General features: G+C 43.2%; 2 protein-coding genes across 3 annotated transcripts; one reads left to right on the top strand and one right to left on the bottom strand.

The window, feature by feature from the left end:
* Window positions 1-9515: 9515 nt before the first annotated feature.
* FBXO25 (F-box protein 25) lies at window positions 9516-31288 on the top strand. Of its 2 annotated transcripts, XM_026033890.1 has the most exons (11): window positions 9516-9565; window positions 10518-10661; window positions 14784-14899; window positions 16016-16065; window positions 16717-16809; window positions 19217-19310; window positions 20009-20193; window positions 21773-21955; window positions 22708-22851; window positions 27023-27049; window positions 30288-31288. In XM_026033890.1, the coding sequence occupies exons 2-11, from the start codon at window positions 10525-10527 to the stop codon at window positions 30375-30377; spliced, it is 1119 nt and encodes a 372-aa protein (XP_025889675.1). In that variant the 5' UTR covers window positions 9516-9565; window positions 10518-10524; the 3' UTR covers window positions 30378-31288. The 2 variants fall into 2 exon arrangements, with proteins under 2 accessions (XP_025889675.1, XP_025889676.1); XM_026033891.1 differs by lacking the exon at window positions 27023-27049.
* A 7260-nt stretch (window positions 31289-38548) lies between these two features.
* On the bottom strand, window positions 38549-53257 carry TDRP (testis development related protein). The gene is made up of 4 exons (XM_026033884.1): window positions 53252-53257; window positions 51932-51991; window positions 43726-43829; window positions 38549-41599 (listed from the first exon to the last, which is right to left on the bottom strand). Exons 1-4 carry the CDS (start codon window positions 53255-53257, stop codon window positions 41254-41256), a joined length of 516 nt encoding a protein of 171 aa, XP_025889669.1. The 3' UTR covers window positions 38549-41253.
* Between the last annotated feature and the right edge of the window lie 8520 nt (window positions 53258-61777).

The raw sequence follows: 61777 nt of genomic DNA on the forward strand, positions 1-61777 counted from the left end.
CTCCTCTACATTGTCAAGTGTAACATAAGGAGTGGAAATCAAAAACTACTAAAAATTTTTAAAAATGCCACTCAGTTTCCCAGATAAAAATCCCCAACAAGAATGGAAGATTTACTAATTCTGAAAAAATATCATAGGTATAGTATCAAAGCAGTTGAAATAAGAAATTGGCTACCTCACTTCAGAAATTACTCTAGAAATCGTTAACTGTAGTGGAAGGACATGCTGATTTTAAGGGGGTCGGATCAGATTTTTTATTGTCTAGCATCTTTTTATGTTTTTTCCTAATTATGTACTAGCAGTTCACTTTAGAAAACAAACTTGAAACGGGATTTTTAGGTAGCTGAAACTATATTACACTGACATAAGTGGATGTCCTGCAATAACGGAGAGCATGTGTTAACCAAGACAGTTGTATCCAGAATTATTATAAACTAGGATTCTACAGCTAATGCAGATGGAATGCTTAGTGATTAAAATGTGTTTGCTGGTTGCCCTTAAAGGTTTGATAAGAGAGCCTGATTCTGCTCCCATTGCTATAAGTAAGACTACACAAGCTGATTAACCCTACTATTATTTAAACGAGTTTCACATATATAAGTGAAATTGGAGCAAAGCTAAATCTTTTTTTTCCAAATGCTTCGTTTTTGTGTTCCCTGACTTGTCCTGTTTTTCCAAAACAAAAAATGTTACTGTGATACCAGATCCAACTTCAGCTGTTGAGATAAAGGCAGTTATTCACATCATTAGTAACTTGGTTTTATGCAATTCTATTAAACTGCTACTTTATAGATAGAAAGGATAGAAATGTAATACGGACAGATATTTTCATTATGACTAGATATAGAAAAGAAGATAAAATAAGGACGGCTAAGTTAAAATGAACTGTCTGTTGCCAGCGACTACAATTTGGGAATACAGGAATCATAAACATAAGGATTCAAAGAGATCTTGGCTTAGTACACGAGGTTCACAAAGTTTCTTAAAAAAAAAAAAAAAAAAGAAGACATCTCATTTAAGAAAATAAGAGATTGAAAATTAACTATAGTCTGGAAAAATATAGTAATGCTGACAAAAGAGTAACATTTAATATGATCTATACCAGGATTAGTTTCTGCCAAAACTTACATAGCTCTTGTCTCATGAAAGACTCAGAAAATAAATCATTAAATTTACAGAGATTTACTCTGCACCTGTGAGGGGATATTCAGCATCTCTCACAGGGCACACAGGCACCATGAACTATCCTGTCTGCTTGGAAAGGAAACCACAGCCTCCCCTTCAAGTATACGGCCAGATTTAAGGGAAATACAGATGTGACAAGTCTTGAGGCTCTTGAGTCTCTTGGGACTAACATCACTGTGGCCTCTCATCCTTCCCAAAAGAAAGGGGTTGAAGTAGGGCCTCGAGAGCTCCATCATGATACATCCACTGTTCTAGGGCTAGGATATAGCCCCCACCAGTCTGGATATAGCACTAACCCTGCGCTGAACCCTAGCCCTAACTCTAACACAAGCCCTAACTAGGCTAGGGTTAGGGTTAAGAGAGAAAGAAAGCCTAGAGCCTCAGTGGCAGTGGGGCTGGAAAAGGTAGGCCAAAAGAAATGCAGTGCTAATTGGAGACTGGTGCTAGGATCGTCTTTGCTGTTTAGCCAGCACTAGGCCTGGTGATGTCAGGATTAGGGATAGCATTAGGGTTAGGGCTAGGGATAAGGCTAGGCTTAAGAGATAGCCTAGAGCCCCAGGAGCAGTGGGTCTAGAAAAGGCATCCAAAGGGCCTCTCTACATTTCTTTTGGCATGCCTGGTTTGTGTACAATTTATCATCAGTAGAGTCCCACAAATCCGTTTTTATGACCTTAGCAGTTATCCAAAACTCTTCCAAATATTTCCTATCATTTTACTATTTTCACTTCTTCATTTTCAAAACTTACCTTTCAAACCATTCATATCTTTCATATATTCCTACATTCTCCCAGATTCTCATGGTTCTTTTGTCTACAGATTTACCACGTGAACTCCATATTCCACAGTGCTAAAGAGAATATGCTGATTATACATTTTTCCCCCCAGAAGCTGAAACTAAATTGATAAATCATAATTTCTTGTTTATGTCTTTTTTTTAAATAGACATATTTTCCCTTTTCCAGTTTTGCAGCATTTTCCATATTTTCCATATGTTTTCTAGCCAACTACCAGGATTTTTTAGATCTCTTACCAGCTATGTAACCCAGTTCATGGGGCCCAGCTTAACTGATGAATACCTACTGAACACCTAAGTACTCTCCAGCTACCTTGCACCTACACTAGCCTAGAGCCTGCTCTGTTGTTACCAGCAGTTCTCTTAGCCCTCTCCTTCAGCTGAGCTTTTCAGGTAGACATTAACACAGAAGCTTTGCTGAATAGCAGACCAACACTTGCTTTAGTCTTCCTGTTGCGTCTAGCAGTTCTCACTTAGCTCCCGACAGTCAGATTCAGCTACATCAGACAGTGCCTTTCATAAACCAATAAAGTTTCCCTTTAAATTTTGCTAGATCTGTCTGAATCCTTCATAAGGGAAAAGTTGTTGCAGAACCTCTCTCTTGTAACAGTTGGTGCTGGGTCCAAGGAGCCCAGGGCACCCAGCAGCCACATCTCCAGCGGCAGGGGACGGTCACACCGCTGGCAGCTGGGGACAGATACTCACAGCACCTTTACACACTTATCAGTGCACATCAGTGCAAACAATTATTACTTTAATTACTCACTACTATCTTCTCAAACATTTGGCAGAGTAATGAAGGAAGAGCAGCCACATTAGCTCTTGTTTTGACAGTGCTGATGATGAAGATTCAGAAAAACTGATCCCAATGCCGAAAGAAAAGCACTCTCAAAAACTGTGTAATACACTGGAAAATGCACATTAAATACTAATCAGGACAATGAGGCTTTTCTCTTATCTATGTTTTTTTTTCTTTTTTTTTTAGCAGTTGGAAGCTTTCTTGCAAAGTGTAGCTTTGAGCTACCGACTCCTTGGAAAAAATACAAATACTGGGATTATATGTTCTTTTCCACATCTGGTTTTCCTTTAAAATACTATGGCTTCTGTCTTCATTAGCACTGTGAGCTCCCTTCTGCAGTCTAATGATTTACTGCTGCTGCATCACATTCACGTTTCTTCCTGTTAGCATTAAAAGTTGCTAAGTAACTCAGGCTGAGATATTATTTAGTGTAACTGTTGTATTCATTCAAATTAGAACAGAGCTGATTCAGCAAGCTGAAAATGGCTCTCCCAAAGACAAGATGGCAAGAAGTCCATTTGTACCTACCACAGTCCTCATCTTCAGAAGGTCCTCAGAAAGACTGAAAGTGAATGCTGTGAATGTGAAGATGCAGATTTCCATACTAGGCATTTCAGAAAATACAAGTGTTCATGCAAAACACTTGCACCTTCTCCACAAAGCTTGTCTTAAGTCATAATGAATAACAAGAGTTATTTTGCTTTTAATTAGGTTTCCGGGCTGTTAAATGCAAAAAAAAAAATAAAACACAACAAAACAATATCAATGTAAAAAACACTTGAAAGCAAAACAGCTTCCATCAGTACAAGCTCATTCAGAGAATTCCTCTTTAGCTATGGCTTATTAGCTAGAAAACATATTTTAAATAATTTAATATGAAAGAAATGGGAGAGGTGGAATTCATCATTTTATTTAGCTCTCCTAATTTCATGTTAATGTAGCAACAGCTTAGACTGCTTCATCTCTATTGCTTGTATGGGCAGGCTATCACAGCAATCACTAAGTTTAAAAACAGGAGACAATATGGGTTTAATGTAATCTTCATTTTACATCCCCCTGCTAGAATCAAAAGGAGCAGCAGTCATGCTCCAGATCAGTTTTATCAATTTCCTGCACAACCGGAAAAAAAAAAAAGAAAGGAAGAAAAAACAGCTTTAGTACTAAATAAAATAGAGACAATCTACAAAGGACTGTTACACTAGGAAAAAAAAATCTACACAAGATTTCAAGACAAATATTCTGAACCAGAAAGTATCTCAAACATTATGAAATTATTCAAAAAAAAGTTTGAATTCCTTAATTCTCATTAGAATTGTCTTAAAAGTTCTCATGTCCCATTATGTTATAGTTTTGCTTCAAATGCGAAAAAAAACCCATATTTTATTTTGTGTGTATTAAACACAGAAAAGCGCTTTAAAAAAAAAGAGCCCTCATTGTTGCAGTTCCCTCTAATGTATAATTAACATAAATAGGCTCAAGCCAGCAAGGAAAATGCTGTAATAGCTGGGTTTTAGCAGGGGTGAATAGTGAATATTCAGAAAGTAGAGAAGTTGTCATGGAAAAAGCAATTACTTACGTACTTATGCTATGACTGTATCAAATTTGAGAGCAAACAAAAACGTGTGATTGCCCAAGCTGGGTACACTTGTTCTTGCCCTTCTAGTATCTACAACCTCAAATGCATTTTTGCAGCCTCTGCATAACTTTATTCCTTCCAAGACAAGAGCTTCCCAGAGTTCCTATCCACCAAAGGGGCTTGATAATCAAGGGAACAAAGGCAAGCTCTGGGGGCACCACCTCTGTGTACACGTGGCAGCTACAGCTTGTGCCTCACGACATCTCCTCTGGCAGCTCATCTTCCTTCTTCGACGTTCCAGAATTTATCTGAGTATATGTAAGTGTGTCTTAACTCTGTAAGCCTGGGCTTTGGCATCAAAAATGTGTTGTCTTCCAGCATTTGCTGCCTTGTCCTCAGCTAGATACAAGAACACGGTATCACTCTGTATGACCTGAGTCACTTCTGGAGCAGGTATCTAGCTCACGAGGGTTCTTCCACTGGCCAAGCCCACTCATCCTAAAAGATCATGCCCGCAAGGGCTGTGAGGTAACTGTGTGCTGGTCTCACATCCAGGGAAGGAAAAAGGAGAAGGAAGAGGTTTGAAGGGAGGCAAAATTTTAAGAGGTGAATCCCCTTGTGTTCCATCCCATCCTCAGAGGTTAGAGGGACTGGAGGCGGCTGGACTCATCTCTTAACAGAGATGTCAAATACTGTGGTAACTATAGGCCTGACTCTGGCAGTACCAGATTCATGAACAGCCTGTTGACTGTAGGTCTGATCACCTTCAAAACATGTAGCTGAGTTCACAAATACCAGGATTTATTCAAATGCCACATTTAGAAAACAGGTTTCAGTACAGGAAATTACTGCTGTGTGGGGTTCTTAACTAGCTCTGATGTACAAATGCGCAATCATCACTCACCCCAGAAGATGGGAGAGGGGTCTCAGTCTCAAGGAGTCTCCTAAAGAGACATCCTGACCCATGGGAAGGAAAGGAGTTCAGCCCATCAACTGATTCAGAGGTTATGATGGAGTCTTCCCTCCAACTTCCCCCTCCTTAGTTCACTTTTTATACTTTTTTTTTTTTTTTGTATTTAGATGGAGTTTGAGTGACTCTAGTTGTACTACTTTTGTTACTGATTAGTGAAAAAGTCTCTTGCTTTCATTTAAAGGTAAAGTCAATCGGTAATCTATAGAGCCTGCTCAGTGCGGAGTGGTTGTACCTCAGAGGGGGTAACTTTGGGCATGGAGGTGTGTGTTGGCATTATAATGATCTTAAAATGAGGAGAAGTTCAAGCAAAGTCCATCAGAAGGGACTGTTCTGCCACCCTTGTTGGCCCAGCACCAGACATCTTATCATGCTGCCTGGTTTATCAGCTGCATGGTACAACCAGGTAGGGAGAACAATAGAGTTTAGCTGCAATATCTTCGCTCCACCCTCCGTTCACTCATCAGCTGCAGGCACCACCAGGTTACCACCTCTGCAGAGAAGCCAACAAAGTTTGGCCAGGGTGTCTCCATCCTGCTCCACTCTTTGTTTGCTCTCATTAGTCTGTGCTAGGAGGGCAGACTAAGCTGCTAAGGGAATCATGGAGAAGTAGATTCCGCACCTACCAACCATCCTGGAAGTGGTAACTGTCTCTCACCCCAAGCAAGCCTCTAATGCTATAACTTCTGTTAGGCCCTAATTATTCTCTAATTTCCCCTTTCTTGAGTAGTTTTCCCACAGGAAAGTTAGAGAGATGAAAGGGGTTTATTTATTTATTTATTTCCCACAAAAATTCATCAAATTTCTAGAGCTAGATCCAACGAAGCAAAAGAAGAGCCTTTTACAAGATGCTGAGCAGAGAGATTTCCAATTTGCTGGCCAACTAGTGTGGCAACTAAGTGATGGTTTTTTTTCTTAAACTTGCTAGCTCATCTTCTCTTTCCAGGACCAGGAGCACTGGAAGCCTTGGGCAAACAGAGGCGAGATGCACCCTGGTCCCGCTGCCACCTCTCTCAGTGGTGGTCCATGCTGGGTATTCGCAGCACAGAATGCCCTCCAGGACCTTCCTCCAGCTGCCTCATCTCATAAATTGCTATCTTCGAGACAACCATTTCTCCTCCACACTGGAAGTAAGCGAATGCCTTCAAAGCGGAAGCCAAGAACTCACAGAGCACAATCTTCCTGTTTCCCTTAGGCTTTTAGAGAGGCTACAAAACTCCCTTTCCCTCACAGCAGGGCACTGTCACACAGGGTGCCTGTTTCCGCACTTTTTTTTAACTCCCCTCCCATCCGCCATGCTGTGGCCGGGCACCCCGGTGCCACGGCCGGGCACCCCGGGGCGCGCTGCCCCTCACAGCGGCCGTTGGGCGGCCGTTGGGCGGCCGTTGCCCGGCGCCAACTGCCTCCTCCCCACCCGCGCCCAGAGCCTCGGCCCCGCCCCCTACCTCGGCCCCGCCCCCTACCTCGGCCCCGCCCCCTACCTCGGCCCCGCCCCTTCCTCTGACCAAAACATTCGCACGTGCGTCCAGCTCCCCCTCGCCTCACGTGACGCAGCCGGCCCGCGCCTGCCGGTGACGCCACCAGCCTTCCCAGCCAATGGCGAAGCGCGCAGCCGGGTAGCAACAAGCGCCGCGCGCGGCGGCCAATGAGCGGCTCCGGGGGGCGTGGCCAGCGCGGCGCGATCTTACTTCCGTCAATAGCGCCGCGGGCCGGGCCTAGCGCGCGTCGCCGTGCGGGCCGCCAGGTGCGGGGGGAGGCGCGGGGCCCGGGCGGCGGTTGGGGGCGAGCAGGGCCGCGTGGGGGCACGGGCGGCGGTGTGGGGCGAGCAGGGCCGCGTGGGGGGCACGGGGGCGGTGTGGGTCGAGGAAGGCCGCATGGGGGCACGGGAGCGGTGTGGGGTGGCTGTGATGGCTGTGGGTCTGAGGCACTATGGAGTTCGGGTGAGGGATGGGGGGTCCGGAGGAGTGTGGGGCCGGTGAGCGGGATGGAGGTGTCTGTGGGTGTGTGTGGGGCTGGTGTGGGGGGTGCGGAGGTTGGAGGCTGTGTGGGGCAGAGACTGAGGGGGTCAGAGGCAGTTTGGGGGGTCAGAGGCAGTGGTGGGGAAGAATGAGGAGGTCAGAGGATGAGGGGGTGATGGCAGTTGGTAGGGATGAGGTTGGAGGCAGTTTGGGGCAGGTGTAGGGGGTTTCAGAGGCCGTGTGGGGCAGGTGTGAGGCAGTGGGAGGTCAGGGCCCTGTGGGGCGCACGTGGAGCAGGGCTGCTGGGCCGCTCAGGGTGTGGGGAGCGGCAGGTTGCAGGGAAGGAGCCGGGTACAAAGTTCAGGTGGGGCGAGCGGCAGGTTGAGGGCCTTATTTGGAAGTGAAAGTCGCCCGGGCTGGTTGCCAGTAGGCTGCTCAAGGGGCAGTAATGGCCGGAATAGCAGCGGAGGCAGGAGGTGGAGAGGCCGGGACCTGGCCTGGCATGGCTGTGAGGGGCTGGGGGGGTGAGAGGCCGAATTGGGGGGCATCAGAGGCAGTGTGGGGCGGGGGGCGCAGGGTGATGCGGGGTGCAGGTGGAGGCCGAGCCCCTCGGCACAGCAAGGTTTGGATTAGCGGGTGGCAGGAAAGCAGCAGAGGTGCCAAGTTCCCTTGGGGCAAATGGGCAGGTTAAGCCACCCTGTTTGGAAGTGGGAGGTGGGCTGGTTGTGCTTAGGCTGCTGTATGGGGCTGGAATAGGAGCCGGGGTGGTGAGAGGTGGAGGGGTCAAATGCCAGGTGGGGCTGGAGTCAGGGGTGGCCTGAATGGCTGTGGGGAGCTGGGCTCGGGGTGGTGCTGGTGGGGCAGGGGCAGCATGAGGGCCGGGGGGCAGAGCAGCGTGGCTGTGTTCAGAGGCAGCGGCGTGGGGCGGCCGTGTGGGGTAGAGGTGAGACCTGTCAGTGGGTCACCATGTGGGGTGGCTGTGAGATCTGGGGCACGTGTGGGGCTGCAGCCGTTTGGCAGAGCGAGGGCTGGGAGAGCTGCAGCTTGCAGGAAGGAGCCGGGTACAAAGTTCGTGTGGGGCGAGCGGCAGGTTGACGGGCCTTATTTGGAAGTGGAAGTCGCTCGGGCTGGCTGCCTGTAGGCTGCTCCATGGGGAGGATGCAGCAGAGCAGAGGTGGAGGAGAGGAGTTGAAGGTGCCGAGAGGTCCTGAGGGGTCGGGGTGGTGGGGGGCAGGTATCAACAGATGTGTGGGGTGTGTGAGGGGTCAGGGAGCCTGAAAGGGCTGGGGAACTGAATTGGGGCTGGGTGCGAGGGCCAAGGGTGGTGAGGGGGGTTTCAGGTGGTGTGGGGTGCATGTGCAGGCTAGAGGAGGCCTGAGGTGGCATGGGGCTGGGGCAGGAGGTTTGGGAGGGGATAGTGGAGGCCTGTGGGGCTTGAGCTCTTGGTCTGGATGTGGAGCAGGTTGGGTACCCCGGGCGCCAACCGGGTGCCCAGTCGTATGGGAGGATGGTGTGAAGGACGAGTGGGTGCGAGGGGAAGGGAGCCCGGGAGCTCGGCTACAAGAACAGGGATTGGGAGAGGAGAAGGGAGCCCGGGAGCTCGGCTACAAGAATAGGGATTGGGAGCGTCAGCTGCAGGCACAAGGAGCGGGGAGGATTTGGGGAGGCAGGGACTGGGAGAGCAACAAATTGAAGGGAAGGAGCCCGCAGAGTGGGAGGTTCGTGCGGGGTGAGTGAGCAGGTGAACGTGCCGTGTGGGGAAGTGAAAATTGGATGGGCCGGAACCACTTGGGCTGCTGCATGGGAAGTAACAGCTGGAATTGGGGGTAGATGGGAAGCTGATGCTTGTAATACTGTGAAGCTTGAGGTTGGATGTGAAGTGGGCATTTGGTGGGAAGAAATGTATGGAGCGGGATGACTGGGTGAGCTCCTGTAGGATGGAGCACCTCCCTGCAGTGCAAGTTGCAAAGGGGCCATTTCTTTTGAAAACAGAGCTGCTGAAGAAAGGGTTTTGTAAAGGAAGGGATGAGGATGCTGTAGGAGTGCTAGGGGGAATGGGAAGGACCTTGCTTGTTCCCAAGGTGTTGGCTGCAGTCCCAATGCTGATCAGCAGGAGTGGTTTCCATCTAGACTGCGTTCCTAGGTGTCCGACAAATCTTCCTCATTGAAGGGGCAGAGCTATAAGATGCATTGCTGCAGTTCTGGATGTTGTTATAGTGGTGCTTTACTTTTGTAGTGAGTTCCCTGCCTCGGTGAAAGCAGAGCTGCCTTAAGAAGTGCAAGGGTGAGTAGAGCACTTGCTGCAACTTCACACTGTGGTAACCCTGACATACACAGCCCTCCTCTTCTGTGCTTCTTGGTGGTGGCTCTTGTTTCCTCAGTGTTTTTTGCTTTTTCCTCCCCACTCCTGGAAAAGGGGGTGTGATGCAAGGTGAAGAGCCCCATTCTTCTGAAATATGATCAAGTCATTTTGAGTGTAGAGTGAAACTTCCTTCTTGAAATTCATAGGCTCCTGTGAGGATGAGAGAATCCTGGATCCATAGGCTGCTGTGTGTCAGAATGAGTTTCTGTTTCAAAAGGGGTAGCCAAACTCTGATGCATCTGTGATGACTTCATGTCTCTGTAGGTGGACAGTGAACAGTTGACTTCATATTGCAGCCTCCATTTGTCCTGGGTGTCCAGTTAATAGCTCAACTGGAGGTGACCCAACTGGAAAAAGTATTTGGGAGAATGAGGCTTCCCTTCATGGGAATTCATTGTATTCCATTGTAGTGCTATTCCATGTAGTGCTCTAGTGGAATCTCATTTAGAGCTATTATAGTGGAAATGGAAGGAGCAGTATGTACTTGGTCTTGCTTAACCTCTAGACAATCAGTTGTTAGATCTCAAGATTGGTCATCTATCCTGTTTAATCTACTCAGACGTGATAGACCCTGTTGTTTTTGGTGTCATCCATTTCCTGGGTTGCTGTGACACTTTGTTTCCTAAAGAACTAGAAAACCTGCTGAGGTTTGACAAATGCTTAAGAGGCAACAAAGAAGTTACAGGTTCAAAGTGTGTAGGAAGCCATTGAATTTGCTTCCTAGCAGAATGCTCTAGAGACCCTTTTCCTGGGTATAACCAGAACTTTCTTCTAAGTTTGGAGAGAACACTTGAATAATGAAATAATGACGAAGTGCTGTGCAGCATTTGTCAGTGATTAAATCCCATGCCAACAATCTGTCTGCTGCTTTTAGAGACACCATGCCATTTCTGGGCCAAGACTGGAGATCCCCCGGATGGCGATGGGTTAAAACTGCAGATGGATGGAAACGATGTGAGCCCTTCAGCCCTGCGCTTGAGGATGGGAACAGTCAGCTCGGTGACATCAGCCACGCTGTGTAAGCTCCAAGAGATGGTCAGCTTGGGGGAGAGGGGATGAGAAGGCAGATTGGCTTAATTTGCTTTCAAACTGGGAATATTGTAGGAGATGGTCTTGTTGGCATATGTAGGAAGCATAAAAAAAGAAACCCATGTGATTTATTTAACTAGACAAATAGGATGATTCTCTGGAGTCTGTTTACCTCGCGTGCTAAACTGTATAGAGAGCTTTACTACTTGTTGTTGTTGTAGAATTGTTTCATGAGTCGTTTATTTTAGGTAAACTAGATGCCAAACTTTATTGCATTCAAAAAAAATGTACTATTTAAGGATGAATGTAATATTTTTAAGTTCCAAAGGCCTGTTGAATTTTGCTAACTGTCTAATGCATATGACAATATATGCCCTTGTAGAATGACTCAGAATTGTCTTAGAGAATAAAGTAAAACAATGCTTGTGGTAGGTAATATAGACTGATGTCATGTCAGTGACTTTCTCCAGGGAATTTCCTACTTGGTTTCTTCATCAACAAGCAATTTTCAGGGGTAGCATTCTTGATTATAAATTCCAGCTTGATATGTTTGTAATGAGAAGAGGCATTGCGTGTTCTTCTTGGTAGCCCAGTGTAAGTCCAGTAAATGATGTACTTTAGAAGGAATTTCTTGCTAGCAAAGACCTGCTGAATTCGTACATCTGTTTTCTATACATATAAAATCAATTTTAAGTCAGTAATCAAGCAGTGAGTAATTCTTCTGTTATTGATCCTTTCTTGAACTACTGTTTTCTTCATGCCCTTCTTGTTTTTGTGCTCCCCTGATGCTGATGTTAGTTAGTCCCTTTATTTGCTGACCATACTTAGGACTCTGAAAATGAAAGACTGCATTTCCCTGGAAGGCTCTTCAGTATGCTTCCAGATTAAAAGCTGACTTAAATGTCTGTGGGGAAAAAAAATTCTTCCCTCTTTGTGTATATCCCTACAGATGCAGTTGACAAATGAGAATCTATTTTAATTTTGGTACCCGTTTGTTAGGCACTAAATCATTAATTTCTGTAGGCTGCTTGAATGAATATAACTTGGCAAGTATGACAAACAATTCTCACTTTTGTAAATATTTGTGCAAATTGTCAAGGATTTTGTTTTTCTGGTCCTAGTTGTATGCTCATCTATTCTCCGGGGAACAGAGTAAGTTTTTGTATTACTTCTTTTTTTTCCCTCTTAGCCTTTAAGTCCCGGAGTTGTCTTTCCAGAGGTGGATTTAAACCAGCTATTTTTGGAAAGAGATCGGAATCTTGAAGTTCAAGGTTAAAATAAGGACATTAGACAAATTTGAAGGGGCTGCTCATGAAAACAAGTTCTCATGATGTCTAGGGTGGTCCATGACTTGAATTCCTTAAACTGGTTTGGTAGCTTTTCAGAATCTCAAACTCGGGTACCACTGTGACCTTCATCTGTGATGATCCTGCAGTTCCACACCTGCATCCTATGCATCTCCTACTAACCGAAGCCAAACTGCAGCATGTCAGTTCTGCACCTTTCCCTTCCACTCTGCTTCTGGCAATTCAGTCAAAAATACGTAGCGTTTAAACATTAAACTGCAGAATTTAAATTGATATATCTTGGCACAATGGCACTCACTGCTTTGAAATAATTTTACTACATTCTGAGAACTTTGAATATGAGTTGTTTGCTCTATGCCTTTGATGCTTATTTACACAGCATCATAGGTTAAGTTGGAAAGCCTTCAGGAGGTCGGCTGCTCCAGGCTTCCCCTTGGAGCAGGGCCAGCCAAAATTAGGTTTCAGAAGGCTTTAGTCAGGTGGGTTTTGTACATCTCCAAGGATGGAGACTCCACAGCCTCTCTTGGCTCCTGGTAAAAGTTTTGTTGGCCTTGGTGTAACTCCCTCCTTGCAAGGGGTAAGAGCAGGACACCGTAGTGCGTTTGAGGTGTCTCAGTCACCAAAGAGAGTGCTGATGGCTTCTTCCAGCCCGAGAGCTCCCCTTGTGTTAATCCAGCCCGGGATGAGACTGACTGACCTCAGCGCAAGGGCCCCGGGCTGCCTGTGTCCAGGTTTTGTCCACGTGGATCCCTGGGTGCTTTGCTGCCAGGCTGCCTCCTCTGCGTGCAGCCTGTGCTGCTGCATGGGTGCCCGTGCCATGAGCACGGGGCTGCGTGCTGCAGCAGAGCAACACACTGTGGTTTGCTCCTTAGCTCTGCTCTGTCATCCCAGGCCACTGGGAAGCAAGTATCTTTCTATTGAACAGGCAGCTCTGCTTTGGCTATAGTGGTGTGATATAATGCCGAATAAAAATGAGGCTGGGTGAAATGCAGAACAGCTTCATCGTGGAGGAAGCATGTAGTAAACTGTGTAAATATTTTCATGTGTGCTTCCTGGTTTGACCGTTCTGTGAATGTGCTGTTGTATAAATGGAGGACAATGAATACCAGCCTTGTCGTTCCGCCAGGTTTTCTATTTTAATGAAACAAAATAAGATGCTCTGTTCACCAAAATATTCTTTAAAAGCTATACTGAAGCAAGTTGTATGGGTATTGTGGCTCAGAGCAGTGAGGATGCTTTTTCTTTGTTGCATAGAGGGAAATTCAAGTTCTGTAGCTGATTGACGCTCAATTTCTGCTTTTATCCTGATCTGAGTGAGAAGAATGACAGAATTGTCAAATCTTGTCCAGTAACGAAGATATTGCCTTCTGTTGATGTCGATGTTCAGAAGTTTAGCTGCATGTTCCAGGGCTTGAACTGGGTAATTGAGAAGAAACAGAATATGTTGGTTGAGTTTTCTTATTGCATTGTATCATAAATGCTGAATACAGCATTTTTCTGAATGCTTTTGTATGGCATGTAGTCATCCTTCTGAAAAGATTGTTCAAGACTGAATATTTTAACCATATTAACTAATAGCAATAAGTATTGCTATATGTTGCTTATATATATATATATACAGATAGATAGATAGATACATGCAAACTAATGCCTCGATGCAAGTTTTTGAATGCAGCCTTGTCTGTGTTTGAAAACATTCGGCCATGGCCAGAGTAACTGAAGTTAACCTGACACAGTGGTAAATTCCCTGGCAAATTTCATATTTTTATGAATAGTAGCGAGTGTGTGTGGGGGGAAAGGGTTATATACAGTTTTCTTCTTAAGTAACTATAGGGAAATCAAGTAGTCTTAGAGTTAAGCTTCAGTTCCTCGTAGCCTCAGTGCTTATCTGCACAGGGCCGCTGCCTTCATGCGAAGATGGATCCCTTTATCTGTGTGCTAAAAACAGGAACACCCCTTCTTATCTGTACTACTTTTCCTTGTAATTAGCTGTACAAATGGAAAGCAAAACCTTAATTAATGAAGCTGTAGGCATATACATCGCACAGTAGGTGTTCTGCAAGTTTTAGAAAGGTCAGTTTATACAGCAAAAGTGTTTTTGTATTGCAAGTCTGTATAATCCTCTGTGTCAAATTATATGCTTATGATGTCACTCGTAAATAGCTATAGTTGATCCTGCGTGTGAGAGAAGGCAGATGGATTGTGAGGTTCATGATGCCCAGATCACTAGTAAAACAGCGTAGTAACTCCTGAATTATGTATGCTGTAGTGATTAGGGTGTTTATTTAAAATAATCATGCATTTATTCCCACCGCCCCTTAAAATTTCTTTGTTTGCCCATACATTGACAGTAGTAGAAAGATGCCTTTATCTTGGTTAGCTTTCTATCTAGTAAAGTATGCAATAATTCTGTATTGGTTTTCAGTGCAGATTGCTGCAGAGTTTTACAGGGCCTGGTCCCTTTCAAATAGTGTTTTTCTTTATATATGAGACTTGCAGACAGCCACTGTTCAGCCAAGATCGTGACCTCATTAGTCCTTCTTAAATGGCACTGATGACTGACTTTAAACACAAAATACAGAAATACTCTAATTTGACAAAAAAGTGAAAGAACAGCACTTGGAAGAAAAGAACAAGCTGGCTTCTCGCTTAAGATGGTTACTGCTATAGACCTTCAGGTAGAGGAACATCTTCTAAAATATGTTTTTTTCACCTGCTAGATATTTTTAATGCAGGGAGTTATAAGCTGTATGATGTTTAAATACTTAAATTCCTGTCATTTTAATTAAATGCTTTTATTTCAGCATCTTAACTGATGATGATGAAGAAGAAATATATAATGCTGAGGACTGTGAATTTGCAACTAAGAAAAGGAAAAAAGATCACTGTAGGAATAACACAAATTCACAATGCCAGTCAGGTTTGTTTTAATTTGTTTTAGAAGATTTTCTTGGGTTCAGCAGTGCTAAATATTTATATACTGACCATTTATATAAGGAGGAGTTATCTGATTTATGTCCACTTCTGCTGTGCAACATTATTACAGAAGTGGCATGTCTTAATTATAGCATCGATCATCTGTTAAGTGATTTTTTTCAAAGATCCAAAGATAGCTCATTGAAGAGTTTATACCTATGTAACAGACGTCTTCTGATACTAACCTGTTACTTTGTTTTGTAGACAAAGTTTTTGCAGATGCTTGTGGAAGCTTTTCTTTACACAGTTTTATTTTGGCTTAACTCAAATTCTGATTATTCAAGCAGCCTTGAAGTTAGCTCAGAATATCTTTGTGATAATGCCAGTGGTTTCTGTTAGTATATATTGATATTTATTTTAAAAAGATACTTTCCAAACTGCTTTTGGAGTTTCTAATATTGTTGATTTTACATATTTCTCCCCTCCAAAACTGTAACAGGGATGCTCTTGAAGAAGGCTGCAGGCTTCTTGATTGGGCTTGAAAAATGTTGCTAATTAGCAAAATTGAGTGCTTATATGTAAGAACACTTTCATTTGCTGACATACGCAGACAGTTATGAACGTGAGATCTGCCTATCTGCTTTTGTTAGTCTTGCATAGTTGACTTCTCTGCAGCACCCACAAAATGTTTGTAATGGCTGGATGTGGCTCATCCACCTTTACAAAAGAAAATGAGCTAGAAATGCACAGTCTTGAGGAATAAAAACATTACTCATCTCCATTCCCTTCCGTGTTAAATACTGGGGAGTCTTTTTGACTGAAAAGAATCAGGAGATTTGTGAGAAATTGATTGCTTTTGGTACGTAGTCAAGAAATTGTATTACAGCGGCCAATTTCCAAGTGTCTGATTTACAGATTTATTTTACTTTTCCTTAGTGCAGTTTTTGAGTACGTATCTCCTGAAAATTTGAAATCATTCTTGCAAGACTTTGTAAAATTCCTTCATGTAAACTGTTCTAATACTTTTGTGCAATAGTTTGAGGATGGTATGTTTTCTTCACTCAATTTATAGCAAACATCATCTGAAGTGGAAGTTGAAAATGTTTATTTTTTATTTTAGGTTTTTATTGTGAAAAATGGATTTATGTTCATAAGGAGAGTACCAGAGAAGTAAGTCCTGCATGCTGCATACTTTCGTTTTCTCCTCATGACACCTGTGCCAAAGCACCAAAAGGCAATGCTATTTTGTACTTAAATGTCTAACACAGAAAATAAACTCCAGATGTTGAGCCAACTCCAGATATTAAACCACTAGTCCTATTCCAGGAGCAAATGGCCCTCTTTTACCCTAAGTGTGAACATAAATTCTTGCATAAATCGACTCAGTGAATGCTTATAGTTGTAAGCTCAGGCTGCTGCGTGTCTTATGTCAACTTAAACCTTATGCTGAAATGAACAAAGAACACGGCAGCCCCAGGACAGCAGCAGCAATGCAGCCGTGTAAAAACGGGATAAAATATCCAGACATTCAGATGCCAGTGATTACAGGCATCTGTACAGATTTGTACAAATTCAAAGGCCTTGCATCAAGTGAATAGTGCTTAGATACTTGTTAGTTCTAAATATATCTTCTGTGTTTTCATCTGTTTTACAAGAGTTTTCAGTCCAGCTGCATTACACTTCCAGGGCACGTGATAGGCATGTACTTCACTTGCATGCCAGAGTGCTTTCCTGAATGCAAGTCTCCACAATTGTTGAGCTGCTTTTGCCAATTTTATCCTTCTTTCTTTCTGTTTAAAATGTGCTTATTCTTCCTTTTAGAGACATGGCTATTGCACTTTGGGAGAAGCTTTCAATCGCTTGGATTTTTCAAGTGCAGTTCAGGACATCAGAAGATTCAATTACGTGGTCAAAGTAAGTCTCATCTGTATGTGCATCTCAAAAATGCATTTGGTCATATATCTACATAAGTTCAGCACTGAACAGCTGGTGGCTTGCAACTGCATAAATGTCCTGTTTTATGTAATTTTATTTCCTACTGCATGAAATAACTGGACTTTTCTATTACACTGAGTATTTTTTTTCTTGGAAAATTGCTTATATTACATCGTGAGAGATTAGCCTGAAAAGGATGGTATAGGCAGTGCTCTGTTCTGATGTATTTATAGGCAAACATGGGTGGTGGTTTCAGTTGCTCATCTTTGGGGTGATGAACTCTCTTTAAAGACAAAATGATTCCTATGCAACCAAAAATAGCAAAATGTAGTACATCTTAAATACACTTAAAATAGCATTTTCCAAAATACTTGGATGTGTAAATATTCAACAGCACTTGTTAAAACAGTTGTGTGACTCACTGCACTCCTTTTATTTGTGTAACACATCTCTGACAAGATATGTAGGCATTTACCTCTAACTTTCCTTAGAAGGAAGACAAAAATGGAAGACTGAAAAAAATGGAAAGTCCTAAGTTTTATTTCGAGTTGTCTTTCATACGTAACGTGGTAACATGAAGTGTATAGGAATAACTCTGTTTTAATGTCACGGTTTTTCCTTCTTGGCAAGTCGCCTTTCCACTATATCAGCTAGTTTCTATGGGCTAGGTCTTGGTTTTCTTAATAGTGTATAAGGTGAGAAGAACCTGTCAGTGCCGGTCTGTAGTGGTGCCTGCCTGTTTCCTGCAGCTGCCTGCCCTTTCTTTGGAGCTGTGTAGTGTCATGCCTTAACTTTGGAGGTGCCTGAGCAGCTGCTTAGGCCCGGTTGCCTGTTGTGGGAGCTACCTGACTTCAGCCTGACGTGTTTGGTGTCCAGGCTCTAGGTAGCCCCTGTAGTCTGTGTCCTGCTTCATGAAGGAGCTGGAAACAGGAGGTGTCCCCAGGACTGCAGCTCAGCTCTGTGGCGAGGCTGCTCTCAAATGAGGTAGTGGTTGGGCTGTGTTGAGAGACAGGAGACGCAAAACACTTAGTTAAACCAGCATTTCAGCACTGGTATTGGGCCGTGGAGTGAAAGCCCATGTTGACCAGCCTTGTAAAGCCTGGTTTCCAGGTTGCTGGTTGGGGTTAACGATTAATGCTGAACTGAATGGGATGTTGAACTTCAGATGGAGTTGGGGGAACTATTTGCTTTCTGCTGCAAGTTTGAAGAAAAGCTGTGGAAATACTTTTTTTTTTCCTTTTGTTAAACCATATTGTAAAGACTTATTCCAGCTCCGTGATGAAGACCTATTCTTGCTGTAACTCTCCATAGCCCCTCTGGAAGGACATAGTGCTGTTACAGGTTGTTTTCTGAAGGTCACTGCTGGCATCAGTGTGATGATATATTGTGGAATTACTGTTTTTATTTGATTTTTCTATTTTAAGGGAGCAAGCAACAAGCTGTACTTGGATATATCTGCAGTATTGTATTTTCCATCTTGTGAGTGTTTGTCTTGCGATCTTGATATTGTATACAGCAGTTCTAATTCCAAAGATACTTGAGAGATTCTAGCAGAGAAGTTGCCTAATTTGCGTCATTGTCTTGTCACAGTAGGAGTGGCACTACAGCAGCGAGTAAAAACAAATACCAGTAAATGTGAAATAATGTGTAACGGAGGAGGAAAAAGCATCTCCTGGCATCATTAGGAGCTGGGGCATCAGCTCTGCCACTTCAAAACCAGAAATTGTGAATATTAAATTGCTGGTACAAGTCTGTAATTTGGCTTTTTATGTGGTATTGTGTTTTCAGGTGGATACTTGAGAACAATGGGTTATTCAGAGGGAAGTGAAAGAATGAAAAGCTGAGACAGAAAAGGGAGGTGAACTATCAAAAGGGGGGAAAAATAAATACAAAACAAAACAGATTTTTTCAAGCTGCAAAGCAGATCGGGAAGCAGGGGATTGATTAGCACTGTATAGAGCAGAGAGATTGGAGGGATGAATAGCTCCAGGTTTTTCATGCTTCCTAACAGAAAAAAAGAGGTAGGGTTGAGAGCAACCTTCAACCACTGACAAATTCATAAACCAAAAATCCATTTTGACCAACACAGCTGGAAAAGGTTGGCGGCCATGTGCTCTGCCACGTAGATGAAGCCAATACTTGCACAGTGTTTTGAAAATGTACATCACTTCACAGCTTGGTCATGAAATGCCAGTGGGAATGCTCAGTTTGGGCATTTGTCCTGTTCCATTTCCTTACCTCAGTAGTTCCACTTGAAGGAGATACAATGGTAGTACTGCAGGTGACCGTAGGCAATGACTCGGTATTTGCAGTATGTGTTATATGTAATGTGTTTGTGCATGAAATCATCTTTTACTATTGCTCGAAGTTTTAATTCTTTATCCAGCTTTTGCAGTTAATTGCAAAGTCCCAGTTAACTTCACTAAGTGGTGCAGCACAGAAGAACTACTTCAACGTTTTGGACAAAATTGTGCGGAAGGGTAAGACCCAAGGTTTTGTCATCTGCTCGCTCAGATTTTATTGCTGTGTTTAGATGTTTTCTTGGTATGGTGGTGGGCATGTTAGTTGTCTTTTTCTGTTTACATTGTTAGACAAATAATAGTGTATTAGTGAAAGGTCTAATGCTAGACATCCAATTTTAATAAATGGTTTTCTTTTGATTATTGAATCATGTCGGAAATAGATTTGCGAAGTCATGTGGCAACAGTTGTATTCAGAAGATACTGAATGCTATTAATCTTACTCCACAAAATATAAAAACTTAGATGAAACAACTGTAATAAGATTAATCTGATTATTTTTCTATTTGCATAATGTAGCAAAATGTAAAAGTATGTAATTGCTTTTTGCATGCAAAATCTATTATATAATAATGTTGACGAACTGTTTAGTCTGGTAACCACACTAAGTGGAGATGCAATACTGTCAGCTATGAGCAGAGACTCTCAAACATGATGCTGAATAGCAACTTATTAAATGCATAACAGCACAGATCTAGCTTTTGAAATTATGTTAATTATCGATCTTGCACTTAGGGAAGAGCATTAATGAATATCATTGTGGGGATTAGGGCAGTACACACACACAGTGATGCTGCCTAATTAGTTCAGAGAAAATAATGTTGTTTAGCTTGGGTTAGCTGTATTAGAAACTGAAATTGTTTTGTTTTATTTTCTAGTCCTGGAAGACCAATATAATCCACGACTAATCAAAGATCTTCTGCAGGATCTTAGTTCTACTCTCTGTATACTCATTAGGGGAGTAGGAAAATCTGTTTTGATCGGGAACATCAATATCTGGATTTGCCGACTAGAAACTATCCTTTTGTGGCAACAACAGCTAAAAAACCTTCAGATGAACAAGGTGTGTTGTTAAATCATGCTACCAGACTAATGAGGGGAGAGGAGTATGTTAGAAACTGGTTTCTGATTTGTAAATGAACAAAATTTCAAATACATTTAAAACATGGCTTGATTTCCATATTTTTGGAGAAGAAATGTGGAATTAACGAGATTAAAATTTGAATCAATTTTTAAAATATTTTAATAGTCCTTTTCCAATGAGGATTGCTACAGTGCCTATACTGCTATACTCCCTTCTGGCAGAGGTTTTTAAGATGCAAGTTTATTACAAAAGTTTCAAAAAAAGTTTCAAGTTTATTTTACATTTTTCATCTCTATCAAGGTAGTTGTTCTATTAATAAGGAAATAGAAAAATGGAAAAAAAAAAAATTAGATGTAGACCAGGAACATGCAAGTAAATGTAAGTAAGCTATTCAAAGTGCCAATTTTACAGCTTTTTATTAGCCAAGTTGCTTTTTGTGGGGAGGAGAAAAAAAAGCTGATGACTTCAGCATCTGGTCTGTAATCATACAACTTTCTTTAAAACATATGGTATGCGTTGCTCCAGGCTGCTCTATGGAAATGTCTGAAGATGAGCAGAGCTTTTTAAGGCTTCTAACCTGACTGGGGTAGTCCTGGAGGAGGAAATGCTGCTGCAAGTCACTGCTTCCAATAAAGTGATGAAGCTGTTTTGTCTGTTTACTTTCAGCTGTGAAATTCTGAAATTGTTCTTGCTGGGTGTCTGAGTAGAACAGCTAATTTTGGAATAGAAAAGAAGAAACTGGAAACCCGATCTTAGTGATTTTTTTTTATATACCAAACAACCATATATACAATTTTGAGAAACTAGTTGCAGCACTTGTTTCATTCCACTGTGAGATTTAATGTCAGTTTACTGCATGGCTCCCGTGAGCTACAGGGGGGGAAGTGTATGTTCCTATTGAAAACCTTCTCAGTGCTCTGATTCATCACCCCTGCAGAAGTGCTGATTTGTCATGTGTTGCTGTCCTCAGCTTTTGTAACTGTCTTTCAGATTGAGAAATGATTCTACTTTATTACCTTGATAATACTTTCATTGTGTGCTTGTACTTATCAGTCCTATATTTTGTGCAGTATACTTCCACTGTTTGGAATTAAAATTGAGAAACTATTATCCTATAAGTTATAATAAAACTAAAAAGTGATTATTTATAGTTGAATAAGTTACAGTTAGGGTTTTGGCACACTTCTCTGAAAGCAGAGATAAAAACATTTTAGTTCTTCAGAGTTTTTTTTTGTTTTCAAGACCATAGGTTATTTCAAATTTTAAAGAAGAATTTAATATTTTTATCTTAGTTTTATTTTAGCACTGAGAAAGATGCAGGTTGCAAAGCTATATTCATTATCTCTTTCTATACCTGTAGGTCATCTAAGCTCTTAACAGCATCTCTTACAGAAAAAATGGCAGCCAAATAATCACAGAATCACTAAAACAGATATTATTCAGTGCTTACGTACAATCTAAACTGAAATGTCAGCTGCTTTTAAAGAAAAAAAGCTCTTCTACCTTATCTTGTCAAGTCTTATCAAGTCTTTTTTTTTCTTTTTTTTTTTTTTCCCAGCAAGTCAACAATGGCCTTACACTTACTGATCTACCTCTGCATATGCTGAATAACATCTTATACAGGTTTTCTGATGGCTGGGACATTATTACTTTAGGTCAAGTGACCCCAACTTTGTATATGCTTAGTGAAGACAGACAATTGTGGAAAAAACTCTGCCAGTACCACTTTGCTGAAAAACAGGTAATCAGCTTTATCACTTATGTAAATCTTTCTCTTATCTGTGCTGTATGCAAATAATGAAGTATGAACCTTCTTCAAGATAAAAATGGGACAGAATGTGGCAGCCTTCTTCTGTATGAAAAAATCAAAAATCCTCCAATGTATTAGGATAAATCCACACGTAGTGGAATGCGGTATTTTATAACTTCAAACTCTGTAAATTTTGTCCATGTATTAAGCTGGTTTAGAAGTAGCTGCTGTGTATCAGCTGCAGTTGATTTGCAAACTGGGGCTCAAGAAGTATATTAGTCATTTATTTCTGTGCTTCTGAAAAGGTAAAAGTATACTCTTTTGAATGGAAAGACCAAGCATTATCTAAAGCCATGGTTACTACCTTAACAGAAAAAAATGCTGATTGTAGTATTTGATCATTTTTATCTAATTCCAGATTTTTTTAAAAAGTGTAAAATGAATTATTATTCAAAACATTATTATATAGTTAGCATTGTTTTCGTTAATAGTTAGCATTGACTATGATCAAAATAAAGACAGTGGAGTTGGATCAGCTGTATATGGCCTGTTTTTCTTGAGATCTGCATTCCTCAATTTTTAATTTAGCTTTTTCTGTCTGGGTCTCTATTGCTCTTATTTAGAGATGAATACTTGTCAGACCATTGATTTCAAAGAGTTCTGGTGATAAAACTTCAGTTTAACTGCCTGTGATTTTTCAGTCATTTGCTGATTGGACTACATCTTTAACTGTTTATATCCAGTTTTGTAGGCATTTGATTCTATCAGAAAAAGGTCACATTGACTGGAAGCTGATGTACTTTGCACTTCAGAAGTATTATCCAATAAAGGAACAGTATGGAGACACTTTGCATTTCTGTCGGCACTGTAGCATTCTGTTTTGGAAGGTAAGAGCTTTGAAATAATTAGAAATTAGTGCTCAATCAGCTGCTGATGATTACTTGAAAGGGAAAAATACTAGGGTATCATTTAGGATTTTATGTAAAATGTGGTTGTACAACTAAAATGCAAGCTTAAATAATATATGAAACTTCCTAATAAAACCAGTATCCCAGGTTTGTTTAGCATATTTCTCTTTTTACCTGATAACATTAATATTTAGAATTGCAAGGAATATTACACCATTGAAAGTGGTGCTACTGTTTGTCATCTTGTCTCTTTAATATTGCACAGTTTTAAGGAACTCAGATAAGATTAGCTGTCCTATGAAATCTCTTTTCTAATGGTCACATGACAATCGATAGACATTTCTACTGAAAACTTAAGTGTCATTTCTACACATGGATATAAAATTGTATGTATTTTGTAGGCTGTTTCTCTCATGTTAGACGTTTGTGTGAAATTGTGGAAGAACATGTGAAATTTCTCAAATGTATTTTATGTTTATTTTAATGTTCTTCTGTGAAGCATATTCTATCTTACAACATGATTTTTTTTATTTCTGTAGGGCAATATCTCCTTTAATATTCATGTAAACTCATAGTCCTCTTTTTCTTTGGTTGTACCCTAATCTAGCCTTCTTGTCAGATTTATTTTATTTCAAATTTCAAAGACCAGATATCAGTAATAGTGAGTGGAAAATCTAACAAGAAAGGTTAGAGAAATCTTGAAAAAACAATCTTTCTGGTTGCAGAAATGACTTTGTTCTTCTACCTGCTTTCTGTGATTTAACTACATCAAGCCAGCAATGCCAATGTGAGGCTCTTTTCTTTTTCTTCTAAAAACCTAAGATCTTTAGCAGGAAAAGCTAGCCTTCATGGAAATAGCGTGGTCCTGAATTACATTATTTTATACTAGAATAACTTTATCACAGGAGCTCTTCCACATATCGGGGTATTTTTTTTAGCATTAAATTAATAGAAGGGAAAGCAGGTAGTTGGTTTCTCCTTCAAAAACCCTGGGCACTTGCTCAAGAACCCACGTCAAGAATGACTAAGAACTGTTCATTACAGTGAAATAAGCCTTATAAAATGTTGTCTATTATTCAGGGTATTTTTTCCCCTCTTTGAAAACAGTAATTTGAAAGGTAAGCACTCATTTTGCATGCTGGGAGTGGGCAAGTTTCTCTTATGTGAGCCTTGTGTGCTAAGGCTTTGCTGTGTAAAGGAATAAGCCCTTTTGCAGTGCGTATTCTCTCATTCTGCTCTTGCCTTAATTGTGATAAAGTGTGGCCGTTGCAGTGTAAGGAATAATAGTTTTTGAAAGGCAGTGTTCAACGTGTCAGTGGCCTGGAGGAGGCACCAGAGCTCACTCTAATCAAGCCTGTGGGTAATGCTGTGTTGGAGGGAGTATTTGGTACCCTTGAGGGCCCAGCTGCAAGGAGAAGGATCTAGACAGGCTGGAGGACGGGGTTGGTGGGAACTGCACAAATGAGGATAAATCCAAAGTCCTTGACAAGGAGGAGTTGCAGGCAACACAGGCCTGGGAGGAGCTCTGCTGAAGAGCCCCTGAGTGAACTAGCAGTGTGTCCTGGAGCCATCCAGAGCCAGTCCATTGAGAAGTGGTTGTCCCCCTTCGCTGGGCACTCACTTGGCCGCCTCTAGGGTACCACAGCCGGGGTTCCCCACTGCGAGCAAGACGTTAAACTGGAGTGCGTTCAGGGGAGGGCAAAATGGCCGTTTGGCAGCAGCGCCTGCCTTGTGAGGGGAGCTGGAGGGGAGCCTCCATCAGGGGGCCTCATGGCCTGCCCACAGGGCTGCAAGGAGGAGCCCGAGGTGGAGTCGGGATGCTTGGAGCTCTGATCAGCTGGTAGGCAGGAGGCAACAGGCAGAAGTTGAAACAAGAAGCTCGGATGGGGTGTGAGGGAGACGTTCTAACCACTAGGATCGGCTGTCAAGGGAACCCTGTGGTGGCGGAGGCTCTGCAGTCTCTGTCTTCCATGATTTTCAAGGATTCACCAGATAAAGCTCCGAACAGGATGGATTGAAGTAATAGCTGGCCCTGCTTGGAGCAGAAGGATGGACTGGAGATCTTCTGAGCCCCCTTCTGGGCAGGTTTTTGTATGAATCTGCAGTGCCAGGTCTCAGAACTAAATGGTATTTTGGTTTTAAAGTAAATATTTGATCGGGATGAAATAGGCTGTGCTAGAAAAACTGATTTTTTGCACCAGCCAGCTCACTGATTGGCACAGATGCTGAATGACCAGTCAAAGATCTGAAAAACAATTTCACCGGGTACCCTGGCAGAGCAACGTAAAGTAGTGCTAGTCGTACTGAGGTCTTGGTGGGGAAAAAAGTAGTTCTGCTTTTTCAGTTATCTGTATATATATTGTCTCAAGCTTTTTAATAAGGAGAAATAGCACAGGGGACTTTATCAGCGCTAGTGAAATTCCATGCTAAGTCTTAATTCCTGCCTTAAGCAGAAGGAAACACATCAAATTTTGGCTGTTCATTATAAACTTACATAAGGTATTTGATTAAACAGATTATTAAAGGAAATGAGTGGTGGACATGGTTGTATGTGTGTATAGTTCTCTGCTGAAGCCTTTTTTCTTCTGTATGTTCAGTGGTACTTTACGGGTGTTTTTTTTTTTTTAGATTCCTTTAACTTCACAGATATTTTACAGAGAAATGAAGCAAGTGGCTAAATCTTGAACCAAATTGAAACACTAGATTCTTGAAATAGTATGAAATAGTCTAACATGTAAACTTCATTTTTTAGCGCATTTAAGAGCTGGCTGTTTTTCAAGCATATTCAAAAGCACTTCAAAAACCAGGCTCACTTATTTGGGGGATTGCACTTGCTTGTCTTCATGCTAAAGAACAAAGCAAAACATCAGAAAGAAAACAGAGGAAGAAAGTACTGATCAGGGCGTGAGGGAGACTAACAGAGGTTAGAATCATAGAATCATTAATTTCTTTTAATTTAAAGCCACGCAGGAACATGACTGCTCTTCCTAAGTTCTTCTAAGACAGGGAAGGAATAATGAAATGTGTGACTAGAGAAGAGTTATTTAAGCTGAGGGCTATTCTGCATGCAGATAGGTTGTATAAACTACCTACAGGCAGACTTGTGCTGGGAATTAAGAGTTTCCAAGAATCAAAGCAGCAAGGTCCTGGAACAGCCACAAAGCACAGACTTCACTCGTTATAAGAAGAATTTTTGTTGTTTATGAAACAGATAATATGATGTAGCTGCCAGTGATGAGAGGGCCAGATTCAATGACCCAAGAAATCCTTTCGGTTCTGCATTCTGTCCTTTTAAAGACAGACTCGCAGAAAAAGAAAATGAATTGGCCAACAGCTGAAGCGGGGAAACGATTTTTCACCTCTTCAGTATGTTATAGCAATCTTGCTTGTTAAAAGTTATACCAAAACTCTTCAGATCTTGAAACAGAATCACAGAATATTCAAGGTTGGAAGGGACCTCTAGGTCCAAGCAACATTTAAGGTTGTTGATTGTGTTTAAAACTTCTGACCACAGTAATACTAAATAAAGTAAAAAGGAGATTGCTAAATTCATCATAGGAACTACAGTGATAAATCAGCTAGCTTGTATCCTCCTCTATGAAAAAAGGAATGACTGTACGCAGAATTCTCCGTATCAGATGACCTTTGTTTTTGAGAAGAGGCTTTTTTTAAGGGATTTGTCCACACTGTAAGTGAGCCAAATATATAATTTATTTGAAATGTAAAAAGAATGACATCTAATGTTGTTAACTGATGATGCTTGTTTATATGGTGCTTTTCCTAACTCTTCTACTAGCCAGCATTACCTTTGTGGGCAATTCTTCTGTTTTCTCGTGCTTGGCTAACTGAATAATATATCAATTACCTGAGATGGATATAGAAAATAGTTGAAATGCATTTTCTGTCACAATCTGGGAGTTTATGTAATGAGATACTTGTTTAACCCATGTGATATGGTCCACACTTGGTTTCAGTCTCAGCAGAGCCCATGATGGTTCTGGTTTCCCAACCGACTGGCTTTCTGCGAGAAGCACCTCACACAAAATGCTCTGTAAAAGACTCGTTCTGTGTGGCACGGTCCAGCAAACCCTAACTCTGCTTCTTTTGCTTTACGGCTCTCCTTGCTGCTCCCTCCTTCCTGGTCTCAAAGGACTACCACCTTGCTTTGCTACTCAAGGTATTTCGTGTGTGTCTCATCTCTGCTTTCGCTGCTGATTGCTCTGTAATGCCAGACTGAACGAGCTGTTCACCTCTAGTCACCTAATAGGCATTTTGTTCCTATCAGTTTAGCAGCAGAAATAGTGTGTTCCCAGTAACCCATTCAGATAAGGTAGTGGTGAATTTCCATCTTAGTTCCTCTTCATCTTTTTGTTATTATTGAAGTATTTTCCCTTTGTTTAATGCTATTTGAACTAAGGATCGTAATTCATCATCTTACGAAAATAGGTGCAGGTGTCAGTGAAATTAGATTCACCAAGGAAGAGCTTTCCCTGTGCTGAGCATTTGAAGCTGTTTCTGTGCTCCCTGATGTATTTAATTTAGCACTTAAATCGGAAAACAATACCATGGATGTCGAAGAGCTTGTTTTATTCAAGGGTAATAAAATGAATTTTACTGCACTTGGAATACTTAAATCACGCTTAGGCTTATGAATGATTAGCTCTGACAGGACTCCCAAACAAACCCCATATGGCTGGGGAGGGATCAGGATGGAGGGGAGGCAGTTGCAGCCTTTTCTGAGTGAGGAGTTTATATGAATAACTACCCAGTAAAGGACTGTAGCTCCAGGGATGTGACGGGAACATCATTGGCAGTTAGGATAATTTGAGAAGGAAAACAATTTGTCAGCAAATGCTTTTCATGGTGAATTCTTTTGTTAATTAAAACAAATTATGGCTTTAGTTTCAAGTAGACTTATTGAAAGAAATCTGATTTGAGCATAAAGAGCAGTGTTAAATTTAGTGAAACTTTAATCAATGGAAAGCGCAATTCAATGGGAAGAAAAGTGATATGAATCGGAAGTTCTATTAAGAAGCAAGAGAAATCAGGTAGCCTTGAGCGTTCTTTCTTGGAGGAAAAGGTTCATTAAATTTAACACTGCTCTTTATGCTCAAATCAGAGCTGTGCTTCCTGACAGAGCAGAGCTTTGAGAAGTGATCAGTGCAGAGTAAAGCATACAGCATATTACAGACTAAAGCCAAAGGGTGCATTTACAATTATGAGCATAAATAAGCAGTAAAGGACGAGTGGAAACCCCAGCTGCTTTCCCTGCATCCGAACTCTGCTGTTTTTCCTGGCAACTGGGAAATGAAACGCATGGCCATGGGGAGAGAAGGTGGTACCGTTAGCAAGTACTTTGAGAGCATGTGTTTCTGCCACTGAGTCTCTCCCTTGCAGATGTCACCTCAAGGTGAAGGTGCTGGTCAGCACTTCTGGTCTTTTGCCTGTTCTTTCCTTGCATATATTTTGCTTTGGCAGCACCACTTGCTGTCTGATTTGTCTGGAGTTGCCTTTTTTTTTTTTTTTTTTTCAGTTTTCTTTTACCTGTTTGTCATTAACACCTGGTTCTTAGGTGATAATCGAAAACGGGGAGGATGAGGCGTTTGGATTGCACGATACTTTTGTATTGTCATCAATAGGCTGATGAAAAGCACACCTTCTAACTGTATTCTGTTTCAAATGGAATAAGAAATTCCATTTGAAAAGCTGAACAATGTCTAGAATACAAGTTTGAGCTAACATGTTATAAAGATGGGAAGGGAGGGAGACATCTTCACAGGACCTTCCTCACCTGAGTTTCAGAGTCAGAAGTTCCACGTATAGGCTCTGTCCTTCTATTAACTGTATAATATTGCATATAACTTCCTCTCATGGGGAAGCAAAAGAAACGAAGACTGCAGTGGGCTGTGATCTGTGTTCTGGCTTGCTTTCCCTATGTGATAAATTAGTCCATCAGCACTAGTAGGAAAAGACAGAAGCCCCTTGAAATGTAGGAAGGACAGGTTGAGCTCATTACGTTGAACATCATATTGTTCAAGACAGTCCACTTCTCCAGTGAACTATGTGGGACCTTCACATTAAAACTGCAGCGTTTTCCTCCAGTGGAGAGAGTCCATTAACGTATAACTTTGCATTATAACATGAGCTTGATGAATAGTCTGGCTCTTGTGCTGAGTTCAAGTTTCTGTAATATTAAAGTAAAAGCTGCAGACTTGATTTGTGTTGTGGAAGCCTTTTTACTTATTTTACTTGCCATGAGCCAAAGGAGCTACATGAAACTTAGAGTCAGTGAGCGCCAAGGGGTTTGTCTGCAGACATTTCCACGTTGCAATTCATGCCTTTGAGCTTGTTTTGCCCCGACTGCTGCTTGTTGGTTGTGCAGTGCAGGAGAAGAGCTGCTTCTCGCTGCTGCTTCGTGCCGGGCTCTGGGAGGGCAAAAACAGGGCTGACACCTTCTGCTAGTGGGTCCTACTGCTGTTTGCAACTCAATGATTACAGTGAATTGTGGTCCTGGAGTTATTAATGCTGTTAATGGGTTCCCTGTACTGTTAATGGAATAAGGAGAGTAGAACAAAAGGGGATTTTTTTATATTCTTTCTCTGATGGTGTTAGCTGTACAGAGTGCCTTCCTGAGGATGTTGCTGTAGCTCTAATGAACCAAAAGGAAGTTAAACTGTGAGGAATGAGGGACAGATGAATTAATGTTCCTACTGTACTCATTTTACAGACTTCACCCCCCAGTAATCTCTGCTAAATGAGACCCTTGCTAAAACGATGCCAGGATGTGTCCTGTCAGTGACAGTAACCGAGGCAGTTCCCTCCTCTGTGCGTGGTGTCAGTGCAGCCCTAGCTCGCTGGGCTGCAGACTGCTGCATGGAGGCAAGAGCTGCAGCTGGAAAAGGGCTACGGAGGAGGAGGAGGAGGAGGATGGTCAGGAGGGTGCCCAGCAGAGCCGCCTGGAGCTCTCCTGGTGTGGGCTTGAAAGGAGCTTTTGGGGAGGTGTCTGTGGCCTTTCCTTCTGAAGGCCAAGTTGATTTGGGGTTTGTGTTGGGCAAAGTCAGTTCAGGTTTAACAAGGCTTTTGCTCTTAGACACCCATTTCTCAACTGTTTTAGACAAGACATTTGTAGGAAATGGATCCTTCCACTTCGAAGGTTGTGTTGGGAGACAGCTTCAGATGGCAAGAAAATGACCAGCTTCCCCTGCCTACGAAACCTCTTCAGTTAGAGCTCTTGAGAAAAATCGTATCTTGACCCATCAGGGTTTGAGAAATGCAGGTTGGGGGAGGGTGAGCTCACTAGGTTGCTATAGTGGATGCCCTTGCATGTGCCTGTTGTTTTGTTTTACCGGGGATGGGGAGAGGAGGGAGCATGGCTCTGAAAAGGGAACTTACATCTTTCCCCTTTCATCTTGCAGGACACGGGACACCCCTGCACTGCCAGTGATCCCGACACGTGTCTCATGCCGGTGTCTCCTCAGCACTTCATTGATCTCTTCAAGTTCTGAGACGTCCGCTAGGCGCGTGCTGCTCTTCGTGGCCGCTCTCGTGAAGAGCTGGGCAGGATACGTTATGCTTTTTGTGCAATATATTAAGTGTTATGTTTTGTTGTGGTTTCAAGTTATGTTGGGTTATTATTGGACAGGCTTATTCTGTGTGGATGTTGCTCAGAAAACAGCTGAGGAGAGGGACACGTGCTAAAGCAGAGCAAAACCTCGCTAGGAAAGACCTGCAGTGGATGACTTCTGAGTCCAAGGAAGACTATTTTAATCTCAACTTGAAATCCATTCTTTCACTGCCTTAATAGCTGGTTAAAACTATGTGGAAGACTTAAGCTATTCTTACAGGGACCAAAGGAATTTTCTGTTAGTCCTTTCTTCTTTCTTGAAGCCTTGGTTTTCAAGGCACTTCCATATAATTTGTACCATTATGAAGACTAGCCTGGAATTGTCTTGGACTCATAATGTCTGAATTACCAAGGTGGCACTAATCATAGATCTAGAGGATAAATATAGCTGTGGCTATCTGTCATTGAACCTATAAATGAAGTAAGCCAATATTTGTACATACATTATGCAAAAATATTTATTTTTCTTATAAGGACTTTATTAAATGACATATATAGGATGTGCTACAATAGGTCATAATCCAAGGGTCAGATATGGGGCTGCTGCAAAATAATGGATTTTTCTGACAGTAGCAAAACCTTCATTTATACTCTGTTTAATGTTGAACTAATGCATCTCCTAAATAGGAGGTGTTACAGCAATTTAACAAAAATTGAGTTGCTTGTTTCTAGGCTGCTCCAGTGGCAATGCATTAATGCTGCCAAGGGACATTCTAACCTGACAAGTTGCTGTGAGCTTTGGGAAACCCCAGAAGTTGGTCTGAGCTGGGCAGTCGGATAATAAATTCTCCAGGAAGCTGTCTTCTATTCTGTGAAATGAAAGTAATTGTGAGGCTTAGGCAGATTTAGGAAAAATTTGTGGGGTTTTGATTTTGTCAATGAGACTTAATATTGTAATTTACCGAAAAAATAAATAATGTGCTATCTTCTGCACTGCCTTGTTTTGAATCTAGCTCTGTATACAGTGTAATAAATCATGTTTTTATCATTCCTAGAAATGTCTCTTGCATAGAGATGAATCCACTTGCATTTTGTAACACGATATTTTTCTGTAAACTCTTCTTTGTAATGGCTAACAGGGAGAGAAATGCAAGCAGCCTGAATGACCCTGCTTTCCCTTAACTTGTTTTATTTACAGACCAGCTATCCTGTTTAAAATATATATATTTATCTATTTTAATCTCCCACTAGGCTGTAGAGCAGGAGGAGTTATCAGAAGGGACTTTCAGGTGAGGTATCGGCTGTCGAGGCAGCCTTGCAGGGGGCAAGGGGAGGAGGGCAGGGGCTCGTCTCCTGCGGCACAGGGTGCAGAGCCACCACAGCTCGACCCTCCCGCTGCCTCCTGCAGGGTGCTGCTGCTGCCAGCCTCGCTGCCTAGGTTAGGAGAGGAAGGAATCACTCGATGTCTTTTAAGTTTGGAATGCCAGTGTTTGCAATAACTTTCAGGTCTCTTACAAATGCCAGGTTGTAAGAATCTTCCTTTCACCTCCCCTGCTGCTGCTCTGCTCCCTCTTAGCAGCATGGAGGTGAGGGCTGGAGCTTTGCTCTGGGTGGAGGCCATTGAGGGCAGTGAAACATCCAACTCCTTGGAGAGGGATTTCCGTGCTCTGCTCCAAAGGCCTTTACAGGGAGCTGGCTTTTCGCACCTGCTCAGACTGGAGAAGGGAGAGGTGAGCAGCGCAAGCAGCAGTTCAGTGCGGGGCTTTTATTTATTTCTGACTTAAATAAAGGCTTCAAGGGCAGGCTCGGTTTTGTGAGCAGCGGTGCATGTCTGCAGTGCTCAGCAAAGCTTTGGGAGTCGTTCCCCAGCGTCATGGGGTTGGCAGAGTTTTCTTAGCCTGGGCAAATAGAACTTGATTGAAAGGGGTTACGTGGTGTGAATTCATCAGCTGTGTGACAGGAACCATTTTAACTGTGTCCCCTAAGCAAAGGACTAAGGGAGTGATTGTGATCAATAGTTTCCCCCTTTACTAAGGTAGGAGGGGATTTCAGCTTTAGGATAATGATCTTGTTAAGAGCACACCTGTTATAAAGAGCATGTTTTGACCACCAGCATTAATCTCATTGCCCTTTGCACAGTTACCATATAACTTGAAGCGTGTGCTGTAGGCGATCAGGATGCTGAGCTGGTAAGCCCTGAGGTGAGACCTTACCCGGCTGCAGCCCCGTGTCCTCCCGCAGCGCCAGCCCTGCAGGCACAACCTTGCTGCCTCCTCCCAGCCTTCCGTTGCTCCATAGCTTTTATCCTGAGCCCTGGATCTGTCATGCATAAGCGTGCCTGTATGTTCACAGCATGGGGGTGTCAGCAGCAGAGGCAGAGCCTGCCCTCCTCATGCAGCAGCAGCACCGGGGCCTCGTCTTGCAGGGCCCCGTGCGGAGCTGGGGCTCCAAGTGCCACAGCAGGTACCTGGGCAGCACGAGGGGCTCCCACTGAATCCCACCTAAATAAAAACAGCTGGTGGGGGTGGAGTGTGGTGGGAAATAACCTGCACAGATCCTGCCTTCCGTGGTCTTTGCTACTGACAATATTCCCCTTGTATCTAGTAATGAAACGTTCCCGCTGGGGGCAGGACTGGAGCAGTGGGCAGCAGTTGAGCCGCGTTCTGCCTGGGGCCAGGCCCTCCTGCCCCGGCCTGTCCCCCCCAACAAGGGCTCCTGCCAAAGGGAGGGCTTTCCTACTTTTTCCCTCTTTGTGCCAAGTGCCCAGTTAAGACCACAGCTTCAAATCACAAATGTTCCTGCAATAGCAAATGGGAAACACTGTTAAATTACAATTCAGGTTAGTGAACTTGAGCTAATTATTTCTTTATAACCCTGTCCGTGCTTCCAGCTGCAAGGCTCAGTGCTGAGTGCAACTTAATTCCCCCTGCAACGTTCAGGAGGACAGAGATGACTTTTCATGCTTGTTAAAGGCTGCACCCAAAGACCCGAAAGACCCTTGGGAGCCCTCGCTTGGAACATGGGTGAGGCGAGAGCCACCGCTGCGCCTGGCGCCTTCCCTGCCAGGTGCCACAGTCTGCGCTCTGCTCTTCAGACAATCCAGTGCTGATACTCAGCAAACAAGTCACTTTCCCCTCAGGTTTCTTTGTGTGTACGTCCCTGTACAACTGGGAGTAAAAGAGGTTCGGTTTTACGTTTGTTGCACTTTGCAGGCAGTTGGTCATTGCGCCTTCAGCTGGAAAAGCCTTTCTGGCCCTTCCCAAGGCACACGCAGCCACTGCTTAATTCTGAATTTACCTGAGGCTGGAAGCACTATTTAACTTTCATACACTCTTTCCACCTGGCTGCTCTCCATCCTATGCTATGAAAGCCTAAGTGGTAATGGAAGAATAATTCATTTGCTGAAGTCAGTTGTCCTTCCCCGCGGTGCTTAGATTATAGGAAAAACATTTGCATGCTGGAGGCGCTTCTCCCCCTTCAGTCGCCCTCATTCCCTCAGGCACAGCTATTTATAGACCTTATCAGAGACTTTTGAAGTTGTAAACCTGCAGTCCCCTTCTTAACATGACAATATCCCTTTAGAACTTCGCTATTTATAAGAGAAGAACTTTTAAAAGCCACCAGAAGTAAACATCCTTCAACATCATGCAGCAGTGCAACCTGGAGAAGGGAAGGCTGAGGGGGGACCTGATCAGTGTCTATAAATACCTCAAGGGAGGCAGCGAGGAGGAGGGGGCGGCCTCTTTTCAGTGGTGGGCAGGGATAGGACTAGAGGGAATGGCCACAAGCTGAGGCACCAAAAGTTCCACGGGACCTTACGGAAAAATGTCTTAACAGTGAGGGTGACAGAGCCCTGGAACAGGCTGCCCAGGGAGGTTGTGGAGTCTCCTTCTCTGGAGGTCTTCAAAACCTGCCTGGATGTAGCCCTGTGCCACATGCTCTAGGTGACCTTGTATGTGCAGGGGAGTTGGACTAGATGATCTCTAAAGGTCCCTTCCAACCTCAACCATTCTGTGATTCTACAGAATCTACAGCTTCTAGCCCATGACTGTGCTGTATTTCCTGACTGCTTCAGTGCATGGGCTGATCCTTAGTGTTCTGCAGCCCTTCTCCTCTCCTTACCCTATGCACAGAGCTCAAACATCCACTGGGCAGCAGCACGTTAAGCAGGTCGGTGTTGCTCGCTGCACGGGTAGCCACGGGTAGCCAATGGACCCTTTGATGGACCAGGCTGTGACTCGGACCCTGTTAAAGCCCTGCGAGGGCTTCCACTCACTGCACATAGTCTTCAAGCCATGGGAATAGCTGACACCCTGCTCCACGTGGTGCTGCACAAGAGGCCCTTCTACAGGCGCCTTCTACAGGTGCCTTCTGAGGATCTGTCCCCATTTGTAAGTCTACGAAGACTCCTACAGTTTCCCATTGCTCAACACAGGGTATCAGGAAGCAGGAGGTGGAGCCCAGGCACACAGAACGCTCCGATCACGTTCTCTTCTTTTCCCAAATGGGCAAGTTCTCAGTAATGCTTCAAAATAAATAGATAGATAGACAGACAGATAGATATGCAAGCAGAAGAAATATAATTAAAAAAAAATCCAACCTCTAGTGTGTAATTCATCCAACAAAAGGGATGAAAAACACACACACAAACCAAGAATTGTGGCACTAATGAGGAAATCACCAAAACCAAAAATTAATGAGGGATGATGAACTGCTGGGAGTATTTACTTGGTTAAAGAGGTAAAACCAACCTGAATAAAAAGATATCCCAGAAGCAGTGATGGTGAAGAGAAACTCAAAGAGTGTTTGAGAGATGAAAATTAAAGTGCAGAAGGAGAATTTGGCTTGCATCTTTCTTGGGCATTTTGAAAATCTGGGTCATACCTGAGAGGAAACCAGAAAAACTGAAAGCCAGTTCATGTGATCAATGCATGAGTATGAGGCAGATTTAAACTGTCTCTAGATGAGGAAAACAAAACTACAAGCAAGACCTAAAACCAGGGATCTCAAGGAAAAGAGGGAAGGACATTCTTAATCTTAGAGATCTCAGAGAGCAGAGGGAGAGCTCCAAGTCCAATACTTGAAGACCAGAATCTTTTCAGTTCAAATAAACCAGTAATTTGATCCTACTACCACCACTGAAGTCTTTGTTGGGTGCTGTTGAACAGACACCTTCTTTCAAGCCTATGATGTTGTTCAGAGCTTGCCTTCTACATCTGCACCTACACTTACCTCATGTTGGACCAAGTAGGTCTCATTTAGAAGTGCAGTACAGATTAGGTGTGGAAAAGTGCTTGCCAAGATCATCGTGCTGTGCTAGCGCTACTCCAAACCTGAGTGTGGACCTGTGCCCTGCTGGTCCTCCCAGCTGGTCATGAACCAGAAAACCAACCAACCAAAAATGTGTTCTGGGCTAGCTCTGGTTCTCTCACACTAAATCCCCGTTCTTCAAAAATATTCTCAGATGTTCAGGACTTCTTACTTCTCTTTATATTGCGCTTTGTTCCCCAAAGCTGGAAAAATCTTCTCCTTGGCCTGCCTCGGAATAGGCCTCGCGGCAGCAAGCAAGGCCTGTGGGCGGCAGCCGCGCGCGCGGGAGGGACAGACCGGATCGGGAGGTCGTGAGCAGGAACACACCTTGACACCACTTACTTGTTAGGTAGTTTTCAGCTTGTTGCAATGTAGAGGCAAAGATGCTTTTTTTTGTCCCCCCAATAACGGTTCAGGGGAGTTTCCTCACTTGTGCCAACCTACTGTGGCTGGTGACAATGAAGCACAGATGCTGACAGGGCCTGAACCCCGGGGTAAAGACAGAGCTGGGACCATGAGGAGAGCCAATCTTCTGTAACTGTTGGACTCCAAAAGTTAGTTACACTGTGGTTTAGAAATAACAAAAAGGATGTTTTAGTCTCGGACTCTCAAAAGGCCTTGTGAGGTGGTGGCCTCAGTGGTGGCCAGCGACAGGACAAGGGGCAATGGGTACAAGCTGAAACACGGGCAGTTTCATCTCCATGTGAGGAGGAACTTCTTGACTGAGGGTGACAGAGCCCTGGAACGGGCTGCCCAGAGAGGTTGTGGAGTCTCCTTCTCTGGACGTCTTCCAAACCCACCTGGATGCCGCCCTGTGCCCCGTGCTCTGGGTGTCCCTGCTGGAGCAGGGGGGTTGGACTAGATGATCTCTAGAGGTCCCTTCCAACCTCAGCCATTGTGTGATGCTACCGCATTGGTGGTACGCCTGACTTGTGGCAGCTTCGGAAATCTTGTGTTCATCCTATCAAACAATGCTTTACTTCCTAATGGAAAATGATGCTTGATTCATTTTCCTTTGTTTGTCCTGTCAAGCGCAGGTTGCCAGCTTTCTGTCCCAGTGTTCCAAGGAGAAGTTGTTTACAGGCCGAATGCAAGTCTGCCTAAAAATGTGTCACTCATGACACAAACAGCAAAGCGTTGGGTCCTCACGTGGGCAGGGAAGAGCTCTGTGATTACATGGCATGGAAGTCTACATTGCTACAAGCGGCAGACACTAAAACAGAGCTCAGAACAGTTAATATTAACTAATATGCACATAAATATCCAAAAGCTTTATCAGCAAAGAACAATTACACTAGGTAGTGTGCCTAGATTTTGGATCCATGTGTCCTTGCTTTGTGTCCTGCTCCCTGGTGAGGTGCTTGGATACTCCCTGTGTGAGTGAACGTGTTAGGGCCCGTTTGCCGCTGTCTTTGCAGCACGAGCCACGTTCGCAGCCACATTGGACCTGTGGAGCCAACACGAGGAGGCGGCCGCAGCTCCAGCACCTGCAGTCTCCAGGGCCAGGGGTAGAAGACATCCCACGCGGAAAGGCTTCGCCCACTCCACGAACGGGTTCTGTTTACTGGTTCTGTCAAATCGGACTTGTTTTGGCATGAAACCATTAATCAATCTCTGGATCAGTTCACTCTCTGGGGAACCTGACTGTTCAGTTAATTTTCTCAATACAACTAGATAGCAAAAAGGCCCACGATTGTTTTCACCTATAGACAAACTAGGTCTGGGAAATATGGCCTTGCCACTTTTTTCTGCAAAGGGCTATGCATCTTCTTTTCCAACTTGTATTCAGGATCTGTTATTAAACCTTCACTCAAGAGGTTAAAATTTGGAGCATCAGACAAACTTTTACTGGACTGTTACAGAGCTGAAAAGAGCAGCTATCCTGCATTGTTTTCTAAACACCGGGCACAAATTGGAAGGATTTTCTTTCCAAACGCAGAAACAAATATTATTTTTTTCCCAAGATCACTGTCAGAAGTTTGCAAATACCCTATGAACAGCTATTACCTCCTTAAACTTGGCTTACTATTATATATTTCCATGTTATTCTCTATTACTATTTACATCCTTATTTTTTCCACACTATTACTTTACAACTGTAGAAAAAAGAACTTGTATTTCATTCCCTGCTGTTGTGCTGGTTGCACTCACAGTAAGTGTGACCATCTCCTTGCAATATCCAAACTTAGGACTTTTGCTTTTCCTCTTCAATTCCCCATCTTTCAGGGTACAGAGCAAACAAGCAGCTTTCAACAAAGAGACAGACACTTAATAATTGAAGCCTTTGCAAACTTTATCACTGGTGGCCAAGTCTTTTAAGAAAGTCTTTTTCTTCTTCATAGCTCTGCTTTCATTTCGTTGATGTCTGAGTGTCGAGGTCCAGCTAGCACACGTCCGGGGGGGAAAAAAACAATAAAAATACGTTAGGAATGATCTAGAAATGCAGAAAGCAGCTGTACGTTCGGGCTGGGGGACCGCAACGTGGCGTGGCCGGGGACGCGCGGCGCGGAGCCGCTCTGCCCCAGCCCCTCAACGGGCAGCAAGGATTACGGGAACTGCTTGAACCACCGGCTGCAGGGAAACGGAGTATTTGCAGTGAATTCCTCCCGAGAATGGAATGAGCAATGGAACGAGGGGGATCCTCAGGGCTCAGCCAGTGTCCCCCAAAGCGCCCTGGGTGCCCCCTGTGGTGACGGGAGCAGCAGAATCAAAACACCGAAGGGCAGGCACTTCAGTTCAAACTAAATCTTTATTCATATGGAAAATACTATTTTTTTTTTTTGCAAATTATGCTAATAAATAAAAATACCCAGAGAGAACTTTGCTTAGAGTTAAGTGACTAGTTACAGCCACATGAAGCTTGTAATTCCCATTAAAACCACGCCAACAATCATGCAGATTGGCTACGAGAAAGCAATATAAACTATATTTTATCTTGTGCAATCTTATTATACAATCTTAATGCTATCTTCTTCTAAACCGTTTCACAAAGATTGAAATGCAAGTTCAAAACAAGTATTAAGGGACATATTTTACACTTATTCCACATAGGGAGTTGTGATAGTCAAGCCCATAAACGTAATTAAGCACTGAAAGAAGGTAAAAGAAAAGCAGACCCCACTCGGAAGATGCAGACAAACAGGCTTATGGACACAGCAGAAAGCTCACACCGGTGAGCTCTCAAAAGACAAACACGTTACCAAAGCCTAACAATAAATTATATTAAATTTAACAAGGTTCATCCTTAAAATGGTTCTTTCTGAGGAAACAGCACTTAAAAAGCACACCCGGGTTTACGTGGCTGGGAGGCACACCGCGAGGCCGCCGCTGCGCTTCCCCATGGAGGCCGCTCTGCTCCGTAACAGGCTTCAGCGTTGCACGCGCGCTCTTTACGGTGGCTTTAAAAACAAACGGGAGAATTCTGCAGTCGAGCTGTGCACGAAACACACGGTCAAGGTGAGAGACAGGCACTTGGCAGGATAATGTGCGAGGCAAAACCTCTGCCGGTCACAGCAGGAACAGCTACGTGGGGAGGGAAGCCTGGGGCTCGCGGCCCGCCTCGGAGCGCAACGCGAGGGCGGCCTCTCCAGCTGGGCACCTGCCCGGCTTGAGAGGGTTCCCGAGGCTGGAAAACGCCGCATTCCCCACCCAGGAGCACCAATTCTTTTCCACCGTTAACCTCAGCATTGGGACTTGCCCAGGGTAAGCGGAGTTTCACTTGCAGCCTAAATGACACAGCCTAAACACCAACCCTTTCTCCCCTAGGAGGATCTTTCTAAAATACAACCTGCAATGCCGCGTTTAGAGAAGCTTCTGCCAGCTTCCCGATCCAGTTCCTAGCATGAAACGCTAGTGATCCTTCATGTAACTGGAAAGCAATGTATCCCAACAGCCTGCAAGCGGCAACAGGCAGACCCCTGTGTTGTAGGTGTCCTGTACCTACCTGGTGGTGGTGACCTTGCTAGAGTGTCCCTCCAAGCACGCCAGGAAGGAAAGCCCAGGGAACAGCTATGGAGAAGCTGCAAGCCAAGGGGCACGCGTGCAGCTGGAGCGAGCGGGAAGGGAGTCGAGCAGGACAAGCTGCAGGCTTAGAAGAAAATGGCACGCGTCCCTTCTCAACAGCATCATCTTGTAAAAATAAGCCTACTGGATGGCCACTACATATAAAGATACCTGCTTTCTTGTAAAAAGGTTGACTTCATCCAAAGCTAACTGGATCTTCCCGCAGTCCTAGCCGCATTGCTAAGCAGCCAGCAAGTTTCAGCTCCGTTTTGCCAGTTTAAGGATCAGGAGAGAAAGGTCCCAGGGCTCATTTGGCAGGGGCGGATCTTTTCCCATGAGAGATAAACCAGCCCTTACAGGGGCCACAGCAACAAAGCGGAAACTAGTTTCACATCTGACCTTGACCACCCTGCTAATGAGAGACAAGATGCTAGAAAGAGGCACTTTTAGTATCCTATATACATTCCAAATCTCTAGTCCAACGCTTTGCCCCCTTTTACCAAAAAGGAAAGTATCGGTAGCTAAGCTTTATAATAAGAAAAGCTTCTGAAGTCACGTGCATGCACTTGCTTGCAATGGCTCAGGTATCCTGAAAATGCTGGAGTGCAATTCCATCACAGCTTATAGGAAAGGAAAGCCAAACACTCACAGAACAAGCACCAGCTGTTGTAAAACAGAGGACATACACCCTCCATAAGCAGTAACCTACCCCGAGGTTCGGGGCTACACATCCTCAACGCAGAGATGCTTTAGGCTCCCGACTCACCGCCGCTTTCCAGATTCGCAATAATTATTTACATTTCAGGTTTTTTGGCATGACATGTCTCTTAAAAACTGAAAATTTTAGCTATGTCAAACAACGTTCAGTATAAAAAGCTTTGGAAGACCCGTTTGAGCTGACTCTTGGTGAAGCTCCTGCGAAGGAGGCAGTGACTTCAGAGCAGGATTTTCCCATTTTGCTTGGACAGTGGAGCATCGTGTGCACAAGCTGGAGCATAGGCTGGGGCTCAGGAGTCACCAAACAGTGTGCTCAGTACAAGCATTCTTCCTGCAAGCTACACAGCAGTATTCTTACTAAAAAAGGGACAGCATCAAAACTAACATTTTGAGTGACCCTCCAATCTCAGGAAAACAAACAAAAACAGGACCTCAAGCTAGTGGAAGTTCCTACATAAGGCAGCCAAATTTACAACCAGTGTATACATTCACTAAGGAATTACATTTTTTTTTGGTAAAACCAACAACCCAACGTACTGCAGAGTCTGAATGTGAAATATAGGCACAAAATAGATTCTCTACTTCTTTTTTTTTTCAGTGTGGAAAACAGGTATTTAACAATGTAATAAGAAAATTCACTATCAGGTGAGCAAAAATTTGCAACAATCTGAATAAAACAAAGTACTGTATAAAGGTGCAATATTGAGCAGATTCGATTTTGGTTTCAACACACAAGTAAATATCAAGGAACCTCCCTCCTGCTTATAAAGCCCTTCACGTCACCAGCATCACTCTAGTTCTTCCCAGTTGTCAGTTAAGTTACCTTTGCTCTGCCGTCTAATGCTCACCAGCTTCCCCGCTGACTTGATGCTCCACCTGGAGCTGTTTCCTGAGCTCGCCAGGTTCGTGTATTTGGTGGAGCCTTTGGTTTCTTCCTCCCAGCCCGACCAGGCTGAACAGTCACTTAAAGTGCTTGCCGCGTCGCCGGCAGGGGCAGCAGCAGTGATGGGCGGCGGTTCCCATCCCTCAATCTCGTCTGGTTTCCTAGACTGGACGTTCTGCTTTATCACCAAACTGTCCCAAAATCCTGGCTTCTTTTCTGACTTCATCTCCTCCTTTAACTTGAGGTTTGTTCTGGAAAATAACAATGATGAGGCAATTATTAAAATTTCCAGAATTTCACTGTCAAATAATGCAGCTTCTCAATCTAACAGCCTATCCAATAGCCATTAATACATTTCAATTCATTTATTATACTTTCTAGTAAGGAACCTTAAATTTTTTCTCAACAAAAAAGCGTCATTTTAAATCTTAATACTTAAATCCAGTACCATCAGCATCAGGAAAAACTTCTTGTAAACCTGAGCAGAGCAGGATGTCACAGGGATAACAGGACATGACCATTTGCTGATATTAAACAAGCCACAGCTTTTCTTATTTTTTTTCCCTCCTCTCCAGTGAATTACACAGAGCTGCCTTTGGAAGTGCACCAAGTATTTTAACATGCACTAGTACAATTGAGGACTTTGAAAAACAAACAAAAACTACAACGAGGATCACAGGAGGTTTATGGAGATATTTTTTCTGCTGCTGGCTTTAACACCCACTCACTATTCTTGTCGGTTTTTCGTACCAGTTACCACCTTGCCAAGTTTTAACTTACACCCTAAAATATTTGATGTACATTATTACCATTTTATAGATACCATTTTCCCCTCTTAAAGAGGGATCTGCACAATATTTTGACAACAGTTTTGTTCTTCCAGAGGAAACCAACAAAACCCCTCTCTCCCCCCAAAATAAAAGGAAAAACCCACAACTACAAGGATACTAATTTCCCTAAGAGAAAATTTTACAGACTATTCCTGATGTTCCTTCCCTACTAAGAATCTTCAATCTGAATTAATTCATATTTTCAGTGCATAGACAGGCCTGTACATGCACAAGGCACAAGGAAAACTGCAGTATCGGGGGGACAGACACAACCTTCAGGGTTCAATACCCTGAACAGCAAACTGAAAAACATCACATGCTACTAATGTACAAATTCCCTTGCCACAAAATAAAATAACTAAATAAACAGGAATTTACTGCTGAAAGAGCTGTTTCTCATTAAGGAACACCTGAAATAAGCAGCTTGACATTACGTTATTTAAATAGAAATAGCCTACATTTTTAACAATTTTTTCCATTAACAAATTTCAAATCTAGGAGTAGGTATTTCAGAATTTTCAGAGCCATGGAGCCCACACACTTCCCTTGTATTCTGAGGCTAGAAGACTTAACAAACCTCATTTTTTATTTTAATAATAAAATAGAAAAAGTGGGCTATTATTATGGGCAAAAAGACAAAAAAAAGTCTAAAATATATACAATTTCCACAGTTACCATATTACACATACGCTCTTCACAAATTAAAAGTTATGCAAACAGCATCATCAATGGGCGAGTTTAAACTTAAAGTGGATTCTTTTATTCTTACATTTCAGCTTCAATTTCCAAAGATCTTTAATGCAAATTAGGCTCTCAACACCTATACAACGGGACAGACTGTAGCTGGAAGCTCTTTGGAAGTCGTTTAATAAAACAGGCTCAAAATGGAAGGGAAATGTATTTATACTGCAAATATGTGGCGTATATAAACACATTATTCAACACGGAAACAAAACATACTATGGCACATCTCAAAGCCTACATACCACTTGGGCAGATACACTAATAGGTAGCTCTTTTCTTCCTACGTGCAACGAAGGTAATTATGTTCATCCAACCTATACACACCTGATGTAACTGCAGAACAGACCTCTTCCTAGGACAGACTATCCTGTTCAGGAAATTACCCTTAATTACACCAGCAGATACACTGTGCCAAGCAAATACTTCAGCTCCAACAGGAAAGAAGCTGGTACAGCTACACGGCTTATTCCGTTTGGGTATAGGCAATCTCAAAGATGAGATAAGCAAGTAGAGAAGGTAATTCCTAAAATCGACCATGATTTATCCCTCAGGGATAGAGGAGAAGGCTTTGATTCAGAAACCTTTATTTCTTCTCTACAGTAAAATAAATAAATAAATAATTTTGAAGAAATGCAGCTGAGTTTCCTTTTCCTCCTAATACACATAAAAAGAAAGATGTTCAGTAAGTGTCCTTCTTCGTGGTGCATATATGATTCATTGTAAGTGCAAAGCATGGATTTTGAAGCGGGCATCAACATCAACTCCGCCGCGTTCTCCCAGAGCACCTGCCCCGGCCCACTCACCCTTTGGATTTTGGAGACCTGCATCCCGCGAGCAACTGCTGTTCGTCGTCTTTGTTGAACATAGAGGTTACTTCTTTCCAGCCGCGGAAACCTGCCCCCTGGACCTGTTTGGGGGATTGAAAATAGACACAAAGACCAGTCAGAGGGGGAGCGCGGCGGGCAGGACCGGGCAGCGGGCGCTGGGGCCCCGGCCCCGGGGCTGTGGGTGCTGCTGGGGACACCGCGGGTCTGCACAGGCAGCGGCTCGGAGCACGTTTGGGGCTGGCTTCCAGCAGTGGGGATTCCTGCCGAGCGAGGCCTGCAGGGCCCTGCGGACGCTCCGAGGGGCTGGGAGCGAGGCCAGCGAGCGCCGCGGGCTCCGGCCCCACGGCGGCCTGTGCCTCGTGCGGCATCCGCGTGGTGTGAGAAGCCACCTGAGGGGCTGCTGAGTCCCACGAGAGAGAAGTGAAACAGGAGGCTTCAGAGAAGCCCTCCACGTGTGTGTGAGGCACGGCCGTCGTTTGAAGCCACTGCGTCGCGCTGAGCAAACGGCGACGCACGGGAGAAACGGGCGGTCTCCTTCACCAGCTCCCGCGCCTCCTTCTCCCCCCAGGACTCGCTGGCGCAACCAGGGTGAATCTGAAGTTTATATTTTAACTGATTGCAGATTATACCTGATAAACCCACAACGCCCTTGAAACATTTGCCTGAAACAACCACCTACAAACGGAGCACAGACCCCGGGCAGGGAGACAGCAGCACTACCAACCCCGCACCCTACAAACAGCCCCAGCTTCTGAAGCTCAGCGAGCACGAGGAAAACCCCATGGTTTCCATCCGCTGCTCCTCCGTCCCGCCGTGCCCCACGGCTCCCCTCCTCGCCCGCCTTCCTGCAAACTCGAGCTCTCATTCCCAAGGCAGGGATAGGCAAGGTGGGAGAGAGTCAAGTTCCCTGCCACTTCCACACCTGCTCTGCCCACCTCTGCCTAAACCCCTCCTCATCTCACCAGCAATCACAGCAACCTCCGGCTTTGTGAGGAAAGCAACTTTCCTTACATTTTTCCAATCATTTTTCACTATGACAATAAAGTGAGCACAGATTATAATAAACTCTTGTGCTTAATTTAAACTTATGATTATATATTACAAAACAAACAACTAACATCAACTGTGTATGCCTGTGGTATATTTACTGTATTTATGTCATGAAAGGCTGGTTCTGTCAACAGAATAAAAATAAAAACAGACAAGCTATGGATAGTACCACACAGAAAACGCTATATATGCACACCAAATCTTCGTGTTTGAACTATCAGCCTGTATAAGCTGTACTCTATATAATGTAATCATGGAATAAATAATGGTCTAATACCTTCATTTTAGCCTTTAAATGGCTAGTCCCATTACCTTCTTCTGCAGCTCAGATAAATTCTGTAACAAGTTTAACAAGAGGATTTTACTACTCTGTCTTGGGTTCCTGTCACTGTAAAGCAGCACAAACCCTCCCAAAAGAGAATCTCCAAGGCATTGGCTCTTGAATACTGAAAAAGTGGAATTTCTTGGAAGTATAAGTCTGCTTAAAAAGAAGAGGAGGGGAGGGATGGGGAGGCACAGGCAGGCTCTAGAAAGCACTTAGCTTTTCATAATAATAATAATAAAAAAAAATCATCCTCCCATTACAGAGGACTGAAAGAAACCCTCATGCAATAGGGGCAACCCATAACAGCAGATTTGGCAGCAACGAGCTGTGAGGTGGGGAAAAAAAGGGGGAGGGAAAGAGGAACCTCCGCCACCACTGCAAATCCACAATTAAAAAGAGCACACAAGCCTTATTGGCTTAATCCTTTAGGCCTTTGAACTAGAAAAAGACAAAAATACACCCTAGCCATTTAATTTGTATGTAATCTTATCTTTCTTTAGTAACGATGGTTCACGAAGCCCTTGCCACGTAGCAAGTCTGCAGACTGTGAACAAAAAGCCTCTCATTGGTTTCAGCAAGCAATTTAACACAGACTAGTCTAACTTAAATTGCTTTTAAATAACTTTATAGACAGTGCACTATGAAGTTTTGTTCTTATCCAGCAAAAAAAAAAAATGCATTTTAACTCTGATATTTAAAAATTTAAGTTCTCTAAATCCCATGCTGATTTACAAACGAGAGAAAAGGACCACTGAATGTCAAGCAGATAATGTGAGCTTCTACATAAAACCCTCGAGAAGGCTGACTGTGCATTCCCTCTCCCTGTGTGTAGAGCACTGACTGCAAACAAGACCTTGTGCGAGATCTCCAGCAGGCACCAGCTCACGTTTTCCTAAAGAAGTCCTCCCACAATGAATCCACGTGTTCAGCAGATACATAGCAAAGTAGAACAATAATAATAAAAAAACTCCTGCTGACTAAATTGATTTATTATTCCCTCAACTGTTCTGAGCTGAAACATACATTAAGCCTTTAAGATACTAAGTAAATAAATGCTCAAGTGTATTTCCAGAAAGAATGAGGACAGATTAATGTACATAAGAGCATCAGTGCTCTTGTAGAACATATCTTGCTAAAACGTGGCAAGGCCCCTGTGTTGATAAGTGCCTCTGGTTGATAATAAGTGAACTGAGCTGAAAGCAAGAGGAAAACCTGGATCTGCAGCTACCACGTTGAGGCTCCTGCGTCCCACGCTGAGCCCCCCACTTCCCTTGACTCGTGTGGAAGGAGGAGGGCAGCTCGCACCCCAGAGCCCTCTCTGCGCTTCAGGGATATAAACGCTGGCAAAGGAAGGGTCAAAAGCTTCCCTCGAGCTCAGGGAGCTTTTCTCCAGCCACCAAACTGTTTCTTAAGCCAACATTTTCCTTTTTGACTATGGCTGTCATGTTGCTCTGTGACTGATTAAAGACAAAACTCAAATCCCCTGAGTCCCCAACCCCCTAGTTCTCCCTGCTGTATTTATATATTTCTCTTTCATTTTCTTTTCAATTTTTAACCTAGACAAATGTCACCTACATGTGCAGCACCAGTAGAAGCAGGAGATAAGACAGAAAACACCACGTTGCCACCGTGTAAACTCCTGTAGCTGCCAAGAGATGGGAACTGTTTGCAGTTTGGGTGCCTGCTTCCCCAGAAGATTGCGGTACAACTGGAGAGGATGCAGAGAGGGAAAACTGCAATTACCGAGGGGTGGAGCAGGGGTGGTGTAAGGAGAGACTAAAGGCTGAGACTCCCTAGGCCAGGAAGGAAGAAGCCCAAAGGGTCGTGGCTGAGGTTTACAAATATCACAAAGGCAGCAGATGAACTGAACTCAATGTGGGTCACCAAATCCCAAAGTCAGAGGACTAGGATGCACCCTAAGAAACTAAAGAGAAGATTTGTTTAAAATGGGCAGAAGTAAATGCTTATTTAAACACCACATGAAATTCTGTAACTATCTTCTGCAAAAAAAGAGCTAAACTACTAGCAAATTCAAACGAGGACCTGCCAAATTCACAAGAAGCAGCTTCATAAACAGATACCCTCTACTTAGAGGGTATCCTGTAACATCCCAAAACACTAACTCTTGATGCTGGAAGAACAGGCTAAAGAAAGAGGCCGAGGTACATTCTCCCTTGCAAAGACCTAAGGCAGAATATGAGGCTGGATGGACCTGTATCTGATTCAGTAGGAAATTTCCTATGATCTTACAGAGCATGAGAAAAAAAAGCTCAGACTCCAGAAATTCTGCTCCAGGATGGGCTTTCCTAACCCTGTCCCTTTCTCCCTGGTCACTGATGCCTGCTCCCACCGCCTGCATGCTTGCTTTCCATAACAGAGCTTAGACAGGGGCTCCTTAGTCATCCATGCAGGTTTCCTGCCACCTTTGCTTATTTTCCTGTTCATGAGAATGGACCATCCCATAGCTGGGAGGTGATCCATAGAAAAAAACCCCAAACACCTGTTTAACATCACTAGAACATATCCAGCTTTTAAAAAGCAAGATGCCCACAGCAACTGGAAATCTAGCACCAGATGTTGGCAAGTCCAGACCTCTAAGGGGCTTTATTGGATACTGAAGTCTACAAGTATTTACCAAAGTGTAAATGAGAAACAAAGCAGAAGAATCAAGACGACACTTCAGTGCAGTATCGGGTAGGATTAGGGACACCTATCTGGTTCCATACTTGATCTGCCTACGAGAGCATGGAGTATCCCTATCAAAACAGCCATTAATAAACTTTCTCCCCAACCTTCCATTTCAGTTGTTTAGAAGGTTGTGCAGCACAGTGTCCTCTGCAATCACCTAAAACAATCAATGGAAGAAAAATATACATATAGAAATAAATGTATTTCATCACTAGAAGATTTATGACAAAAAAAATGTCCTAATAGGCATCCAAAGATCTCAAGTGTTGAGCACAGATTCCAGTTCAGCAGATAAAATTCCCATTTATGAACTACTCTATCTCTATTTAGGAAGCACACCTCCACCATGAAAAAAATAAAAAATCTGCCATTTAATTAGTATACCCTATGAAAGGGGTCGCACAAGCAGTTGCTTCCAGAACATCATGTAAAGGATGCAGTCTGCCTATCCCTAGCACAAGTGTCTGCTGTTTCTCCCCCTCAATCCCAAACCCTCTGCTTTGGTGACGCTTCCAGGCTCAGTGTCCATCTGTCAGGCTGATTCTCGAGGGCGAGTTGCTCGAGAAGGCAGATCTGGTCTATGAGACACCCCTGCAGATGGGGGAGGTCCCAATCCTCACACTTACACAGCCTTCCTTGTGCCACGCTCTTGTATCTGGGGGAATAAGTTAATTAAAGGATGCCAGAACTGGACAACCACCATGGCCCGTGGAAGCTGGAGGAAACATCATCTCTCCTGTGCAGCAGCTGTTAATAACTCAAGCACCCTATGAAGCCTGCAGTTATCTAGCCCCTTTCTTCTCTACAACCCTGCACATACAGTGCAGCTCACCTCCTGAGCCTCGCTCTATAAACTCAGGCCTCAATGTAAGAATTTTTTGCTCTGCTGCCTATACTGACTCAAGAGAACCAACCGTACACAAACTGTGTATCTAAACTGTATATAAAGTGCCCCAGACAGGGACAGCCCTCTGAGGTCTGGAAGCCTCTCCTAACTTGAGAAGCATCACTAAAAATGACCGACTTACATACCAGTTTTCTCCACACTAACAAATTCTGACGATTCCTGTAATTCTGAGCTTCCCGTACTAGGCAGGCACCTTTGTCTGGCACTGAATAATGAAGCAACAACTGAACAGCCTAACAAAGCACCACCGAGAAGGCTCTTCTCTTAACTTTACTGCTGAAGGCACATAACTCACCACGAGAGCTCTAGCATAGGGCAGGAATACTCTTGAGAAATAAGAAGCCACACTAGAAATCATAGCAAAACAGTGAGCATCTGGGGATTCCAGCAGTTGGTTATATCTAAAACAGTAAACTCCTTCCAGAAGGCAAATTGAAAACCTATGCCACAAAACTTACATTTACATAGATAGATAGAAAGTTAGATGAACTATCTAACTAGGCAAGATAGATGAACTAACTAAATAAAAAGACTATTTGTAAATTTAACTTGAGAAGGTGTATGTGGTAATAAATGCTAATATCAAGGGGAAAAGAAACGGTGTAAAATTCCATTTATTCAAAGAACGACACAAAGGAATTGGGCACAGTATGTTAGATCTACATGATAAACAGTTCCAAAGTAAAAGATGACAGTACTTGGGAGGATCACTTGAACTACAAGGGCAGTGCTTTATGAATGATGGAGCTGCTTTAGGAGCAGGTGCCTGTAGCTGGATACAAATTCTCCCTGCAGTTCTCTGCTCCCTGCCTGCCTGCCCAGCAGTGGCTCCCTGTGGGTGACAACAGGCCGCACGCCAACAGCCTCGGGACCAAAGAAGCAATTAGAGGGGATTCCTGCTCCATACCTGCAAGGAGAATGGGCATGGTTAGTGCCCCTGTGTAGCTAAGCAGCTAATCCCTAAAAAAGAAACCCTCTCTGCTCAGCATGCATGAAATGAGATTTCCAGAAATTTATGCTTTTGCCAAGTTTTAGCAGAATGCTGCAAGTGTTTTCATATTAGAAGTCTGATAGTTGGTAGATCAAATTCCTTCAAATGAGAGGTATTCCAGAGCACTTTTGTTTGTTTGATTAATGGTAAACAAAAAGAACGGATTTTCCTCTCAGCCTTGACTGGGAAGAAACAATTGCTTGTGCTACAGCTTCCCCTCCTCCTCCCCCGGCAAAAGGAGCCCCTCCTCACAAAAAAGCTGGGGATGGAATTTTCCATATAAGTAGTTTATAGTTCAGTGAAGTTACAGCTAAGCATTTTAAAGTAAAAAACATCAATCAGCTTTAATTCCAGAAGTGCTGTTACCACCTCACAGGAAAGCTATTCATAACATGCAACAATTCAAGTAACAGAAAATGAAGAAACAACCTCCCTTCCATTCAAATTTATTCCCGGTATCAAAGCGTTTCCTCCAAAGCATTTTGGAGGAAAAAGTTCCAAACTCCCTCAGTTTCTCATGTGCAAACCCAGAGCTACTCCATTGTGCATCTCTGATGAGCCCAAACTCCACAGTTTGGCCCTGCAAGAAGGTCCCAGCATTTCCAGTCCCATGTTATTAAGATGTTGGGGTTTTCTTCCTCCACCAGAACTGCTCTCTTTTCAAAAGAAGGCGCTGTAATCACTCTAGATGGTGCCTTCACTCTGGTTTTCACTCAGAATTTCTGCACTTTGGTAGAACATCAGAGATCATCCAAGGCCCTGTGGTCTCATCCTGCATTTCTGCCCTGCCCAGGCTACCACTAGAGGGTTCGCAGCTCCTCCCTCTGAAACACCAAGAGGCCTAGAGGATATGGCCACAAACTGAAGCACCAAAAGTTCACAGGAACCTAAGAAAAAAAATTCTTAACAGTGAGGGTGACAGAGCCCTGGAACAGGCTGCCCAGAGAGGCTGCGGAGTCTCCTTCCCTGGAGATCTTCCAAACCCACTTGGATGCAGCCCTGTGCCACGTGCTCTGGGAGACCCTGCATGTGCAGGGGGTTGGACTAGATGATCTCAGGAGGTTCCTTCCAACCTTAAGGATTCTATGAAAGCCCCATGCTGAAAAGGCCACGGGCACATTCACCAGCCCATTATCGGTTATTCAGCATTTCACAACTTCTGCAACATCACTCTGCTGGCAGCTCTAAGACGAAACATCAGTAAAATCAAAGCGCTCTCAGCACAGACAAGAAATTATCAAAAGATGAGAAAATAAGGAGCTTCTCTGTGAATCCATTTTTAACATAAGGGGGGTTATTTTGCAACACAGAAATACGGCAGCTCAGTAGACTGCCTGATGACTTCCGTTTTCTAAAACACACACTTAGCAAATCTTTCTGAATGACTAAGGAATGAACTAAAATTTTTGATATAAAACTAACAGAAAATCCTAAAATCGGCTTAACATTCATCACCTGGCATAAAACAACCAGTAGTTTATGTTTTCATAAAAAGGAATCTGTTTTTTTCTAAAAAGCAGAAAATACACAGTACAATTGCACTTGTATTTTAGTGAAAATTACACTGCATCTGAAGTAGAACAAAACAGTAGTAACAGAGGCAGATGTACAGTTTATGCATATTAATGTCAAGTATCCTATTACACTAATGAAACAATTTTAAGTGCTTTTTTCCCATACCTATGGAATTTCAAAGCAAGCTCTAGCATATAACAATGACTTCCAGTTCTTTCATCTTCTATTAATGTATTTTAAGAATATTCAAAAAAAAAACCTCTTGGACACATATCAAGGTAAAGAATTCTCCCTTGTACATGTACTTTTCTTTTCTGAAAGAGATACAAAGTGAAGTTCTTAACTTCTTGTGGTGAGGAAGCCCACTGAGTTGCATATAAAATATGCATTAAATAATACAAATCCTTTTACTTTTCACACTTTTATTGCCTATTATGTCTTTAGACTGAATTTCAGTTACTCATTATTTCTTTTCATTATCACAGAAAAAAACGGAATTCAGCTGAATGTTACTGAACTATTTGTTGCTCATATCTTCAAGGAGAACCAACCACTGACACTAAGAAGAAGAATCATAAGTAATTTAAAAATCTCCCATGAAGTGCATAAATAAGCCTCAATTCACGCTATACATGAAAAGTTCTTAACTGACATTGAAATATATATGATACAAAACAAGTTACAGTTCCAAAGAACAGATATTTACCTTTGTCGCAAGCTGTGACACTGAAGATGAAACTTCATCATGGAGAAACTGGTCTTTATTCTCAAAAAAAGAAAAGGATAAAGATAAAAAGGCACCACAGTCAGTTTCAGTTTGACAATAAACAGTGATATTTTTCAGTGTATTCATAATGCTTTAAATTTTATTCAGCCCATCAGAATATGTCACAATGCCCATGAGAATTGTCAAATATGACCATAATGCAAAGCTAACTGAACATCACCAACAATTAAAATAACAAAACTATATTTAGCATCACAAAAATGCTACATCAGAAGTAAAAAGATATGTACGAAATCAAGCTTTCTTTTGCAATCCCCTGTATTCACCTCAGTCATTTTCTGTGTTTATGAGTTTCCCAACGTTTCCCAAGGTGTCAGCTCTTGCTGATAGCAAGGCCCATGAGGGCGCCTGCATGAAAATCTTCTGCATTGTTTGACTGCTAAAGGCAGCTCTTTAGATGACTCTTAAGAACAGGGGGCCCAAATCTGTCACCTTCACCTTTGAGAAACCTGAGCTTCAGATCCCTTTTTTTGTTGCTCTTATATTGATTTTAACTTGCCCATTAATATTTCCCTTTATAGGCAATACTGCATATTATATTCCTCCTCTGGAAGACCTCTTTCTCTGGAGATCTTCTAAACCCACCTGGATGCCACCCTGGGTGTCCCTGCTGGAACAGGAAGGTTGGACTAGATGATCTCTAGAGGTCCCTTCCAACCTCAACCATTCTGTGATTCTGTGATATTCATGGCCATGGACAGAATTAGGAGCCACAATGAAGACCATCAGACCATAGTTCAGTTTTAACTGTATTTAGAAAACACTTTGGAATTACCCCTTGGGACCGAATACAAAGTCAGGAACTCCTGTTATCAGTCAAAATGAGAATATTACTTCCTGTGAATCTTTAACAAGTCACAAGATTTTGGTTAGCTGTCTTTAAAGCAGGATAGCATTGTAGGTGGCATATCGAGAATGACAAAATTTAGATTTGTACAAGATTAAAATGAAATTCAGGGACTTTTTTTAAAAAATGAGAATTACTAGCAATGTTTTAAGCAGACCTCCCCCCCCCCCCCAGATATATACAATTTCAGAAGTTTCCTGTTTTTCCCCCAACGTTGCCAACGTCCCTCAGCTTTGGGCTGAGGCTGCAAAGCCTGAGCTTGGCGATACCTCCACTTGGACATGGCACAACAGCTACACAACACTTCATCTCATCTTTCAAAAGTTTTACCAAAAAGAGAAGAAAAATAAACCCAGACATATAGAGCTGTCAGAGCTGCAGGTTTCATCTACCACCATCATCGATCCAGAAGAAACAAGGCGACGGGCACCAGCACCTTCCCCTTCGTTTTAGTTTTCCCAGTTTCGGAGTATCTTAGGAAGGGTAGGAAAAGCAAGGAAATGCATAAGCCAAGTTCATGCTCTGCTATGAAACACACAGAGGTGCGAGGGCAGAGAGTCAGAACACGAAGCCGCTTTCGCCCTGCAAGTTGCTGCTGGAAGAGACGGGAGCTGCAGCGGGCCCTGCAAGTGGCTATGGACACAGTTTGTGGGCAGAATAAAGCATGAGAGCTCTCTGATGAAAGAGGCAATTTGGAATAAATGGTAGGCAAAAGGTTAATTATTTTTTCTTAATGTGTGACAGCTGTGGGTTTTGTTAAGATATTCATACCCAGCGCTACACGCCACGCCAAAGGAGTGAAGCAGGAGCTCGCAGTATCAGTACTCTCACACGCGGGAGGGCCGACAGCAACACAAATTTGAAAGGTATGAAATGCAAAGATTAAAGGAAGGTTTCATAAAACCTTCAGGAAAATAACTGGTGAGAAGCAATTACTTAAAATATTTTTTTTTCTGGAGTGGAACACTTAGCAATTTCAAGAGGCCAAGGAGATCTATAAAGGGAGCTACATTCATTGTGAGATTTGTTCCTTGAGATAAGGAGGGCTGGACTGTTGTGCTGCATTTCGAATGCCCCAGGACACCATGTCCCCCAGGCTTGCATTAATTCCTGGTCCAAGCTGGCCGGCAGACTTCGATTTCAGAATCTCCAACATTTCTAAACGTTTTGTGAAAAAACAAACCCACCTATGGCTCGGGAAAGCAGAGAGAACCAAATTAGCGTCCCACAGCAACAGAGAAATGGTGGGATAGAGGCACAGGCTGCCACTGCACACGCTGACCCTCACGCAGTCCGTGCGGAAGGACCTCGGGGCCTGAGGGCTAGACATTAAAAAAGACTAGGAGTGGGAAGATCTAAAGAGAAAATGCATGAATCACATCCAACTTCTGATATGTATTCTCTGTTTGTGTTAGTGTTCAAAGCTTGGGCAGCTGGCAATTCATTTTTCACTTTCTGCGCTGGAGAGGCATTCACAAGAAGTCAAGAGCAGCCTGCTCCACCACGTCACGTAGCTACTGCTGGCAGCCCCATCAGCTCTCTGCTATCTCCCTGTGTTTGCAGTCTAGCTAGCTTGCAGTTATGACAACTCAATTTTGTAAAAATTTGGACCGCATTCTTGGAGTCTCTAGTAACCAAGTAGATGACTAAACGCAAACACCAGTGGGAAATGCTGATCAACAACTTGAATAGGCTTCCAGTTCTGGCAGGGGAATGTTGGTATGCGCGGCGTGTTTTCCTAAGGAAACAAGTGCCCTTTTGTTGGACATACTGCAAACCATAAGGTACTCAAGGGATTAATTCAAGTAGCACACAAACCTTTTTGTACGGAGATCAAAATTGTAATCTCCTTCCCTCAGCTTCCTTTGTGGTAAAGTAATTAATTAGTCTCCTTAGATCATTCACTTTAATAATTCAATCCAAGAGCAGAAACACTGGACTTCAAAGAGTTAAAGCAAATAATAGCGTCGTCTCCCCCCGCGTGCCCTTCTTTTGCTCCAGTACATAAAATGGTTTATTATTGATTTTCTGCAGGCAGTTGTGGAACCCATACTAGATGTCAGAGCTGAAAGCACGTAAACTAAACAAGTTATTATTCTAAGAGCAAATCCCTTCAGTGTAAATTATCACTGTCCTACTGCACCATTAAATCCCCTCTGCCTATTGCCATGGCTCACGGAGGACTCGGCATAACTTGGAGTCTGTTATCCTGACTGTTAGTGAGATTATGACCTAGGTGAACAGCAGTATGTGAATCACAGAATCACAGAATATTTAAGGTTGGAAGGGACCTCTAGGGATCATCTAGTCCAACCTTCCTGCTCAAGCAGGCACACCTAGAGCATGTGGCACAGGGCGGCATCCAGGTGGGTTTTGAAGAGCTCCAGAGAAGGAGACTCCACAACCCCCCTGGAAAGCAAAATAAAACAGAGACAGGAGAGCTGGACACAAACACCCAAGGGAATTTAGTGATGGGAGACATAGGAGGACAGGGATAGAGAACCTGGGGAATTACAAACCTGGACTTTAACTCTAGAGCTGGAAAGACTCCCCAAACACTGACAGAAACTAAAGAGGAGAACAACTGCATGGACCTAGGCTGAGAAGAGGCAGCACAGACCCCACTGCTGGTTCATTGACCTAAAGCAGAGCTAGCAAAAGTGCAGAGCTTCCTTGAGCCGGGGGAGATCTGGGTCTAACTTCACATGAAATAGATGAGACTAAAGCAGACTGTGGATGCAAAAGTCACCCTGTTTCTTTAGTTTTATAACTGAAAGAGAAGCAGCAGAGAATGCAAAGTATGCTGAAATTAAGGTGAGAGGGAAGTTACCAGAGAAACTCAGTGGCATCCGGCCACATTTTGTTTGGCATACATAAATACACTTGGAAAAAACATATGCATACCAAGTCATGAAACTGAAAGAACTTCCAAAACAGTGATGAAATGTAAATGGACAAAGAAATAGCTCTATTATTTTAATATACCCTTAACAGAACTGAAAAAAATAGGACTGATCTGTAGCTGAACACTTGCACAAAACAGAGTGTGCACTTGAAAAAAGAAAAACAAACCACGAAAGATGGTGTATCACAGAGCCCTACCCAGGGCACGGTGCTCAGCAGGCACTAAAGCCCAGGCTCAACTGTGAATTGCCTCTGCTCCTCTCTGGCAACACAGATTAAGATCAGGTCATTAATCTCGTCCTTATTTCATCTGCTGCTAGACCTCCAGCTTCCACCTGCATGTCCTTAAAGCAAGCGCATCACCCCAACTAGTAATGTGGGCCGATGATGACGTTTTCTCATTAATATCACAATGAAAATATTACGTTATCCATTTATAAAGTCTGTTCATGCTCAAGGATAATTCAGTATTTTAACCGTGTGTGATTTTTTTCATATACAAAAGAGACTTTTGCACTCCAAATTACTCACTAAATTCAGAAACCATCTGCATTAAAGCAGTTCTCCATATAAAAAACCACTCGTGATGACCACTACACTGCACGTCTCCTCGGCCGCTCTGGCAAAACTCAGGGTACATTTTCCTTTCTCTTTGTGCACAAAACAAGGCACATTTAAAAGGTACATTAAAGAAGTCCATTTCCACGGCCATACGTCTTTGCTAGACAACACTCAGCTCTAAAGAGGCTTCTTGCAAAAGTCCAGGTGACTATTTCAGATTCAGCAGATAACCGACCCCGTGCATCAAAAATACTTCTGCCTTCCAGGTCCCAGTCTTTTGTAACTACCTTTATTCACCTTTATTCATGGGCTTGAAGATAAAAAGTAATTTTCCTATCTTTTCATCTTCAAAATGATCAAAACTGAATAAATTAAAATCACGAAGAAACACTTTCCTCCTACTAAAGATCCCACAGCTGTCAAAAGCTTGTTTAGCATTTTCATAAACTGTTTCACAAGAAGTTTTAACTGCTGACTCTCCCAGTTATTGCTTTGCACTCCTGGCCTTTTCAAATAAAATAATCTACATGATTCACATATTTTTAGTGTGAATAGATAGTGAGGGCCCAAATTTACTGCAGAAGATTTCAGACTATAAGCACACATGCAAGAGCACTTTTGTATTTATCCCATTTATTGAAATTAAACATGTCAATAGTGTTATTAAAATAACACTAGAGTACTGCATTCCTATGCTTTAAGTTTTTACATGAATACAGGAGGGTTTTTCTTTGTTTAGTAATTGTTCATGTTACTGCACAGCTCTGTAGCGAGTTATTTTACTCAGGCCTTGCTTTCCACAAAGTGTGAAGAACCTTATACAGCTTAAAATACAAAATCTTAGCTCATTAAGAATTTGGTTTTGTCCCATTAGATTCGAAAGCCTAATCTGAAGTATTTAAAATATGCTTCGAGAATTGGAAACAATTATATTAAGATCCAACTAACATCAATGTTAAAGCTGAAACAAAGTCAGTCAGTCCTCGATTTGACTAGAAGAGCTTCCATACATAATTCAATTACTCCAGTGAAAACCTTTCCATTTCTATGACACCAATCTGACTAGAATTTTTTCCACGAGCTATTTTTATAACTCCTACACACAAGGATTTTTTATTTGCTAACTGTTTCCTGATCCAGAAAACAAACTGTAGTTCAAAAGAGAGTAGTGGACATACTATTTTTATGCAGTTGTAGGCATCTAAAATTAAATTACACATCTAGAAACAGGATCTTCTGGTAGTAATGACAATATTTGCATGGCATAGTTTCTGCAAAATAGTATCAAATCAGCCTGAATTTGTGATTTTTAGTTATAGAGTTCACCAGCGAAACCACTGTTTCTTTTTGATGCATCAGCTTCAGTGTTCACATAGATCTATCAAACCAGTATCTGCCCTGACAGTAGCCAGAGCTGATGGCAAAACCCTTTGGAAGAACACTTTCATGATGACAGAATTGTCTACCTGTTAAGAGTTATTCATTCATTTGTAATAACTCCACATAATGGTATCTCTAATGTGTAACCACTGTCAAAAGACAGGTTTATACATTTTCCCTCTTTATATTGCAGTTATTTTACTACTAAAATACTCACGGGATGAAAAACATGAGTTCTTGTGTAAAAGAGTAGGTTAGTTTGTTTGTCCATTAATGGCAGAAAAAACTCCAGCCCTATTAGGGGAGTATGACCCTACACCTTGCAAAACTATACGGAGATAGAACAAATACCTTAAGAAAAGATTTCAGTAAATGATCAGAAGAAGAGGACAGTAGTTTTATGGATCATTTGAAGGGGCTAATTCTGCCCTGGGCTAGAAGGGAAGAAGAGAAATGAGGTTGCTGCCAAAGAGAGGTGACCTTAGCTGGTAAAGCACCAAAGCAGCCACGGCAAGTGATAACACTGACAAACGGGCAAGTGCAAAGAGTCTACTAGGTAAAAACTAAGTGAAAGCAAGGATAGAAATTTGAAGCGTCCTGAAGCAAAGGGAAACCATCTGAAAATGTAAAACCGAAGGATGCCACAAGCTTTACGCTATAAGCAACAACATGAGCATCAGCAATGGCACGTGTACAGACTAGAGGAGGAGGGAAACGCCATGCAATGGTTGGAAGCTGAAGAGGAGGAAGCAACCATAGGATGCAGGGGTCTGCACAGGAATTTCAGCTGTCTAGACAGAAAGAAAAATAAGACTTGGGTTTTATAGAGGAAGCAGCAGTAAAGAATAGACACAGATTCTCTTTTGCGTAAGAGATAAAAATCACAGACAGTCTCGAGCTCGCTCAAGATTGACAAAGTAGTAGATATTGATGTGGTCTACAGAAGGAGACCAACCAGAAAGCAGATGCTTTGAAAGACTTCTGAGAGAACTAAACAACAGGAAAAGCAGCAAGGGGCAAGAAGTAAATGTTAGCTGGGTCAACGGTGTAAAAACACCAGCACAAATGGGAAAGTGAAGCACTTAGAGGTGAAGGATTTTTAAAAGACTAAAACCACAACTCTGTAGAGCTCTGTGAAAGCGGCAAGGAAGAAGTCTGAAGAGTTGCCGAAGGATAAATCAGACAAGGAGGTGGAAGAGCAAGAAAAGCAGGCCAAGGAAGATTTCCAGAAAGTTTCCCCCGTCAAGCCCACGGTCGATGTTCAGGAATGACGGCTGAACAGGTGACGGGTTTTAGAGAGGAAAACGTCACTGCAATGTTGTAGGACCAGCTTTGATGGCAAGAAAAGAAAGAGCAGGCGAGGAGACAGGGGCCTTGTGAACAAATGAGAAGAGTAATGTAGGCAAAGCCATGTGGGACATATTTAAAGGGTTAGAAAGTGAAGGGAAGACTTTAGCTGGATTAATATTTACTGCTTTATTTTTAATAATTAAAAAAAAAACAACTTTTATTCAATATATTAGGAGAACATACAACCTGCTATTCAATTCCCACCTATTCCTTCAGGGCCTGTCTGCTTTCCATTCATTTTAAGATGAAAGCATGTATTTCAAATCATACCAGAGACTTAAACATATTAATTAAAATAGATAACTTCAGTTCTGTATAGCTGGCTTTAAAACACCCAGCGAACAAGTCTAAACAAAATTCAGCACAAAACATGTTTCTGCACATGCTTTCTTTGTAATTTCTGCTATATTCTTACTATGTTCAGAGGAGAACAGGTCAAGAAACACAAAACACACAAAATATAAAGCTATAAAAGGCAATACAGATCACCTGCACCCAGCAAGTACTGTTTCCTTTTGAGCACCATTTCACACGGGTTCCATGAAACACTGACACGTTATTGACCCATTATAGTGACTTTAATCAATGAGGACCTAGCATGAGTATGAAAACGTGGTCAAAATCACTAGTGTTCTCCTTCAAAAAGCCTGCAGTCTGAAACGCAGGAGCACCTTAAAACCTGTGTGCGTCTGCCACACACTGCTGGTTCTTGCAGAGAGACATAAAAAAGGCATTAATTTCACCTTACGCATTTGTACTATTTACATGTAATAAACTGTTTGCATGTATAAATCACAGCTTTTGCCAATAAGGCATGTTCATATTGCAAAAAGAGACTAAGTATAAGTTAGTTTTTAGAATTCAGTCCAGAACTGTCTGGTCTAAAACAAAAATATACAATTCATACAGTTATTTACACAAGTACTGGTCAGAATTTACTTATCTTTCTTATCTCAGGAAGCAGTTTACTATTTTAAACGAATGTTAACAATTCAAAACACTTTACTGTATGCAGAAACTTTTTTTGCTAAAACGTGGCTAAAGGCTGACGATTCCCTCCCACTGCAATTTTCATTATCTAAAATTTCTTTCTGTTCTCCCCTGGAACAGAATCAAACCGTTCTCAGAAACAAAACTGACAAAACTTCTGTCGTCAGAGAGAACTTTTAATTTACACAAATTCAAATGTCTGCCTGAGTAAGCCTAGATCAGGCTTCCACATCCAAATGAGATAATTTGTATGGGGTAACAAAGATTATTTTTATTTCTAGCAGCTCGGTTCTTTGTTCCTTTCTACTACTACAATCATCAGGTTGTTCTGTAAGAATTCCTTCTGTCTTTCTCAGCTTTGAAGAAATGTCCTATCAGCAAAATTTCATTATCCTGGAAGACTTTCAATCAGCTCTGTTTTTAATGGCACAGATGCCACTACTATATTCTGTAAGTAAACAGTTTCAGGATTATTTATTTTATATTTGAATGCTTGCTCCATTAAAATGAAAACAAAGTCAAAAGATCTTGTTGGCAAACGCAACACATTGAAAATTAAAATCAAAGCGTTAGACTAGAGTTAATCTTCCCATTTACCAAAGGAAGCGAACACAGAGAAAAGGAAGTCTAAGAGTGATTTTATGCCCAAAGGCTACTGCAGGGCTTTCTTAATTTATTAAAAAGCACTCAAAGAAGTTATTTAGAGTTTGGCCCTCAAGAGAGAGAACTGGGGAAGTCCTGAATTTCTTTCTCTTGGTGGGGAAGTTCTTCACTCCCAGTTGAAAGTGGCTGCGCGATGACAACCAGGAGGAGAAGCTCTTGGAGACCAAGACTTTCTGGCAGTAGTTTTACTTTCCCCAAAGTTGGCTGAGGGATGCTGACCGGGACAGTACAGATCTTGGAATATGGATGGACAAGAGAGCGATGCAGAGACAGCTGAGTATTTCTTGGTCATGGGGACTCAGGTTCCTGCACAAAACAGGGGATGAAATACTGGCAGTGCTGTCAGGATAGAAGATTCATCTTCTGACCTGGGGGTAAGGCCAGGGGCTCCAAGGGGCTTTGGGGTGTTTGTGGCCAGAGAAGAGGGGCTGTGAATACTCAGTGGGACTCAGGGAAGCTTTGGGGGCACTGAGGTGTCCAAGTGAGACCAAGGTGGCAGGCAGCAACCTGCAGCATCCTGAGAACAGAGGCAGTCTCCAAGCATCCCAGGATAGAGGCTGCAGAGGGAAGGCGATCCCGCCTGGCACGGGAGGATGCAGAGACCCCCGAGGCCACCTCGAGTCTCCCCATCGCTCCCGGCCCTGGAGGGGTCCCCAGGGCCCCTCCACCAAGGCCTCCGCGCCACAGGACAGGGTCTCCCCATCCCACACACGACAGAGCTGCTGCCCGGGGAGCAGCGGGCCTCAGGGGGACCCTGCGACTCCAGGGCGGCCGTGGGCACCGGGACAGACCTCACCGGTGGCTTCGGACACCCGTGAGCGCCGGGAAGAGGGAGGCAGCAGCGGGATGAGGCAGGCACCGGCTGCTGCCGCGGGCAGAGGGTCCCTCAGCCATGGCAGGGGCAGCGGGAGCAGCAGGGCGCCCAGGCAGGCTGCTGCCGAGGCGGCCAGGGCAGGGAGCCCCGCCGGGGCGGACGGGAGCCCCGCCGGGGCGGACGGGCTGCCGGACACCAACCTGCGGCTCGGGCGGGCTCCGCGGGCAGGGGAGGCCCCGCTGCGCTCGGCCGCGGC

Source organism: Nothoprocta perdicaria, unplaced genomic scaffold, assembly GCF_003342845.1.
Source record: "Nothoprocta perdicaria isolate Ctin4 unplaced genomic scaffold, notPer1 scaffold_136, whole genome shotgun sequence".
In the NCBI taxonomy this organism is placed as follows: domain Eukaryota; kingdom Metazoa; phylum Chordata; class Aves; order Tinamiformes; family Tinamidae; genus Nothoprocta; species Nothoprocta perdicaria.

What these genes read in the sequence shown, in the direction of transcription:
- FBXO25 (XM_026033890.1), top strand. Translation starts at nt 10,525, where the DNA reads ATGCCATTTCTGGGCCAAGACTGGAGATCCCCCGGATGGCGATGGGTT. An exon ending in GATTCAATTACGTGGTCAAA is followed by an intron (nt 16,810 to 19,216) that starts GTAAGTCTCATC and finishes TTCTTTATCCAG; the next exon opens with CTTTTGCAGTTAATTGCAAA. An exon ending in GTAGCATTCTGTTTTGGAAG is followed by an intron (nt 22,852 to 27,022) that starts GTAAGAGCTTTG and finishes CTGGTCTCAAAG; the next exon opens with GACTACCACCTTGCTTTGCT.
- TDRP (XM_026033884.1), bottom strand. An exon ending in TGTCACAGCTTGCGACAAAG is followed by an intron (nt 43,830 to 51,931) that starts GTAAATATCTGT and finishes TCCCCCAAACAG; the next exon opens with GTCCAGGGGGCAGGTTTCCG. An exon ending in AGGTCTCCAAAATCCAAAGG is followed by an intron (nt 41,600 to 43,725) that starts GTGAGTGGGCCG and finishes GTTATTTTCCAG; the next exon opens with AACAAACCTCAAGTTAAAGG.